Below are 72,089 nucleotides of genomic sequence, written 5' to 3' on the forward strand. Positions count from 1 at the left end.
CCTGTGAGCCTGGAGCTGGAAAGGAGGAAACCTCAGGACTCACTGGCCCCTTGAGAGATTACCACCTGTGTGGCAGGAAAGGAACAGCCCAGCTGATAGGCCTGATAGCAGCAGCCTATCCACAAGTGGTACAGGAGAGGATTGTAGTGAGTACACCTGCACTCCCTTGGCGGATAGGGGAAGGAGCACTCTGGTGGGAAACCTTGGGCATTCTACACCCCTTACCCCATCCAAGTTTAATATCCTCAATAAAATTACAGAACCAATGCTCAAGGCCTGAATTCTGGTTGTGGATGAAAGCTGTATGGAGAATGCTAACTGACTGGCTGTGCAGGACTATAGGGGGACCCAAATTCAGCAGCAGTCCCTAAGGGGGTAGTGCTACATTGGTCATAAATGAGTCTATGCTTCTCAGCAGTCATGTAACTGGATGAAAAATGGATGTAAACGGAACAGAACTAAATGGAAGACATGTTAACTGATGTAAACCAAATCCGCTTTTTTTTTTTTTTAGGAAAAACGTTACAGAATGGCTGATGCCCATGTAAAGTTATCAGTTATTGTTAGAGGCATACCTTGTTTTGAGGAAAAGTTAAAGTGGAACTTTAATCAGAAAATTAAGTCCTGCTAGATCACTTCAGGCTGGACCCTTTTGCAGGTACAGCAACGTAAAACATTAAAACTAAGTGCCTATACTGTTTAAAATCCAGTGATACACTGTCTCACCCTGCTCTGCACATGCTCAGTTGATCTCCATTTTTAGGCACTGTGCCATATTTGTAGAGGCTGATCTGCTGACAGTCTAAAGATCAAAGCTAAAAGTAACCTAGCCATTTAACAGCTTCAAGAACAGTTACATTCTCGGCATGACAGGAATGCTAGCAGTCACATTTGCTTGTGTTCTCAACCAAACTGTCAAACCATCAAATGGCTGGTCTCATAACTAACCACATGTGCAGCATCATGGCAGTTACTAATCAAACAGATGGCAGCTTCCTTGGCTGAAAGGAAAGTTCTGCTTTAACTGCTGCTCTGGGCTTCAACAAAATGGCAGCCACCAGCAAGAAGAAACTGGAACAATGCTGGAGACAACTTACAGCACTCACTAATTTTAGTAGCATAATTATTAATGTGGAATGCATGTTCCTTGCTAAAGTACATTTTTTAAAATCAATTGTAATGAGTAAAGCAAGATATTATAAAGTGCTGTGCTGCTCAAATAACAAAATAAATCATGTTCAATACTATACACAAAGTGCTGTAACCATAAAACCTCAAAAGGTGCAACATTTACATATTTACATGTACTGTTATGAGTAAACTTCTGCTGTAAATCAGCTGGTCTAGTTGCGCTTTAATATACATATATCTTAAAGTGAAACTAAACCCATTGGTTTAAAAAGTGTTACTAAACCCCGGACCCTGCATTCACTATATCTGGTCTCCCACAGTACACAGAACATGGAAATGCAATTATTTTATTAAATATAAACTGCTAAATACCTTTTCTCATAGCAGTTAGAGCAGTCTTGTGACTTCTATCAGTGTTCAGCAGAGCACTGGTTAAAGCTTGTAGGAGGAGTTTTCTTCTTGCTCTAGGAGGATGCAGAAACCCTGTCCCTCTTGCTGATCGTATACACTCTCCCAGGAGAAAAAAAAACACTCTAGCAATACACACCAAACTAAGCATGCCCCCGTGCCTCTGTTCTATCAGTTTTCATTCTGCTCTAGGAGGATGCAGGACCCCTGACCTCTGGAGAGTGCTGATTGGCCCTGTGCTGATCACATGCATTCTCCCAAGCAAAACAAAAACTCTCTAGCAATACAATCTAAACTGAGCATGTGCAGCTTGCCACCGAGCCTCTGTTCTATCAGGAGATATTTAGGAGACACTGGAAGAAGGAGAGGATCAGAGAAGACATGATCAAACAACCTTTTTACATAATGTGGAGGATTAACCCCTTAGGTTCCACAGTGAGTATAACAAGCATGCTTTACTGCATATAGAGGCTGATTTTACTGCTGGGGGTTTAGTAACACTTTAACTGTTCCCCGTGTGAGTTACATTCAAGGTTTGCCATGAATTATAACTGTCACAGGTGTTTGTGCTCTCAATGGAAGTGTCAAACCATGAAATGGCCGATGTCATAACTGATCACGTGTGCAGCATCATGGTGACTGCAGGTCAAACAGAAGGAAAGATGGCACCTTGCTTGGCTATAAAGGCTAGTGGGGGTTTAGTTCCTCTTTAAATTCCAGTGCCATGTACATGTGTACTTTGTTATTCCAATAAAATGTGTTATTAAAATTACATTATTAAAAAAGAATGCAACTGTGTGAATGTAACCTAAGAACATATGTGACTTCTTCACCACCAATATTGAAGTTGGAGCTCCCCTTCATGTTTATTTGTATTGATCAATACACCTTTGCTGGCATATATATTCTCTGCTGCTTCATCACAGATCAGGAGCAAGAGGATCCAAAGACCTACTTTAAATTGTTGACAACTATGCTCAGTAAAAAAAAAAAGATCAATAAAGTTTATTTGAAATAGGTGTCTAGGCTAGATTGAATGCGAGCTAAGTTTTCAGAGGGACATGATACGCTCTAAACTTTGTCTTCCCGTCAGAGGGAGGAGAAACCTTCAGTGTACAGGAACTGGTCTCCGGAAACATGGCCGCCATCGAGGACTGCGAATGCACAGACGTTAGGTAACGCAAAGTGCCCTACAACGCTGTGTGCTCGGCTGGCTGATAGGCAAAAATAAAGTTCGAGAACCGAAGAGTCTTGTTGCTGTTAGGTGTATGAAGCAGTTTCGGCGACATATCGGCGGGGAGTTGAGTCTGCCTCTTGTGTCTGTGTGTGCTCTAGGCGGGGCATTAGGTGGTGGCAGCGGCGCAGGCAGTGACGTCGCAGCTTGTTGTTGCTTGGCGCGGGGAAGATGGAGGCAGATTGTGGGGTGTCTGCTCAGCTGTTGAAGGAGTTCCTGTCCATCACAGGTAAGAGGGGGGCGGCCTGACCTCCAGCTATGTGCTGAGCAGATCTGGGGGGTACACATGTCACATGGAGTGCTCAGTGCCTGGGGCTGGCAGGGCTCATCATCAGACACTGTGCACACTGATAGACAGATTCGGGGCTCCTTGGGGGTGGCCTGTGTCCCCTTCAGGCACATTGCACACATTCAGGAAGGGGCGAGGCATTTAAAGCCCACAAATAGGACCCTTGCAGTAGCCCCCCCTCCCCTCTCCAATTGGTTGAGTATAACTAAAGGCAAGACGTGTTCTTTAAGCCTCAGACAGTGTGGAGGGATCCGAGCACCTGTCGGTTTTTATTGCCGTCTGTCTCCCCGATATGAAGATTCACATATTTGTCCTATTTAGTGTGATCATCAAAACAGAAATCCCACATTTTGTGTTGTCAAGACAACAGTAATAGAGGGGGAATCTTCCAATGGGGACTCTGGTGAAAACCTCACTTTGGAGGGATTTCTCACTTCCTGTTTTGGCTATGGGACAGAAAGTGAAGGCAAATCTCAACAGGACACCGAAAAAAAGAGGGGTTATAGCCCTCAAAGAGTATTAACTAAACAAAAAATCATACAAATTCCCCAAGTCCTAATGACAGTGGGCACTGAATAAAGTCTAAATGACGTGTAAAATAAGTCCATATAGCACTAGGGCAAGCTCAGGTAGCTGTAGCAGGCTCTGGGTAAACATAAAAAAAAAGGAAAAAAGCTTCTCTGAGTGCAGTATGGGGTACATTTATTGAAGAACACAATAAGAAACACTCACATGATGGAAGAGAAATGAAAGGCTTTGGCATGTGTAGTGAAAATGGAGGACAGGACGGCGTCCTTCATGTAATAGCCATAGTCAGCGCTGGGGGAGACTCTGGATGTTCACAAGAAGCCGGCTGGCATGTGTGAGTTTTAAAAGATGGCTTCCAGAGTTCACCCTGGAGTGCAACGTCTGCGCGATAATGCAGGGAAGTCCAGAATGCAATGCGATGCATTTCGGAGCATGCGCAAAGCCGATAAGAGGCAGAAGTGCGCTCCCTTCTCAAGCATAGGCTGGAAAGGAGGACGTGAATGTGTGTGTGTGTGTGTGTATATATATATATATATATATAAAAACATATGGGCAGTCCTGGGGTTATAGCCCTCCCCTACTCTATCCAAATGAAAAAAAAAGTTTGGCCTTCACTCAGCTCACCTCCTTTCTTTCATTTCTCTCTACCCCCCCCCCCACCCTCTCCCACAACTGAAAAATAACTCTCCTAAAGTAGCTCTAAAAGTAAACTTTTTTTCCATTTTGGATAGAGTAGGGATGGGTATAACCTCTGCCAGTTTGGTTTTTTGTTTTTGGCCAAAACAGGAAGTGAAAGGAATTAATAGGTGTTCTAATCCCTCTTCACTCTATCTAAAACTAAAAAATAAAAATGGTTTGCCTTTAGTTTTACTTCAAGTAGCTTTTCCAGGTTCTTGCAGCCAGACTCCCATTAAAAAGTTTAACATTTTGAAAGTTGGCCAGCTTGCTTACACAAAAATCCAGTAAGCATTCATTTGTGAGTTGTCTAAATGTTGTGTATTTGTGATCTAATTCCTGGAGGCGTACATGTTACATATTCAGGGTGTTTTCTGCTTATCAAACTAAGGGTTTATGCACACAGACTGTAATGAGCATCTTTTATGCCTAACCTAAGTTTCCTGGTACATTCCCACACCCCGGGATCCCATGTGCTGTTTACAGCCTGATATACAAATGAATGGTGGGTATACTCATGTAAATGCCAAGGCTTCTTTGTCACAGTATTTACCTGCTCAAGCTTCTCCTTCAGGAAATGCATCACACACACTAGTAAATGCTAATGCAATGAAGCTTTGGCATTTACAAGAATACAGTCATGGAAAGCCATTTACTTGTATGCAGTGCATAGTGTGGGGGTATTCACAGAGGCATAAAAAATGCCTATTGCTGTCCATATGCATGAACTATTTTGTTTAGTATTTAAGCTAGTGGTACACGGAAATGAAAATTCTGGACCGAAACCAAAAATTCAGGATGCACTTGACCGAAAACTGAAATTAAAATGGACAGTTTAAAAAGAAAAAAAATTCTATATACAGCTGTACCTCAGTTTACAAACGCCTTTGTCAATGTAATTTTTCGGTTTATGAATGAAAATGTATTGAAAATAATGCCTCGGTGTACAAGTGTATGAATTTTTTTTGCAATATGAAGTGTATGTTGGTGCCAATTTTTAAATGCAATTGACGGCTTTTTTTTTTTCTTCACTATAGCTCACAGAGCTGTCACTTTCCCCAGAGTTAAAGGAAGCTTTGTGTTTTTTAAGAAACTAAAAGGAAACATTGTTTCTTTTAACTTGAGGAAATAGACTAAAAATAAACTTTCTCTTTTATCTGGGGGGAAAGTGACAGCTGAATCTCTGAGCTATAGTGAAGAAAAAAAGAAGCGGTAATTACATTTAAAAAACGGCACCATAATACATTTAAAAAAAATGGCGTGGGGTCCCCCTTCCCATCCATACCAAGCCCTTCGGGTCTGGTATGGATTTTGAGGGGAACTCCCATGCCAAAATAAAAAAAAAAAAATGGTGTGGGGGTTCCCCCCAAAATCCATACCAGACCCTTATCCGAGCATGCAGCCCGGCAGGTTAGCCCCCCCCTCCTGAACCATACCAGGCCACATGCCCTCAAAGTGAGGACAAGGTGCTTTGGGGCAGGGGAGGCCTCTTCCCCACAAATCTGGCCGGTGGTTGTGGGGGTCTGTGGGCTGGGGGCTTATCGGAATGAGTATGGGGTACATGGTCCATGTACTCATTCACAAAAAACAAAAAGTGTAGTGTGAAAAAAGACAGAACACAGTCTTTGACAAGTCCTTTATTAAAAGAAAAAACTAAAAGAATGTCCCCCGCAGTAGATCCAACGTCAATCACGATTTCCACCGCCGACCCGAAAAAAAGAATTAAAAAAAAAAAAATGGCTTCGCTTCTGACGACGGCTTCCAGCCGTCTGCCTGCTCAGGTGGTTTGACAGTTATTAAATAGGTAAGGGGCGGGGCCATCCGGGGACATCACACATGTGACCCCACCCAATGTGACATCAATGATGCTGACAAGACGTGTGCTGATAGGAGGAGAGAACAGAATGACAGAGTTGAGCTCATCAATGTGCAGTTACTCCTTTCACTGTCCAGTCACAGGCTGGGGTGGGTTCATGATGACTTGGGCTCAGAGGAAGAGGGTTGAAGGATGCTGGCCTTTAGACTGAAGAAATCTAGTTTAAAATCTGGTTTTGTTATTTTATCTTTTATTTGACTATTTTTTTGGCTGTGTGGAGTTCTGCTTTTGAATGCAAAAATACATTTTTCTGGAGGTGAACTTTGAGGTAAGTGTCTGACGTCCTGTCCAGTAACACTAGAAAAAAAATACAATCAGTTGTAATTTGTTTATCCTATGATGGCTAGGTGACACACACTGGTAATGGTCACTCTATTGTTCTAGGCCCTGATAAGTGGGTTTTCTTTAGGTGAGTAGTGTGCTTACACTGCCTGCTTTAGAAATGCATGAAAACTGTACATAGAAACTGCAAGTGGAATAGTCCACACTGACCACTGAGATGAATGTTGGTTAGAAGGACACATCTGTTGTGTCTCTGTCTTCTCCAGCAGATACTTGGTCATGATGACATTAATAAGATGTTCTCTGCTTCAAGCTGCTTCTCCCCACCACCGCTCCAACTCTGGATGTTGGAGGCAAGTTGAGCTGTCCACTCTCACAGACTCTGTGCAGGAAATAACAACTGCCATACATTGGAAAGATCACCAATATTCACGTTTATTGTAAAAGACATCTACAGGCATTGCAATGACAGACTTGACCCTAGGACCTCCCCCTCTAGAAGGGACGATCCCAAGATGGGGCTGTCAATGCAATGCCTTTGGATGTCAGTGATCTCTCTATTATTCGAAGGTTCCTTTTTCCTGCATAGAAACTGTGTCATGTGCCATGTGTAGGTGGTACATTAGGGGAGGTTGTCTAAGTTGAACTGACTGGTGTATATATAATAAAACAATGCAAAAAGCAATAACCATATGCTAACTGCCATACGTTTAGTAAATCATTTATCTTTCTACACTCCCCTCGCCTTTCAGTCTCCTCGTGCTTTACTTACCTACTAAGTGACATATCAGCGTAGATGATCAAACTAAATCTTTCCAAAACTAAGCTCTTAGTATTCCCCCCAGCCCATGCTCCCTCCCCTGACTTCTCCATCAAGATCAATAATACAACCATCAGTCCCTCCCCTCATGCCAGGGTACTAGGTGTAATTCTAGACTCCCATCTGTCCTTTCAGCCCCAAATTCATTCACTGTCCAAATATTGTAGACTTCAGCTCTGCAACATCTCCAAGATTCACCCGTTCCTAACCACCGAAACCACTAAGAAATGTATTCATTCCCTGGTTATCTCTCGCTTTGACTTTTGTAACTTCCTCCTCATTGGCTTACTTAATCGCAGGCTATCCCCTCCTCAGTCTGTCATGAATGCTGCTGCCAGACTCATCCACCTTACTAACCGTTCCATATCTGCCATCCCTCTCTGCCAAATTCCTCCACTGGTTTCCCATTGCCCAATGAATAAAATTCAAAACATTAACAATAACATATAAAGCCATTTATAACTCAGCCCCAAATTACATCACCAATTTTATCTCCAAATATCACCCAAACTGTCCTCTCTGCTCCTCCCACGACCTGCTGTCTAGCTCATTTGTCTCCTCATCCCATGCTCATCAACAGGACTTCTCTAAAGCCTACCCCATCCTCTGGAACTCTCTACCCCAATCTATCCGACTACTGCCTACTCTGCCTCCTTTTAGGCAATCTCTGAAAACCTATCTCTTCAGAAAAGTCTATTCTGCCTTATGGAATCTTCTATTCCTCCTACCAGTCCATACCCTACAGTTATTACCTTTTGTACCACCAGCCCCTCCCTCCTAGATTGTAAGTTCCAAGGAGCAGGGCCCTCCTATCCCTCTTGTATTGAACTGTATTGTTGCTGTATTGTCTCCCGTTATATTGTAAAGCGCTGAGAAAACTGTTGGCGCTATATAAATCCTGTATAATAATAATCATCAAATTTCAGATTTTCAGTGTCACCTTATAATACTTTTTATAAATAATGTAAGTTCTTCAACTGCAGTCTTGTAAACTTGTATAACATGGAATTCACAATATTTTTTTTTACCATGCAGGAGCCAGTGAAAGTGTGGGCAAGCATATGTTAGAAGCATGCAATCACAATCTAGAAATGGCTGTCACTATGTTCTTGGATGGAGGTGGTGTTGTGGAGGAGCCAAGCACAAGTTCTGCAGGGGCATCCAGTGCCCGACCGCCTGCTGAGTAAGTTAAAAAAACCTGCCTTTTATGTTATGTGGTAGTGACACTTACTTTTACCCACTGTCATCTTTTACATTCAGCAGTGGTCTCCAAACTGCAGCCCATGAGCCGGATGTGGCCTTTTGCTTTCCTTTATCTGGCCCTTGGGGCACTGTGCCTCTATCTGATGCCAGCGAGGCATTATTCCTTCCACTGCCACGAACAGTGGGACATAATTGCATCTACTTGACAGCAATGATGGAGCAAAAGGGCGCTATCAATTCCAATGACACCAACAGGAGGGCATAATTTCTCCCACTAATGAACAAAAGAACACTATTCCTCCTACTGAGACCAACATAGGGGCACTATTCTTTCCATGGACATCAACGACTGGGCACTGTCTCCCACTGACCCAAAAAAATGGGGCACTATTCCTCCCACTAAAACCAGTGATAGGGCATGATTCATCCTACTGCTGACAATAGGCCTGTACATTTTTTTGCTCCTACTGACCACCAAGACTGAGGCATTGTTTACCCCCTATGGACGCTAGGGCATTTTCTTCTACATCAACAGAACAGCTCTTGTAAAATCTGAAATACAGTAAACTGGCCCAATGTTTAGAACGTTGGATGGCTTCTGACTTACAGGGAACAGTAACTTACATTGGATAAAAGCATGGAAGGTTTGCTTACGTGTCTCAGGCTGACAACCCTTACTAGCGTGCTCTGAATATGGTTAGAGTGCATGTAGAGGGGCCCCATCCACTTCAATAAGTTGTACTTATCAGGTGCTATGCCCACCAAAAGCAATGGGGTGTAATATCTTCTGTGGCATGTGTACACCCCCAGCTGCTGCCTCTGCAACTAAAGGGGAGTGGTGAAAATGTATCTCAACCGCTAGTGTGAACAAGCTCTTAGAGTTCAGGTGCAGAGAGGGGTGACATAAGGGTTAGTTTAAATTTAAGGGTCAAAGGGGGAGATTTACTAAAACTGGCGCACTCAGAATCTGGTGTGGCTGTGCATGGTAGCCAATCAACTTCTAACTTCAGCTTGTTCAATTAAGCTTTGGCAATAAAACCTGAAAGCTTATTGGTTTCTATGCAGAGCTGCACCAGATTTTTCACTCTCCAATTTTAGTAAATAACCCCCATAGTGTGCAGGCAGTGACACTTTTTTTAGCACTAAGAAATCTTCCCTATGGCAGTTTGGTAAATAAAGCCCATGTTTTTCAAAGGAAACTGTTAAGGTTTGGTGGGGAGATAAAATGCTTAGAGTAAATAGACGCACACAATACACAAAACTAAAGCGGTTTGGGATTACCAGACCTGGTAAAATATGTTTATGCTGCCCCACTGGCACAACTGATTCATTTCAACTCACGGCGACCACTTTCACAATGGATGGGGTTGGAGTCCTCTTCCATCTCGACGAAACAAATCAGCCATTTGATGTGGTTGAGGGCGCGGGATAGACCGACCATACTCTGTCCAACGTTATCGGTTTCCCTCAGCCTCTGGGATAGACTGGCAGCCCAACATAATTTTAAATCCCCACACACACCCCTGTCACCACTACTAGGTAACGCCAGTTTCATCCCGGGTCTTAATCTATGCACTTTTGACTGGTGGACAAATAAAGGACTTCTCCGTATTGCGGATCTATGTGACCATAAGGGGGCTCTGACAAAACAATACTTAATGAATCAATACCAGTTCCCATCCACAGAAATGTTCCGCTACAGTATCTCACGGAAGTGAGTACACCCCTCACATTTTTGTAAATATTTTATTATATCTTTATGTGACAACACTGAAGAAATGACTCTTTCCTACAATGTAAAGTAGTGAGTGTACAGCTTGTATAACAGTGTAAATTTGATGTCCTCTCAAAATAACTCAACACACAGCTATTAATGTCTAAACCACTGGCAACAAAAGTGAGTACACCCCTAAGTGAAAATGTCCAAATTGGGCCCAATTAGCCATTTCTTCAGTGTTGTCACATGAAAAGATAAAATATTTACAAAAATGTGAGGGGTGTACTCACTCTAGGAGATACTGTATATTCAAATAGCTTATTTCATAGCGACACAAAGGCGCAATGGAGATCTGACTGCTTTCACGCTAATGGAACATGTATGTAAGAATTATGATAAGCAGAGAGGATTCATATCTAAAATCTATGTCCTGTTATATTCCGACGACTCTAAATTGCCTTACATGGACAGATGTGAGCGAGATCTGGGTGAGCAGATGGATGAGGATGAGTGGAGTAAACTTGCTCAATATGCTTCTCAGTCGCTCATCAACACATCGTTGATAGAAGCAAATTATAAGGTCCTCCTGAGATGGTACATGGTACCTGTGCGGATGGCGTCCTGTGTTCCGCATGCCTCACCTGCTTTCACGGCTGTGGCCAAACAGGGACAGTGCTCCATGTTTGGTGGTTGTGTCCGAAAGTCCGGTTGTTTTTGATACGCACATGCAACTTTATCTATTCTTTCACCCAGATGAATCTCAGAAAAAGCCCTCAGCAGGCCCTACTGGGTAAGTGGAAGGGGCATTGATACTTGTGCTACGGTTGAAAACATTGCTTTTTACAACAGAATTTCCATTGCGCGGTCTTGCAAGTCTCCTGTGATTCCGTTCTACCCTTTTGAAGGCTAAACTGACATGGATCATGATGAGTGAACGCCTATCGCCGATCCTTCAAGAAAGGATGGCCCTTTTTGAAAAGATTTGAGACCTGTGGATCAGATATCTGTCGAGCTCTCCGTGACTTGGGACTATCTACCTGCCCGAGAGATGATGGGGGCGTACCTCCACCCCCCCCCCCCCTTCTTTTTTATTTTTTGTCTTCTCTCTCTTGTTCTACTCCCGTTTCTTTATTTTCTACTTTTTTTTTGGGCCTTTATGCATGGTCAGGTTATCGCTGTGCCTTCACCTATTCCTGTTACACTGGAATGTGTCAATCCTCATTGTTGGAAATGCTATATGTGTTTTTTTGTTTTGTTTTTTTTTACTTTCTTTTCCTCTCTTCCTCCTGTGTATTGCAGGGAGGTGTTTGTATTTTATTGAAAATTAATAAAAACCTATTGCAAGAGCCCATGCTTTTGAAGTCAGCACTTTTGATTGGCTGAGGTGTGGGCCATCACTGTATTGTGACATGTTCAGACTAGAAATAAATGTGCTGGGCTGGGAAACCAGCTGCCAAAGTTTGCACAGTTGACTGGGTTTAAAGAGATTATGGGAGAATTACAATGGAAACCCCATTTGTATGTATCTGAATAGATTTTGTAGTTTGTCTTTTGAGCACCCTAATTTTTTCAAATAGTTCACTGGTTTTTGTTTTTTACTGTTTTGTGGTGTTCTGTTATGTTCAGTGCCATGTATGTTCCTTCTTAAAGGATAAGTTTACCTTTCATAACATGGTACATGGTACACCCATATTCAGGGTGTAACGTGTTACAAAAGTACCGGCCCCTGCTCCCCGTTTTGGACAGCTAGCAGGGAATCTTCTCCCCCCATCCCCCTCCTAACTGTCACAATTTTTTTTTTAAAATGTGGCTGTGCGTGGCTCCGCCTGCCCGGACACGTAACTTATTCACAATATTTTGTGAATGGGAAAATTACAATTTCCAACTGCCTTTGCTGTTCTCAATGAACTGCCACTGTGCTGTGGTAGTTCATTGATTCTAACTGTCTGACTGTATCTGCCTGCTTGTACAAGGTACGAGCACACAGAAGCACTGACAGTTCTGCAGCAGATCGCTGGTGCAATGCTTTCCAAAACAAAGCATAGTAAATGCACATTTTTTTACTGGCAAAAAAAATTGCGCATTGTAAAAATTTTTATTTAAAGGTGAACTTATCCTTTAATCACTTCCACGCTGCCTTATATCAGAAATACTGCTACAGGGTGGCACGGGTGCGCAAAATCACGTGTATATATACGTGATTTCGCAGTTTCGGGTAGGGGGCCCTCCGCCATTCGTGGCCTGTCAATCATCAGGTCCCGGCCAGTGATTCCCCACTGGCACCCTGCGATCTCCGAGGATTTCCAACGGGGGAGAGACCTGTATGTAAACAATACAGATCTCTCCCTTGTCAACTACTGCACACTGCTTTGTATGGCTCTGCATAGCAGAGCCATACAAAGCAGTATGCTTACAGTGGAAAACACACACACAGCACACAGTTAACTCTTTGATCGCCCCACATTTAACCCCTTTCTGCCCAGTGCCATTAGTACAGTGCCAGTGCTTTTTATTAGCACTGATCACTGCATTGGTGTCACTGGGGATGTCCGTGACACCAAGTTAGTTCTCCCCAGTGTCAGAATGCCCACCAGAGTCCCGCAGTTCAGCTATAAGTTACTGATTGCTGCCATTACTAGTAAAAATAAAATTCCAGTATATTCAGTATATTCATTTGTAAACGCTATAACTTTCATGTAAACCAGTTAATTTACATGTATTGGGATTTTTTTTTTTTAGCAAAAACATGTTGCAGAATACATTTTAGCCTACATTTGTGATGAAATTTGATTTATTTAAATTTTTTTTACTGGACATGTTTAATAGCAAAAAGTCAAAAATATTGTTGTTTTTTTTTTTTTTTTTCTCATAATTGTTGGTCTTTTTTTGTTTATAGCGCAAAAAATAAAAACCACACAGGCGATCAAATACCACAGAAAGAAAAATCTATTTGTGGGGAAAAAAAGGACGTAAATTTGATTTGGGTGCAGCGTTGCATAACTACGCAATTGTCAGCTAAAGTAATGCAGCGCTGTATCGCAAAAAATGGCCTGGTCAGGAAGGGGGGTAAATCCTCTGGAGGCCAAGTGATTAAACCATCCTTTAAGGGCTTGTTCACACTTGACTAATTTCTGTTGCTTCCAAAATTCCCCTATAGCGTGAGACAGGCATTAATGAGCTTTAAAGTATGGGCATTCTGCAAGCGTAAAACCGCTCCCCAAACGCCCTATGCGAGGTTTTGAGGCATTTTATAGGCATTTACAAGCGTTAAACCGCACTAAAAACGCCTATAATAAACCTAATGGTATTAACGCTCCGCAAACGCCTGCCAGGTGTTTGAGGAGCGTCACCATAGTCTTGAATGGGAGGCGTTGAAGGATTTCATCTCCTCCTGACTCAACATGAGGCATCAATTTTGATGCAATGCTAAGGCTTCATGTTTTTCTAATGTGAACAGCACTGTGTGCTGCCCACAGTATCATTACCATGGGCATATGAGGAGCGTTAAAAACGCCCCGCAAATGCCTGCTTACAAAACCAATGTGAACTAAGCCTATCGGTTAACACTGTAGCCTTGACTAATGTCCAGCTTAAACGTAATATATCCTATTCTGGGATGGACTGAATGTTTTCATTTCACCAATAATGATACTAAGTTGAAGAATGGATCTGTCGGTTGTAGCATTGTCATGCGTTAGCCTGAATCTGTACACCATGTGTAAAAGTAATTACATTTAAAATACCATTATACATTAATTGCGTTTTTCTCATTCCATTAGAGATGATGTGCGCGCACCAATTCCACAGAAACAAGAAATCCTTGTGGAGCCTGAAATATTTGGCGGTAAGAGTCTTGCATGTTGTGAAGTGTAACCTGGTAAAATGTCTCTAGGGTGCAGGCACTAATCTGTTTACATGGTGTAAAAGGACTGGATCAGTAGGACAAGTATTGTCATGTTTACAAAAGATGGTTGTTTATGTCAGAGCCTTGCATGCTGCTTCTGAGCAGATGAATATATTCACTCTTAAAATCTGCAACCTGACATAAAGCTCTGTACTTAATACAGTATGCTGAATTCACAAACCTAGTATATGAAGAGAAGGATACTTATTTCCATAAACTGACCATTGTTTTCAGCTGAGCCCAGTGAGATTTGAAAATTACAGTCACATTGCTAAATTGGAGAGCCTTATCCTTGTGTTTAAAGCTCTGTAAATTGAGCCTTCTTGTATCAAAGGTTTGGCCAGAAGTACTTCCATAATAAAGCTGAATTCCATGAAAAAATATTTTTGTGTTGTGCTCTGTATAAAATGTTACTGCTAATTATGACAATCTTGGTCCTGGATCCTTGCTGTGTGCTTTTAAACTCATAGTTTCACAGACAGAATGTACAGGCAGAGCTAGTCTTTTAGTGCCATGGGGATAAAGAGCTGCCATAGTGAAGGATCCTGTCATTCACTTTCCTTTTCCTCTCCCTTCTTCCATTTAGAAATCACCTTGTATTCTGTAAAAAGAATAAAAGACACTTTGTGAATACTGGTAAAGAAACATCATACACTTACCATGATTGGCTGTCATGGCTGTCATAATGGTCAGGAAGCACATTGACTGGCTCCTGATTGAGTCGTGTATGTCATGTGGCAGTCATTGACAGTGGGGTCTTGGAAATAGTACCGCCCATAGGTGCATGCTCCTAGTTCTTGGCTGAAATGTAAAAAACCCCAATTCCAAAAAAATTTTGATTCTGTGCAAAATATGCATTAATATAGTGTATTGGTTTGCAAATCTCATAAACCCATATTTTATTCACAATAGAAAGCTTATCAAATGTTTAAAGAAAAAAATAAGGACATTTTAAAATTGATGGCAGCAACATGTCTCAAAAAAGTTTATTTTCAGCGGCAAAATATACAGTAAAAAAAAAAAAAAGATACTGCGCCAGTGAGGCTTAACATATGTTATATTACAGCAGGTCAGCTGTGCAACCTCACAACACCCCTTTCCTCTCTCTAATCACAAGCTCATCACCAATTTAATCTCTATCCCCGTACTGTGTATATAGCACCAACAGTTTGCTCAGCACTTTACAATATAACGGGAGACAATACAGCAACAATACAGTTCAATACAAGAGGGTTAGGAGGACCCTGCTCCTTGGAGCTTACAATCTAAGAGGGAGGGCTAGTGGTACAAAAGTTAATAACTGACACACAGGAGGTGTAGTTGGAGAAGAGAAGGGGTCCAAGGACAGAACTTTGAGGGACCCCTACAGAAAGAGGAAGTGGAGAGGAGGAGACCGAGTTATAGGTAACGCTGAAGGAGCGCTGCGATAGGTAGGAGGAGAACCAGGAGAGAGCAGAGTCTCGGCGGCCAAGAGAGTGGAATTTTATGAGGAGGAGGGGATGGTCAACAGTATCAAAAGCTGCAGAGAGGTCAAGTAGTAAGAGTATGGGGTATTGGCCATTGGTTTTATCATTTAATCATTAGTGAGTTTTAGTAGGGCAGTTTCAGTAGAGTGTAGTGAGCAAAAGCCAGACTGTAAAGGGTCAAGAAGGTTGTTGTCAGTGAGGTAGGAGCTCAGGCGATGGTAGACTAAGCGTTCTAAGAGTTTAGAGGTATAACTCTGCAAATTACATCACCAATCTTGTCTCCAAATATCACTCAAACTGTACTCTCTGCTCTTTGCACGATCTCCTGCTCTCTAGCTCTCTTGTCTCCTCCCCCCCATGCTTGTCTCCAGGACTTCTCCAGAGCTTCTCCCCCATCCTCTGGAACTCTCTACCACAATTTATCAGACTATCGCCTACTCTGCTCACTTTTAGGTGATCTCTGAAAACCTATCTCTTCTGGGAAGCCTATCCTGCCTTCAGCTAATAATGGAATCTTCTATTCCTTCTACCAATCCATCTCCCACAGTTATTACCTTTTTGTACCACCAGCTCCTTCCTCTTAGATTGTAAGCTCCAAGGAGCTGGGCCCTCCTTTCCCTCTTGTATTGAACTGTATTGTTGCTGTATTGTCTTCCGTTATATTGTAAAGCGCTGAGCAAACTGTTGACACTATGTAAATCCTGTATAATAATAATAAGGTCAGAAATAGGAATGACAAGTAATCTAAGAAACATAATAGGTTACTCCACAAAAGGTGGTAATCCGTAAAGCAGATAGCAAATCGGTATCAAGTGAGAAAGAGCTACGTATGTAAATTTGCCAACTACAGGATGTGTTCAATTAAGCTTTGACAAAAAACCTGAAAGCTGATTGGTTTCTATGCAGAGAAGTACCAGATTTTGCACTCTCCAGATTTGGTGAATCAACCCCAGAGTGTCTCAGAAGTAAAGATGGGCAAAGGTTCATCAATCTGTGAAAAGCTGCATCTAAAAATTGTCAAACAATCTGAGAACTGCAAATAGTATTGTAGTTATCCCTACATATGTTTTAATTCACATTGCCTGTTTAACTCACAAAGGTATTTTCAAGGTAATGCTTTTTGTTCTGCATTTTCACAGCAACAGTTTCAGCCATTATGCTATAAAAAGTTCTGATGTTACTTACTGGTACTCTGCTCTGACCCTGAGGCACCCTTTTAAGGGGATAAAATCAATGCTTTTCAATAAATGTATTTTCTTCTTGATTATCAACATCTGAACAGGACACCAAGCCTTTATAATTTCATTTTTGCTTTAAATCAGCTCCTAAAAGGCGAAGACCAGCACGTTCAATATTTGACGGCTTCCGGGATTTCCAGACTGAGACCAGTAAGTAACTGCTTATGATTATCACAGATATTTGTGTGCTATCTTTTTAGGCGCTGGGGTGTAACGTAGAGCTCTTTGAGTTAGAAGGATTCATTTTTTCATTAAAGAAAAAAAATGTTAAATTGCATTTTGCTGATAAAAGTTAGGTTTTGAGTGAAATGAATTTTTCTTTACAGCTGACTTCCTGTCATCTGGAATTATAAATGTTACAAGAAATATTAACTTTAATCAGTGCTTGTATTCATGTTCTGTTTATTTTACTGGAATCTACAATATATAATAGAATACATTATTAATAATTAAGTCATTAAAATATTATATTGATCTTTCCACAATTTCTTATTGGCTGTAGGCATATGGCTGCTTTATATGTCAGTAAGGGACCTGTGATGGACAGCAGACACTTGCTGGGATATCGATCCCTGACTCCATGCATTCAGTTCTGTAAACCATTAAGTCAGCCACACACACAACTTGCAGAAGACGTTTAGCAGCAGGGACTTGCTCCGTCTGCTACTATAGCTGGTTATTTATGCAAGTGGAGTCCTTTCTTAGAGTTACCTGAAATTCAGTGATATCCTTCTGAATGAGAGCAACAGCTACACATACAGGAATATTTGCATGGTTTTACAGGTGACTAGTATATATTATATATATAAGTGTTTTGAACATAAAGACTTACATTTTCCAGCTTCCTTTGCAAATAGAGGAAAAGGTTCTATTTGACAGACTTCTAGGACATTTACTCCTTACAATCAGCACTGTAGGTTGAAATGATTTGATCCATCATCAAAGCCAGTCAGATAAACTAGTTCTTACTCTTAATGTTTTTAAAGGGTTAGTTCACCTACTCAAAAAATCTGTAAAGTTACATAACACCAGAACCCCCCCCCCCCCTCCCAGTCCTTGATGTACTTACCTCCTGCATCCTGAACTGTCAGGGCTCCTGCAAACCGCACTAATGGTCCAGAGATTTAAATCCCTGCTGCTTTCACTCCTCTCCGTCCACCGCTGCCTGGAAGGACCAGATGGCTTCTAATTGGTGAGCTCCGTCACATGGACTGCAGGAGGTAAGTACAGCTGGGACTGAGGGTGAGGTCCAGTGTTAGGTCACCCCTACAGACTTTCTGTAAAGATTGTAATTGTGTAGTTGTTTGATTTTGGTAATAAATTCACTGCCTTGTCAATCCTTTTGAACATTTCTAGCTATATTCGAATAGCCATTAAAAAATGTTGAAATATATTCCCAAAATGGTTTAGTTTTGATACGTTTCTAATGGCTTTAAGTAGGTTGTTTGCTTTATTCTTACTATGCATTTACACATTATTGCACTATTTTTACAGTGGCATTGATTGCACTCACTGTAGGTGTAACAGCTTTTATATTCTCTGATCATATTAATGTGTCTGTTTTACATTGGGGCATTGCAGTTCGGCAGGAGCAGGAGCTGCGGAATGGAGGAGTGGTGGATAAAAAGTTAACTACATTGGCTGACCTTTTCCGACCGCCTATAGATCTTATGCATAAAGGCAGTTTTGAGACGGTATGTCCATGGTTTGTATTATGGGAGGATCTGGTTGTCCTTTGAAATTCTCCAAATGTGTCTCTCTCTATGGGGTGGTTCAGATGTGGCTTTTGGATTGCACCACAAAGCTGGAGTTTACTGCTATCTCTGGCTGCTGTTGCTGTGTTTGAAATATTACTAGAAGGTCATCTCTAATAAGCTTTCCATTTTCAGGCAGGTGATGATAGCAAGTTATGTGGAACCCTGTCTGTACTTTTTTGCAGTGAAGGAGGCTGTGAGGTGGTACTGGCTAGCAGAAAAAATTTTAAATATTTGAATACCTTCTGAAACTGGTAAATAGATGTATCTTAAATGAGCTTTTATAAAATGCCCTCAGCAACCACTCATACTCCATTTTATGATACCTATTTCTTTTGGCTAAATAAGCTAGTGACCAGGCAAAGTAACTGGCACATTTTTGGAGGAGTTGACTGAAAGCATTCATTCACACTGGCATTTTTTTGTGTTTTTACATAGAGGGCGAAGTGCACAGACAATAGAAGCTATGTTTTTTCAAATTGACCTGTTCTTACTAAATGGTTTGTTTGAAGCTAGGATCACACTTTTGCATTGCGTTCCCACACTATGCACTGTACCTGTAATGGGTTACATTGGGGAAAAATGGTCACGAGCAGTTTTGACTATGTTGGGCTTGTGTCGGCACCCTATTCATAATGAATTGGCTGTCTTTAATCAGCGCATGTTACAATTCAATATAACACACTTTGAAGGATAAGTTCACCTTTGGAACATGTTACATGTGCCACCCATTTTTAGGCTGAAACATGTAACATGTTCGCATAACCTCAGCCTTGCCCGCTGCCACCTCCCTCTGACAGTACGGGGAAAACAGCATGGCCGTGCGGAGCTCCTCCCACATGGCAGTGTCACTCATTCATAGTGTTCTGTGAATGAGTGCCTACAAGTCCAGATAGCCCTAGCAGCTGTGGGCTTGTAGTTTTCAATGAACTACCACAGTGCTGTGGAGCGCCGTGGTAGTTCATTTAAGTTTCCTGTCAGTATAGCTGCTTGTTCGTACATCCCGTACAGCAAGCAGATATTCTGACAGGTCTGCAGGAGACATGCATGGCATTAGCTATCTACTGATCGCTGGTGCAATGCTTTACAGGCTCCTTTGGACAATAATAATTATTTCTCCCTTTTTTTTTTTTTTTTTTCCCCTGCAAAAAAAATGTACATTTATTATTTTTGTCCAAAAGGTGAACTTATCCCTAAGGTGTGTGCATTTGCATACTGCACAGGTGTGATCCCTGCTATAAGATCTTATACCATGCTGTCCTTTACAGGCATTCTGAATTCTGAGCGTTAATGGGAGTAAAGATAAATACTTGTCAAATACACACATTGTACGCACTTTTTTTTTTTTTAATTTTCATACTCTGGAAACTCACTAATCTGAGCATTACATTTTAGATGTCGGTAAAAAAAAAATCTATATAAAATGAATGTATTACACAGAAAACACATTACATCGCAGAAAAGTTGATCTGCAGATTGATAGTACTCCAACACTGTCAATGGTCCCAGCAGCCTGATCCATTACTATGATAGTCCTGTGCAAACTTTGGCTCATTAATATGGCCTCTTTAAGGCTTCTAATATTTTGCAAACACCTGTGATATTTTAGATGGTGAATTGGTCACTGTGTTTTAGTTTGCCTTGTAGTTAAATTACTTCTTCCGTTTAGATATTTTTGGGGAAACACCAGTTTAACTGGCCTCAGGGCAACTGTATAAGCCTGCAAAATAATCATTCTATAAGAAGCATGTTTTTTTCCTCAGCACAGTTTTTAAAAAGGGGCAGAATAGATCTTTAAATAAATAAAAAAAAAAAAAAAAACACCTCCCATGTAAGCTGCTATTCTCTGATGTGGGCTTCATGTGAAGTCAGTAGAACTGAACCTGTTCATTGTCATTGCAAGTTTTGTCTTTGCTGTGGAACTAGTTCATATCCCATCAGTAAGTCAATTCTATCCTTCCATTTTAAATTTGCCACAAAAGTAATACATACTTTAAAGTAAATTATATTATCACGTAATTGACATTACAGCTTATGGGCAGATTCCACAAAGTATCCCCAAGTGCCTTTTTCACTAATGAATTCTTCTTCTGTGCACCTAGCGATCCCCTGGTCTTGCACACAAGCTGAACTTCTAAATTGACCTCAGCTTCAACTTGGAGTTCTGCAGCACCCTGAGGTCTAAGTTTAGCTTGTGTCCAAGTTAGGGGCTCCCCTGGTGCACACAGGAGGAGTTCAATAATTATAAAGGACCTGCTTCTGTGACAGTCAGGAGACCCCAGTAGGTCCCATTAAAAGCTATACTCTGCTAGAATGCATAAGTCATTGAATCTGATCTATCACAGATTGGTTATAATATTACTAGGCCTCTAAAAAGATTTTGGTGGTGTTCTCCAAGTATGAGAAATAACCTCATACTCCGCTTCAGATCAACACTATCCAACTTTTTTTTTTCACACCGTATCATGATCATTCACTTGCATTGATTGTGATTTACCAAGAGTTCTCCTTTAATCATATGTTGCTTAAAGTCTAGACTACTGGTTAGTTATTGCAGGGGACAGGGTCACAGTGGTGTTCCTAGAATTGTTTGTTGACATAGTGAGTGATGAGCCAGATAGGCAGAGCCCAAGTACGATTTCTGTAAAAATGAGATCTAAAACTGGTAGGGAGGCTTTGTACTTCCTTTTAAGGAGTGCTGAATTAGAATAAAAACATGATAATAGCATAGGCAGTTTTGCTATTACACATGTTATTTTCTAATTTCAGAACACCTTAAAAGGAGAAATAATAAATCTAGAAGAGGAAATCCAGAGGTGACCCATTAACTCAAGTGGCGGAACTCTTTTCTGGAAGTCACAGTCAACTGTAAACTCTGAAAATTGTGAGTTGAGCTTATGTCCAAATATCTGTTCGTGAAGGGGACCAAAACACTATGCTGCATCTAATCCTTTAACACACACCCCATCCCTGCTGTCCTATAATCTGAAGTTGATATTATAGCTGAGTAATACATGCGCTGAAGTTTTCCAAGCCCTTTTCTTAGTACCTTGGCTCATCCTCCACTGTCCCATACATTCTAATCATTTTCCTGTTTTCAGAGCTTAGCATTAGTGAATACCATTGTCTTTGCTTGATCATGTTGAGGTATGATTCATTATTACTCTGATGGCTTACTCTGGATCAGTTGTGTCCAACTTAAAAGGGCTGAAGGGTCACATGTTTCCACAAGTTGAGTGAAGAGGTGCATCTAAAGTAATACAAATATGTTTGTGTTTGCTTTTTTTCTCCAGGTCAAGCATGTCTTTTTTGCTGATATTTTCTTACAAAAATGATTTTATTTACTAATATATATATATATATATATATATATATATATATATATATATATATATATATATTTAATTATAACCTAATGTTACTGGGTTTACCACTTCTACCAATGGATTTTGACAGTCACTAGATGCGTGAAGTTGTAATACTGTTCCCCCTTTGGTCTGAGGCACCTGCTCCCTCATCCCACTTCTTTCCAGTCACTTTCTTGCTAGCACCTATTTAATATGAGCTGCTTGTTTAAAGTATTTCACACTTTCTGATTCAGTTATAGGTTAAGCAGTTGTAAGCCATGTCTTTTTTTTTTTTTTATTCTAAAATAAATTAGATGTTCTACTTGCCTGTACTGTGCAATAGTTTTGCCCAAGCAGCCCTGAACTTTGTCTTCTGGGGTCACTTTCTGGCACTCTCCACTCCTACCTTCTCTAAGTGCCTCCATAGCATGTTACTTGCTACGAGGGCAGTAGTGCAGGTGCACTCCCAAGCAGTGCGTCCATAGACACACACAGCACAGCTCAGTCCTGCCCCACCCCCCACACTCCCTCCTCACAAGATTTGATTGACAGTAGCAAGAACCAGTGGCTCCCACTGCTCTCAACCAAGCCTATGAGAGAGGCGAGAGGGGAGAAGAGATGTTGCAGATGGGATAATACTGAATCGAGAATGGATTCAGATAAGTGTTTAAGGAGGGGGAGCTGGATATGGACCTACTTTTTTTTTTTTTTTTTACCTTAATGCAGAGAGTGCATGTATAGGTTAGGTTAATATATCATATATTTAATGTATAGTTGCTATATTTTTTGTTTATAACCTACAGGCTAAGGAATGTGGACAGCTAAAGAACAAATGGCTCATGATTAACATACAGAATGTGCAGGACTTTGCCTGCCAGTGCCTGAATCGGGATATATGGAGTAATGACTCTGTAAAGTCTATAATACGTGAACATTTCATCTTCTGGCAGGTAGATTATCTTCCACGATTATGTTTTATATATATTGTTTCTGTTTCAATGTTTTTGAGTTTCAAATGAAAGTACAATACCATATTATTATAAATTTCAGTGCATTCTCAATCAGCATTTTATAGACCAATGCCAAAAGCATAGCTTTCAGACCAGCATAAAACAGGCTGCAGTCAACAGAGAATAAAAGTCAATTTTTGAGGTTTGCATATGATATCATCACATTTCCTAAGTGTTCAAGTTAGGTAACTTATACGTAAGACATACATTTGGGAACTTCTTGCTGATTATACAGAACTTCACATCTAGGAGAACATGACCAGCATGTGTAGCACAGTATATGGGATGGCCAGCAAGAAAAGGGTAAAGAATGAAGTGGCTATTGGACAGGAAGGAAAAGGAGAGATAAGGAATAAAATAGGTTCTGCTTCACACACATATAAATGGTTATGAAAATTGTTCAAGCTCCAGGACGATTACTGGGGAAGGTCACCTGTCCCAACCCTCGAAGGCTAGCCCTATCCATCCTTGGGTGGTGTAGCGGTATCCAGGGTTCCCAGATTCATAAAAATGACTTTTTTTTTGTCCACTAAGAGACTAGACAAATGCTTGTTAACCCTTTTTATATTTTTTTTTAACAGAGTATTTGGGATATGGCGAGTGGTTGATGAACACAATATTGCACCACATCCTTTTACAAATATGTGTAATTAAAGCAAGGTTATGTGATTTCATAGGTGCACAGCAATAACTAGAAAATATTTTTCTAAAATTTAAAAAATTTATTGATATCATTAAAATTCCATTTAAAGTAAAACAAATTACACCAAACTTCACAATCACAAGACACTTGACTGCTTATTGCGGTGTACAGATGATACTTCCCAACATATTTTGCCCGACTTGGGCTTCTTCAGAGGAAAAAAAGATGTCCGCAATACAGTCTAGAATTATATTAAAAAAAATACAAAATTAATCAAAAACTTATACACAAAATATTCAAATATATATCAATATACCGTATTTTGTGCTCCATAAGGTGCACCGGACCATAAGACGTACCTAGTTTTTAGAGGAGGAAAACATTAATAAATGTACTGCAGACATAGTACAGGAAATTACCAGAGACTGCGGATGCATTACTGGAGATGACTAGAGACTGCGGACATAGTACAGGAGATGACCAGAGACTGCGGACATAGTACAGGAGATGACCAGAGACTGCGGACATAGTACAGGAGATGACCAGAGACTGCGGACGTACTACAGGAGATGACCAGAGACTGCGGACGTACTACAGGACATGACCAGAGACTGCGGACGTACTACAGCAGATGACCAGAGACTGCGGACATAGTACAGGAGATGATGACCAGAGACTGCGGACATAGTACAGGAGATGATGACCAGAGACTGCGGACATAGTACAGGAGATGATGACCAGAGACTGCGGACATAGTACAGGAGATGATGACCAGAGACTGCGGACATAGTACAGGAGATGATGACCAGAGACTGCGGACATAGTACAGGAGATGATGACCAGAGACTGCGGACATAGTACAGGAGATGATGACCAGAGACTGCGGACATAGTACAGGAGATGATGACCAGAGACTGCGGACATGGTACAGGAGATGATGACCAGAGACTGCGGACATGGTACAGGAGATGATGACCAGAGACTGCGGACATAGTACAGGAGATGATGACCAGAGACTGCGGACATAGTACAGGAGATGATGACCAGAGACTGCGGACATAGTACAGGAGATGATGACCAGAGACTGCGGACATAGTACAGGAGATGACCAGAGACTGCGGACATAGTACAGGAGATGATGACCAGAGACTGCGGACATAGTACAGGAGATGATGACCAGAGACTGCGGACATAGTACAGGAGATGATGACCAGAGACTGCGGACATAGTTCAGGAGATGATGACCAGAGACTGCGGACATAGTACGGGAGATGATGACCAGAGACTGCGGACATAGTACAGGAGATGATGACCAGAGACTGCGGACATAGTACAGGAGATGATGACCAGAGATTGCGGACATAGTACTGGAGATGATGACCAGAGACTGCGGACATAGTACAGGAGATGATGACCAGAGACTGCGGACATAGTACAGGAGATGATGACCAGAGACTGCGGACATAGTACAGGAGATGATGACCAGAGACTGCGGACATAGTTCAGGAGATGATGACCAGAGACTGCGGACATAGTTCAGGAGATGATGACCAGAGACTGCGGACATAGTACGGGAGATGATGACCAGAGACTGCGGACATAGTACGGGAGATGATGACCAGAGACTGCGGACATAGTACGGGAGATGATGACCAGAGACTGCGGACATAGTACAGGAGATGATGACCAGAGACTGCGGACATAGTACAGGAGATGATGTCCAGAGTCTGCGGACATAGTACAGGAGATGATGTCCAGAGTCTGCAGACATAGTACAGGGGAGTTTGCATTGAAGTCATTTGGGGGGGGGGGGGGGTTTGCATTGAAGCTAATGGGCCGCAATCTTGCATTGAAGTCAGATATTACTATTGGCACTTTTTTTTTTTTTTTTTGTTCTGTTCTGTATCAGCAAACCACTGATAACCCTATTTTCTGCAGTTATTATATCAGTGCATCACTAGTGTTAAGCTACTCATTCGAATGTTTGTTTTAAGGATGTTCCTTTTATATTCTGATTGTTAGTGGGGTCAAATTTATGTTTTTGTTTTTGACCCCAGTGATGAGAAAATGCAAAGGAGCAGGGTGAAAAATTTTAATTGAACGAACAAATTTCGAACAGTGAAAGTGTCCATTCACTCTCACTCACATTCAAAATCGAATGTTAAAAGGAAGCGTTTTTGAAGTACTTTGTAAATACATTCGTAAGTTCATTGAATGTACTGATGAAACTTTTTGTACAAATGTTTGCAAGAACATTCATTCAAAAATCTACTAGTGTATGGCCGACTTTAGCTTTGTGAATTGTGCACTTTGTGTACTTTGCATATTAAAGTGGTTCTAAACGGTAAACATTTTTTTTACCTTAATGCATTCCTTGTCTTTTCAGTTTTACTAGCTGTTGTACCATAACCATTGGTGATCACACTTTATAACAAACACTCTGTGTCATAATACTTAACTCCTGCTTCGTACATTTTGTTTTATATTTTTTGGTGTTTAGTGATAATGTCCCATGCTTTGATTGCATAGGTATATCATGACAGTGAAGAAGGACAGAGGTACATTCAGTTCTACAAGTTATCTGAGTTCCCATATGTTTCCATTCTGGACCCTCGCACAGGTGAGTGTGATTAGAGAGCCGGTTTTGCTCTCTGGTTCCTCCATGAACTTACTGACTGCCATTTTACCGTAAATAGGTCAGAAGATGGTTGAGTGGCACAAATTAGATGTGAGTTCCTTCTTGGAGCAAGTTACTGGATTCTTAGGGGAACATGGCCAGCTTGATGGTCTCTCCAGCAGTCCACCTAAGAAGCGACCACGTTCTGTGAGTAGGAAGACATTGTACTTTTCATTTAATATTATTTTCTTGTACAATTTGTAGGTAAATTCTGTTTCTGCTGTATGTCTTGAAACAAAGGCTGTCAGAAGTTGTTTAATAAACTATAAGGCTGCATTCACACCTGAGCGTAGAGATTTACCAGCGTTTTTATTTGAGAGTTTTTGAGCAGTTTTAGAAGTCTATTGCAAGGGTTTTATTATTGTATTATTCGCATTTTTACAGCTTCAGGTGTTTTTGTTTAGCCAATAGAACGCACTTGGGGGAGAAAATTAGGGATGGATTAGGGGTGGAGAGCTGCTGTTTGAGCAGAAAACGTGCAACAAAACTCTCGTAGAACGTTCAAGCCACACATTTTCATGCATTTTTATTGAAGTCTATGGGGTCAAAAAGGCTTGTAATCTTCCAAAAAGAAGCTCGTACATTTTTTGAGTGACAGGCGTTTTGCTTCAGGCGACAGAACACTCATGTGAACAGGGGCCAATGAAATTATTAGGATTTGGCTTCCTGAGCGTTATAGAGATTCAAGCAGAAAATCGCTCAGGTATGAATGCAGCCTAACTAAAGGCAAAACTTTTTTCCTTTTATAGTTTTGGATAGATTGTAAAGGGATTAGAACACCTGTCAGGTTTTTATTGCTCTCCATGCTCCTGTTATCAAGATTCACCCTCTCTATTTGTCCTGGTGACTGTTATCACTGAAAGTGAAAGAAAATCCCAAAGTTTGAGTTAGCAGGAGCACAGGTGACAACCAGGGATTTACTTTACTTTGGAGGAATTTTATCTAACTTTACATGAAGTAAGGGACCCTCCACCCCAGGGGATCATAAACGGCACAAAAATACTGAGAAGTCTTATAACCTTGGCTTACTTGATCCAAAAAAAGAAAAAAAAAGTTCTAGCCAGTCTAAATACTGGTAAAACAGGGTAAAAAGTCCTTCAGATAAAATATACAAAGTCCATAAAATTCTAATCGGCACCGGTGGCAGCCATCGGCAGAGTTTGGCCAACTCTGTGTAAAGAAGATGCAAGAAGAAAGGGGGAGGCCTGTAGAAGGAGTTGAAGCTCCGAGCGTGTAGCCTGTCACCTGTTCCAATCCTCTCCTCCTGGTGACGTCACGTCCACCCGTGCGTTCCATGCTGGTTCCGATGCACTTCCTGAGGTACACAGGGCATCTAGGGCCCCTTCTCTTCCATCTCCTAGCTGGATTGCAGCTTCGGACACTGCAGGACTTTGGAGTGAGCGGTGACCCAATAATAAAGAGCCTGTAATATTCACATGTCTTGTGAGTGTTTTTAATCTTGTATTAATAAATACTTTTACTAATGCTGCACTTAGCTGGCACCTCCCCCTTTCTTCTAGCATCTTCTGGGCTAATTCTGACATTTCTTATATACATGGAAAAATCAGCATTTTATTGCTAGAAAATTACTCAGAACCCCTAAACATTATAGGTTTTTAAACAGAGGCCCTGAAGAATAAAATGGAGGTGCTTGCAGTTACATCCCACAATATTTGAGCAGCCATTTTTACATCGCAAGTTTTTAGCAAAAGACTAATTTTTATCAATTCCTACTGCACACAAACACAATATAATACCCAGTTTTTGGTAAAATGTAAAAGACGATTTTGTGCCATGCTTTAAAGACAAACTACATTACATTAAATTATCCATAGGTGACACTTTAAAAGCCTTTACAGGTTAACACTTTAGCGTTAAACAGGGGGTCTGGTGCTAAAATGATTGTTCTCATTCTGACATTTGTGGTGATACTTCACGTGTGGCGCAATCACCGTTTACATATGCGTGCGGGACCTACGTGCTTATTTGCATTTAGAAATGATATAATCCCCCTGTGCTAATAGGAATCTAAATATATCTATACAGTAAGCAGCTAACACCCTATCCAATACTTATATATGGACAATTGTAAATGAATAAAAGAATGGTGTAGCGCTATATGACTAAATGTGCAAATATCACAAAATATAAAAAATACTCAATATACATATATAAGTGATAGATCCTCAAAGAGGTCTATAAATCAGTGTCTGCAGTAGTGATGATAAAGTGATACAAAGTGCATATGATTCACAGGTCCCAAACAAGGGCCTTCATAAAGTGACAAAAAACAATCCCAATTGGGAAATAATGTCCCAAACAATGTGGGATAAATTCAATAAAGTGACGTGTAAAATGCAAAACTCATAAATAGTCATAAATATCTAAAAAAAAACTGCAAAACAAATAAAGTGTCCAATCAAAGTGCAAAATCTGCAAAAAAGTGCTTCAATCTTCACACAGGTGCTTCAGTGCCAGTGCAAATGATAAATAGATATCCTTAGATGGCAGGCATGCCCCCTCACCTCCTGAATGCGACCCAAAAGGGTCAACACGCCTTATGAATCACCCTGGATCCTATGTAGAAAATCTCTCCAGACCACACAGGCTCCTCTGGTTCCACAGACCCTCACTGGTAGCTTGCTTACAGCGTGGATCCCTCTTCCACAAACAGGTAAACCGTAGTGCAGCCAATAGATATGTACCCCATTAGGGCCATGAAAGGACAAAGAATACATCTTCCATAGTGCAACACTGTTTATTTGATATACCATATAAAAAAACGCCAGTAAAACACATTTGTTAGGTGAAATCAGGCTGTCACACCACACAGTATGGGTGTATTGTATATGAACTTGGTGTACCAAAATGGAGCTCCGCCGGAAGTGCGTCACCACGTCGCATCTACGCATTGTGTCACGTACACGTGTACGTGACACGAAAGTTTCTCCAACACCTCTATGGTCAGCTGGCGTGACTGCCCACAGTGGCCCTGGGCTTCCCAGAGGGATAGAAGAGCCCAGAGATACCGCTGCATGGCAAAGTAGGTGTGGGGCACCCTTTAGCTGCTTGTAAAAATGATCTGGCGGCTGACTAGCCACTCGATCACTTTTAAAAGAAACTTCATTGCCAGCTGAAAAGAATATCAGGATCATGGCTGCTGCTGAAACAGCCATGAATCTGATATTGCCACCTCTTCCCAATGATGTATATATGCGTATATCAGTCGGGAAGTGCCTAAATTCTTTATTTACTTCTATGGATAATCCAATAGAGGTCAGATAATGGAGTATTTGTATCTTGCATCATTTTATGGATTCAACATGGGAATTCCGACCAGTATCCCAGTAGAAGGGTCTGCATTCGTGCCAGGATTGCACCGTTTCCTTTCACTCAAGATAGAATAATGGCCTACCAATGATGTATTGAAATTGTGCTTGAATTTTCTGTTTGTCCTGATTTCAACTTCTGAAGAAAGGTATTTACTACGGCTTATGTAAAGCGGCAGTTTCTCAGAACATCACAGAATTTTACACAGAAAACCCCTGTATAAAAGCAGGTGTCTGACTTCATTGGACCTAAATAATGGTCATATGAGAGAATGGAGCCATTTTGCTGGGGCAGCATTTGTACATCTACTAACAAACATGTGACCACAGTAACTGGGTGAGGGGCAACAAATGTGTCTGGGCTAGGTAAAGCTAATAAATCATTCCAACATCACACTATTGTCTTGCTATTATAAAGATTTTATTTTATGTAGAATTTGTCTGATATGTTTTGACCCTTTTTAGGAGAGCCTCATAGATGCCAGTGAAGACAGCCAACTAGAAGCGGCGATACGTGCATCCCTACAGGAAACCCACTTTGACTCTACATCAACGAAGCAAACTTCTCAGTACGAGGAGGAGTCAGATCCTGAGCTGTATTCTGGCAGTGAAGAGTTCATCTCTGTATGTGGATCTGACCATGAGGACGAAGATGGGACTCCTGTGGAAACATTGCCAGAGCCAGAGACTTGCAGTAGTAAAGCCAAGAAGGCCACATCTAAAAATGCCAATCACAAAAGAGAGCAGCAGTCAGAGCCTGTGGAAGACACGGCAGTGGAACCAGACTTTCCAAGCCAGCATGTACACCTAGAAGAATCTCCCAAATCTCAGGCTGAACCTTGTTTAGAAGAACATAGCAGCAATCCAGATCATACAGAAGATTGTGCTGATAATAACGGTGAGTACTATACGCCTCTTGTTCTCAAATTTGATTTTATACCAGGACACGTACATATGTTGGTATGCAGTTTTCGTGGACTGCCGTGTAATGCGCTCAAGAAATTGTGCTTTCTGCACTCGCTGATTGGATTATGAATGTGCATCAAATGTTTACACGTTGGCCACTTCAATGTTGCCAAGCCTGGTCTGTATTATGTTATAGAATTAGATTTCAGCTACTTGCTTATCTTTTGTCATGTTTTTGTTAAGAAGAAATCTGTGACTGCTATTAGGCCACAATTTGCACTTCCTAGATGAAAGGGAACCACCATAAATACTGTGCTTGTACGTAAAAGTGGCGTTCTGTGTACTGCTCATATTTCAACTTTGCTTAATTTCTTTCTCATTAGGACCCAAAGCAAAGTTAATGTTACGGTACCCTGATGGGAAAAGAGAACAGATTACATTACCAGAGAAAGCCAAATTAATGGTAAGTGCCTTAAAACAAATGCCATATGTTAATAAGGTATTGCAGTAGAGAAAAAATTTAAAACCTTTTTATTTATAGGTAGCAGACAGTAAAAATAGATATATAAAAAGGATAATACATAGATGACACTATAGCTCATGCAGTAAAGGGGAAAACACTCTATCTATCTATCTATCTATCTATCTATCAATCATGCCACCTCTTATTTGTAGGTGTGTACTGTATAAATCTGTCTACAGATGCTCACTGGGGTTGATCTACTAAAACTGGAGGGTGCAAAATCTGGTGCAGCTGTGCATGGTAGCAAATCGGCTTCTAACTTCAGCTTGTTCAGTTAAGCTTTGACAGTAAAACCTGTAAGCTAATTAGGTTCTATTCAGAGCTTCACCAGATTTTGGACTCTCCAGCTTTAGTAAATCAACCCATTTTATGTCTCACAGTTCAGTGGTTTTTAGTTCTGTTTCATTGCTAATGACTCCTGCACTGGATTAATATACTGCCAGAAGGGTTGAAGCTTATCACAGTATTAAATGAAAGCAATAAAATGACCTAGTGTGTTGCCAGCATGTGACTGAAAGGGTAGGGTTTGGATTGAGGTAAAGTGTTAGGGTGTAGGTTTAGCTCTAGGGGGTTATTTGTTAGGGGTTGATTTTAGAGGTTACGTGTTATTGGGCAGTTTAACAGTTCACAGCTAATTTTCTTTTTTTAAGGTTTGTGTAATAAGGAATAAAAATGTAAGGTTTGTTTTACAGTAGAGATTGCTGAGGGGATCTTATGAAATAGCAGCTTATTTTACTTATTTTTTGTCCCAAAAGCCCTGTGCTCAGAACTACTGCACCAAAATCCAGCATGTAATGATATCCTATGTATGTGAATTCAGTGGCTTGCCTCACAGCTGTTCAGCAGGATTGGCTGAATTGCGATTGGAAGGTTTCCACAGCTTCAGAATACAGTGATCACTGCTGGCAGCTATAGCCGCCAGCAGTGATCATTGTATTCTGATGCTGTGGAAACCTCCCATTGCGCATCAGGAGTGAACCTGTGGTTGAAGGAAAGAAAATTGCATATTCTATGGCTTGCTTTAGGGAAGGAAGAATCTGATTCAGATTGATGGTCTAATATGCACATTTTGCAGGGTACTTAGTGTCATTGTGATAAATAACACAGCCCAACAAAAAAAAAATTTTTTTTTCTAAGTGTCTTGCTTTTTAGACCTGTTCTTGGGGTTATTTGAGGAGCTGATTCAGGAAATTTCATTCACTAGACTGCATCAGTTCTAGTTTCTTAGATATGGTTGAATTTACATAATCTTTTAGGCCCGGTTCACACTTTGCGTGGGCATGGCAGCCCATTCATTGGAATGGGCTGCTGTGGCCACGTTTCATGCAAGGAAAATTTGTATGCACCTTCTCCAAAACGCATCCGCACGGAAACCTCATGGTCTTTTTGACCATGCAATTTCTGTGTGGTTACTCCATGATCACGCTGTGGGATAGGATAAGTGGGGGTGCCATTCAGAATGAATGCCCCCCCCCCCCGTCTCGTAAGAGAAACGCAATGAGGCTGCGGGTGGTTGCGGCTGTGGGAATCGCATTGTTTCCCATACCCGCAACCAGCCCGCAGTGTTGGGGGCTAATGTGAACCTAGTCTGAAAAGATCTTTCTGAACAATTTGTTCTTCTGTTACCTAGTTTTTGCATACAAGTTAGCAGATCTAGTAAGAGTATTCACGTACTTTTAACTGTAAGTTTACATCAGAAACATAGGATTCTAAAGTGTACGTTGTTAACTGTATTATAGATATGATTTTATAGGATGTGTGTAATATTGCCACTCATATTGTTTCATTTTTGCAGCTCAGGCACCGTAGAGGTTATGGCTACTTTTTATGTGTCTTTCATGGTACAAGATTAAATAAAACACTATATTAAAATGAAGAGTGGACTATGGCCTTTATGCTGTATCTCAAAAACTAGGGAAAAAATTTGTGCCCTTTTTGTGATCAGCGGGTCTTATTTACCCAGGAACAGGTCTAACATTGGAGGCACCAAAATGTGTGTTGGCCTGGGTAATATTGTTAGCTTTAACATGGTGTAATGGCCATTGTTCCCAGGCATAGACTGTATTGAACAGAGTTTTCAGAGCAGGATGCAAATACAATACAACATTTTTTAGTGTAATATGGTTTTGTGATGCCATTGGTTTGTAACATTGTCTTCATCTTTCTCGGCAGGCTTTGGTAAAACACGTTCAGCTAAAAGGTTACCCTAACGAGCGATTTGAGCTTTTAACAAACTTTCCCAGACGAAAGCTATCACATTTGGACTATGACATCACATTACAGGAAGCAGGCTTGTGTCCTCAAGAGACTGTATTTGTACAGGAAAGGAACTAAAAGACTCTTAAATTCCCCACTCTCACCATCCATTACTTTATCGCTACTACTATATTTTGGTCTCCTGTTTGTGTCCCATCATCGGTTCATAATACTTGGGAATGGACAGTATCAGAGATACACAGGACTTATTGAGGAGAGCACAGAGCTGTACACTGTGAAGACACAGGATGTTCGTACATTGAAACTCTCCACACTAGACACTTCATAAGTCTTATCTCTTTGTTACTATTGGATAAATCCGTGGACACCAGGTACTACTTGCCACCCTTTCAGGAAATGTACAGCTCAAGTTATATCTGGATAGTCATATATATTTTTTTGTATGAATTTGGAATTTCAAGGATATTTTCCAGATTATTTATTACTTGTTGCTGCAGAACCTGCAGATGTGCTTTTGTTTTATCTTTGACTGCTGTCATTTGCTTTTTTATTTTCTTTTTTTCAATTAGAACCATTTTGAATCTCAGTTTTCTTGTGTTCTACCAGATACGTAAAGGGATAGTTGATGGCAGAGAACACTGAAAGAGTCAGGCCTGACCATGCAGAAAATCGGTTTACTAATCGTATTGCTTCTAGGTAGAGGTCAAGAATAAACAGGCACTCGAGTGCTGTAAGACTCCTTATCATTTCTCAGAGATTTGCAGGCATGCTTGAGAATGGTTGTAAAGCAAGCCATAGACGGGTCGAACATCAGCTGATTTTTCGAACGATAAACGAAAAATCGGTCGTTCATCGTGCCGACGTTACCACCAACGATCCCAAAAATCGGCCGACTAAATAATAAAGTTCACCCCATATAACAGCCAAACTTCTGTTCCTTGCAGGTCACAGCTCATGCGCAATTTTTTTATTGTTAAAACGATCGTCCAATTTAGCCATCATTGACGGGAAAATCGGCTGTTTTTCTAAATCGGCTAATTTTCCAACATGACTGATAATCTCAAAGTGCAAAAAACCCAAAAACTGGCCGACCAATTAACCCACTAACAGTGCAAAAATCGGCCGATTTTCGAACCGTCTATGGCCAGCATAAGTTGCTTTCAGTAAAATGGTTCCTGAGACTTAGTCTTAGTGTTTATAATAAGAACAGGCAATAATGCGTTCTCTTTTGTCATATGTGCTGCTCATGTATGTCTTGCAATAGGTATGACACTCTTTTTGCAGAGCCCATATCCTGGGGCAGTCTAGAAAACCTTTATTTTGTCTTGTCTGTTTATCTTGTCATAGATAAGCATATCTGCATAAAGTATGCACATTGTGGGCACAACCCACTTAAGAGTTCTCTCATTTTCATCCTTAAAATGATTCTGTTTTTCTCTGCACATTCTCTTGCAGGTTATGGATGTCCAAATTACCAATTCTGTACATCGAAAATATATATATATCTGTATATCTTCATATTCACCCTGATGCTATCCTCCTGTAGGTCATTGTCAAGGCAGGAATAGTGTTAAAACGTTGTATGAAAAAATCCTCAGCGCAATGGACCTCCAATGAGACAGATATTGCAGCTAGCATGTAATGTATTCCCACATGTAAACCATAAATCAAAAAAATGCAGCGCAATACTATAAACTCAAATACGGTGCTGCTAATATCCAACGTGCATAAACGAATAGTGAAAACAAAAATTGTGCTTCATGACAATAATATGTGCTACATCAAATATATATAAGCACATACATATGAATACCCATAAAACTGCATATATCAGTGCAGAATGAATAGTGTATACAAATATCAAATTAACTGTTCAAAGTAGTGGACTGTCCCTTTAACACTCCAATATCTTCACATGTGCTTGTGCGGTATATCTCCTGTGCATCGTATACCAAATATACCAAGTATGCCAAATATACTATCAATAAGTGTCCCAAAATTATGATTTACAAAAAAAAAAGGTGAACCATCCCTTTAAATCCACTGTTCTCTAGGTGAGTCTGTGCGATCACGCTACTGTATACACATGTACGATGCTTCTGTGTCACCCCTTAGTGCTCATCCACCTCTGACACACAATTGCACTCACCTACAAGTTTGACCCAAAATACCAGGTCAAACTACGCTGGTCCCTTTAACCCGGGAGGGTATATTGGTACCAAGATCTTCACCACCGTCAGCACTTAAAATCTCCAGAATGCTCCACAAACATGAAAAAAATGCTCCATATAGTGAAGTATTGCCAAATAAAACCGACTTTATTAAAATATTCCAATACACTCACATTTAAAAGTGTCCACCTGGGACACCGCAGAGTAAAAACTCACTATACTTTGTAACTGTAGAATAAAGTGCAGGATTCCCGTATCCAAAATGGCGGCACGTGCACTTCCGGTTTGCGGCTTGACGTCATCGGCGTACCCTACGCGTTATGTCACGTCATGTGACTTCATCATGCACATTGGATATTAGTAGCACCGTATTTGAGTTTATACTATTCCGCTGCATTTTATTGATTTATAGTGCTGAAACGTTGTCCAAGATGGCTAGAAAGAGGCGTCAGAGACACTGAAAGCACAGCCAAATCTGTCTTCAATATAAGAAAGCTTGAATTAGGATAGAATGCTTCTTTAAATAAAGCATATCTAAACCCATAAACAAAAGGTAATAGTCATTAGTCTGAAATAAGAAACTAATCTAGCCACCACATCAAAGAATGTTTTCAGCAAGTACAGAAAATACCCATTGATCTTGCTGGAAAGGCCATGTCCTTCTTACTTTAAGTGGAACTTTAGTCAGAAATTAAAGTCCTGCTAGATCACTATAGGCTGGCCCCTTTTGCACATATAGCTATGTAAAACATAAAAATAAGTGCCTATACTGTGTGAAATGCAGTAATACACTGTCTCACCCTGCTCTGCACATGTTCAGTTGCTCTCTATTTTCCGGCACACTGACAAAAATGTAGAGGCCAATCTGCTGAAAGCCTAAAGATTTACTTCTCTCTGGGCTGGGCTCAGCAAAATGGCACCCTCCAGCAAGAAGAAACAGGAACAATGCTGGAGACAATTCACAGCAAACACTAATTTGGGTAGCATAAATATTAATGTGGAATATATGTTCCTTGCTAAAAACATTATTTTTCCTCAGATTGTTATGGGTAATGCTCCACTTTAATGTGACCTGAGAAGACAGCACAAACATCCTTATTGTTCTTGTACAATCGATTAATCCCATTAACTACCATGTAATGGAGATGAACAAAGGCAGACATGTTTGTCTGGTTGGACAGAGTACAGTCTGTGTGACAACCATGACTACCTCCATAGCTACAATGGAGAAGTGAGTGGGTCAGGAAGGGTGTTATTTGCAGCATCACTAGGTCAAAATAAAGGGAAAAAGAAGCCTGAATAGTGAAAGTGAATGCAGCCACCACCTCTAAGGACTGGTAAACTGCACTCTATTACATTTTTTTGGGGGGGGGGTCTTATGCTTTAAACTTTTTTGCACGATGGAAGTTTTTTCTGAGAACAATTTTAGTAAGTCACCGACTTTTTTTTTTTTTTTTTTTTAAGCTGGGCAGTTAAAGTTCACTTTTGTATGATGATGGTTACATTTACAACAGATGTAGCCCCTGTCATACTTTCTGTAAGTTACTTTGTACATTCCTCTGTATAGGATCACCTCTGGCAGGCTTGCTGATAGATCTGTCATCACACATGGATTCTTTTTCGTTTCCCCCACGATATTTTGGTTTACCCTTTTAGTTGGGATTACACTACACACTGGTCCATTTAAAGGGAATCTATAGTCTTTTTAAAGTGTTTATAGGTAGTTATGCATGATTGGGTTGATCATCTTATCAAGATGTTTTCATGCTTAAAGCATATATTTATATATGTAATTGAATGGCCATATTGGGTCATTAATATATTCAAAAATGGCTTCCTGCATAGTAGTGCAAGTCTCTCACACTGCTTATATTGTTTGACAACAAAATGTTGAGGCAGACTTTAGAGGCTGTATCCTGAAAAACAATGGCTGTTTGGTATGAGATGCCTTTTAACTGCCTGAAATGTTTTTTTTGCCCTCCTAAATTCAGAAATCACGAGATAAAAATAACCCATACTCACAATTGTGAGCCTCCCAGAAATAATCAGCCCAAGGTCTTATTCATATTAGCAGTATGGATGGTACTGTTAGTGTAAATGGTTTTGTCTCAACAGTCTTTCAGCAAGTGATCAATACTTACCTGATATTCACCCACTAGAATGCCAAACAATCTCTATTTAACAACAATGATAAAACATACCAAACATGTTTAAATGGGGAAAAAAATGCTTTTGGGTATGCTTTCTTCTAACTCAAAATATGTAATCACTGAAAATTGACTTATAGCTTCCCTTTAAACGCTGCTGATGTAAGTAAGGTAATAGGTATATCCTAGCACTAGGGCAGTTTCTCTCTGTTCTGCTCCAAGTGTGCATTCAGAGACAATACAGATTAAGGATCCCAAATTTGTGTTTTTTTCCTAAGATTATCTTTTTTATCTTTTATCCTAAGATGATCTTTTCTTTTTACTGATTTTCTGACCGAAAGAGCTATTTTGCTTGGCACATAAAACTCAGACCATTAATACAGAGATGTTCATGTCCAAGGAGCCTTTCACACATGGCCTCAGAAAAAGCATTTTTTGGTTCTTCTAGCTGTCCATAACGGAGGAGCCCATAAATGTAGAGAGACGGTAGGTACAAGAAGCGAACAGTTCCTGTGATATTCAAGTTGCTATACTTCTGGATTTACCCTTTATCTCAGCTCTAATAGAGCTGACATATATCTTATGCAGATATTAGGGGCTGCTGGAGGAAGTGGCATAAATAGATTGAAATGGGGATCTGGAAGTAGACCTGTCTGGGTACTGGTATAGGACCATCACAGGGCCATGCACGTATGCAGGAAATATCACGTGATAGTGCTGAAAGATTGTTTTGTAGATGCACTGTGTGCACGGTGCTTTCTCTTTTTCCCAAAGGAGTGACGCAGACATTCTGAAACTTTAAAGTTAAACTGCTGCCTACAGAAGGCTTGGACCATGGTAAATTAAAAAAAAAAAACTGTAGTCCATCTCTGGTCCTTCTACCAATATGCCTTAGTTTTTTGCCCGTATTCCAAATGTTTCAAAGTCTTTTGTCTGCTCCACTGATTCAAGACTTATGAGCAGTATGGGTTTTCTAATTTTAGCTTTATCCTATTCACTGTGAGCTGCTAATACATAAACATATTTCAAACCCTCTGAGAAATGCACCCTTTCTGTTAAAATCAAGTTACAGTGAAGGAAATAAGTATTTGATCCCCTGCTGATTTTGAATGTTTGCCCACTCACAGAGAAATGATCAGTCTAAAAATCGAATGGTAGGTGTATTTGTAACATTGAGAGACAGATTAGTAACAAATAATTCAAAAGAAATACATGTCTAACAAATTATGCACTGATTTGCATGTTCATGAGGGAAATAAGTATTTGATCCCCTATCATTCAGCAGGATTTCTGGCTACCAGGTGTCTTTCATACTGGTAACAAGCTGAGATTAGAAGCAGTCTCTTAAAGGGAGTGCTGCTAATCTCATTTTGTTACCTGTATAAAAGATACTTGTCCACAGGAACAATTAAGCAATCAGATTCCAAACTCTCCACCATGGCAAAGACCAAAGAGCTGTCCAAGGATGTCAGGGACAAGATTATAAACCTACACAAGGCTGGACTGGGCCACCAAACTATCGCCAAGCAGCTTGGTGAGAAGGTGACAACAGTTGGTGCAGTCATTCACAAATGGAAGAAACACAAAACAACTGTCAGTCTCCCTAGCTCTAGTGCACCATGCAAGATCTCACTTCGCGGAGTGTCAATGATCATGAGAACAGTGAGGATTTATCCCAGAACTACACATGAGGATCTTGTCAATGATCTCCAGGCAGCTGGGACCACAGTCACCAAGAAAACAATTGGTAACACACTACACCAACAAGGATTGAAATCCTGCAGTGCCCGCAAGGTCCCTCTGCTCAAGAAAGCATATGTCCAGGCCCATCTGAAGTTTGCTACTGAACATCTGAATGATGCAAAGGAGGACTGGTTGAAAATGTGGTCAGATGAGACCAAAATCGAGCTCTTTGGCATTAACTCAACTCGCTGTGTTTGGAGGAGGAGGAATGCTGCCTATGACCCCAAGAACACCATCCCAACTGTCAAATATGGTGGTGGAAACATTCTGCTTTGGGGGTGTTTTTCTGCTAAGGGGACAGGACAACTGCACCGCATCAAAGGGATGATGGACGGGGCAATGTACCGTCAAATCTTGGGTGAGAACCTTCTTCCCTCAGCCAGGGCATTGAAAATGGGTCATGGATGAGTGTTCCAGCATGACAATGACCCAAAACACACGGCCAAGGCAACAAAGGAGTGGCTCAAGAAGAAGCACATTAAGGTCTTGGAGTGGCTTAGCCAGTCTCCAGACCTTAATCCGATTGGCAACTCAAACTTTCAGCTCCCTCCACAGATTTTCAAACGTCAGCCACCAAACCTTAATGACTTGGAGAGGATTTGCCAAGAGGAGTGGGCCAAAATTCCTCCTGAGATGTGTACAAACCTGGTGGCCAACTACAGGAAACATCTGACCTCTGTGATTGCCGACAAGGGATTTGCCACCAAGTACTAAGCCATGTTTTGTGAAGAGGATCAAATACTTATTTCCTTCATGAACATGCAAATCAATGCATAATTTGTTAGACATGCATTTCTTTAGAATTTTTTGTTGCTATTCTGTCTCTCAGTGTTACAATACACCTACCATTCAATTTTTAGACTGATCATTTCTTTGTGAGTGGGCAAACATTCAAAATCAGCAGGGGATCAAATAATTATTTCCTTTACTGTAAATACCTGTTGGTGGGGTACAGTCTTCTCTTGATTCTTATGCCGACAATCTTGTCTGGATCCACCTCCTTTCCATCTCCTGTATTTGATTAGTGTTGTTGGCTCTGGGATGCCTGCTTTCCCTCTCCCTCCTCCTCTCACACAACACATAGCTCAGATTGATCCTCTTACAGACACCTTCTATCTGCACACGAGGAAGCTGTCTGCTATTCTGCAGTTCTGACATGTAAAGTTCCCAGATAAAATGGCTGTGAGCTGTGTGTTATGTGAGAGGGGGAGAAGGGAGGGGGAGAGCAGACAGCTCAGAGTTGACATCAGTCAAACGCAGGAGAAGAAAAGGAGGTGGATCCAGACAAGATTGTCCGCATAAGGATCCTGAAGACTGAAGCCCCTCCCACTGGTATTTACCTTGATTTTAAGAGAGAGGGTGCACGTCTCAGAGGGCTGGAAAGATTTTTATGTATTAGCAGCTCACAGGGAATAGGATAAAGCTGAAATTAGAAAATTAATCTGTGATTTTTTTTCTTTCTAGCAACTTTGCCGTTTTAATCAAGAATCTTCACCTGATATCTGCAGGTGGTCTCCCCACCTTATTCGCAGCTATCCAGTGTATTTATCTTCCACCTTGGCTTTTGGTCTTTGGCCTCTGCTGGACTGGGTAAACATAGAAGTGACCTTCACCTGCAGCTGCAACTTGTCTGATTCTAAACATTAGGAAGTCTTGCATCCCTGATGCCTAGGTGCATGAGGTGGTGTCCCAAAGTTTCAAGCTCCAGTTTTGTTCCCTGCAATCTTCTTGCTCTCTAATCTCGCAATTTCAATTTGTACCATCAGCGTCTAGCTAATATCCACTGTGCGCTCTCTGGTCTTTTGGATCAACCAGTCCTTGCCTCATTTCCTGTTGCAGAAACTTTTTGGGGGGTTTACTCCAGTCAGTGAGGTAGAGCAAATCCTGTCTTGGACAGAACATTGTGTTCCAGTTTTGATGGGTCCTGTACATTCTTGATGTGGACAATTTGTAGGCACGTTTTCTCAACCAACAGTGTTCAAACCCAGAACAGTGATCTCTGCACCCAGAGTTGTTCTGAGACCTGTGTTGCAAGTGGGAGACACTGGATGTGTGGACCTCCTGTCCTCCAGATTTAACAAACTGTACAGTCTCACATCAAATGAAATCGTAGGGGCACACACACTCCAAGTTAACCAAGTAGCATTACACTAATGCTGCTATGTTAAAGCAGAATTCCGGTCCCTGCCACCTTTCAAAAAAAAATTTAAGTCAGCAGCTACAAATACTGTTGTTGCTGACTTTTAATAGTAGGGTATTTACCTGTCCATGCATCCAGCTGTGTCCACCCCAAGCTGATTCTTCAGTTGGCTGTTGGGTGCTGGCACCGGCATCTTAACTAAGGCAAACCGGCAGTGAAGCCTTGCGGCTTCACCGCCGGTGTCCTATTGCGCATGCACAAAGCACGCTGTGCTTTGTGAATGGGCTGTAGTCTTCTGGGATGATGATTACATTCTAGGAGTTCTTATAGCCCTAGATTGGCCCAGGAGAGCCTGGTATGCTGCCTTTGCAAGACTTGTGTAATGGGCTCTGCTAGATGGACTGGATCTGCTATCCCAAGAAATAGTTTTACCACCCTACCTCTTGGTCAGTGGATTTAAAGGCATAGCTGTTGAAGCCCAGGTTGTAGGACACAAGAGTATCTCTTATTGTGTGGACATCAACGAATGTGGAAGATTTCTTTTGCTTGGTGTTTGTTCACGAGATGGATCCTCTCCCTCCTGTAGTGGGATCTGGACCCCACCATTTGATTCTTCATACTATCAGAGGCTAGATTTTTGCATTTGCTAGTCTGTTCCAGAGACCTTTCGCTTCTCACTGTCTAATCAAATTCCCTTTGGTGCCATGGTATTTGAATCTGGTCTTCTTGGTGCTTCTGAAGCCTCAATTTGAACCTTTCAGTCATTCCCCTCTCTACTTCTCACTTGTGTGCAGCTCCAGTTCACTAGCAGGAAATGTTCATCTGTCCAGATGTAATTTTAGTTGTAACAGTTTAGCAAGACTGATTCTTTTTGTCCTTCAGGATGGTCCCAGGTAGGGTGCCCTGAATGCTTGTTTTTCCATTTTTAGGTGGCTTATGCACACTATTTTACAGGCTTACGTTTCCAAGGATTGGGATCTCCCCTTTCCAGTTAAGGCTCACTCCACCAAAGCTGTGAGTGCTTCATGTACATTTTGGCAAGTTTTACCTGGTGGATGTTTCTGCCTCACCTGATGTCAACTTTGGGCATTAGGTCTTTCAGGTGGCTTTTTGAGCTGTAGGCAAGCTAATGTTCTTGCTGGGTCTGTTAGCTGTTTTTTGGTTTTGTTGCCCACCCCTCAGTTGCACTACTTTTGGACACCTTGATGGAGGTTTCAGAACTGTGTCCTTTTTAAAGATCAAGAAAAAAAATATGATTGTTGTACTAATTTGATACTGCTTTGCTAGTAAACTGATGCATGCTGGCCCACAGGTTTTTGTTTGCTATCATCCAATCCTCCTGTATATCTGTGTCTCACAATGGAGAAAAGGAATTTATGGTCCATTCAACAATCGTATTTTTACAGGTATATTTTGAATGCGTACACATTCAGGTTTGTTTCATTGTTATATGTAGTGTCTAGTGTTTATTTAATCTCGTAAATGTCTATTTGCAGTTTGAATCAAGCAGGACAAACTCCAATAAAAAGCTCTGTTTAATATGCTTAAGGCTGTACCTACCAAATTTTAAAATATTACACATGGTAATGAACAGTAATAATTGTAAAATGTTTCAATGTGAAAACCAGGGATGCACCGATGCCGGTATCAGTACTGATACTGAGTATTTTCACAAGTACTCATGAAAATGCTCCCGATACCTGAAACCGATACTTTGTGGTGCAATTTGCATCAATGGACGCAAATTGCACCAGAAAGAATAGTATGCAATTTTTACAGGAATGCGGTACAATTCCTGTCGAAATCGCATACGGTTTCCCCACTGCTCCTGTGTGAACCCAGGCCTGTCGTAGCCTGTTCACACAGGAGTGGTGTGGGAAACCTCCTTAGCCCATACTGTCATCCCTGCGAGGAGAGAAAGCTGCAGGGATCTCAAATCCCCAGACCTGTGAAGCAGCTTTCTCTCCTCTTCTTGCAGGGTTGACAGTATGGGCTAGACGGCTTCTGATTGGTCAGCATTATCCATGTGAACTCAGGTTCGGAAAGGAGCACAGAAAAGAAGAACATTTTACTCGTGCTTGACACGGTTTTCATCACACTTGAAGTTTGCATTCTGTTGGAATAATTTATACATCTTATGGGCACACATGATTACCATTGGTCTTCTGTTCATTTACACTCACCTGCCACTTTATTAGGTACACCTTGCTAGTACTGGGTTGGGACCCCCTTTTGCCTTCAGAACTGCCTTAATTCTTCGTGCCATAGATTCAACAAGGTGTTAGAAACATTCCTCTTGATTTTGGTCCATATTGACATGAGTTATTGTTGCCTTTCTATCATCTTGAACCAGTGTGCCCATTCTCCTCTGACATAAACAAGGCATTTTCATCTACACAACTGCTACTCACTGGATATTTTCTCTTTTTCGGACAGTTCTCTGCAAACCCTAGAGATGGTTGTGTGTGAAAATCTCAGATCAGCAGTTTTTGAAATAATGGCATCAACAACCATGCCATGTTCAAAGTCACTTAAATCCCCTTTCTTCCCCATTCTGATGCTCAGTTTGAACTTCAGCAAGTTGTCTTCACCAAGTCTAGATTCCTAAATGTATTGAGTTTCAGCCATGTGATTGGCTGCTTAGCAATTTGTGTTACCAAGCAAATGAAGCGATAGAGTGGACAGTGAGTGTATTTGTCTCATTTTAAAGGTAACTCATGCTTTGAACATGCAAGGCTTGAGTACCAGATTCATTTTAAGGTCCAGCCTCTCGCCCACCATTGTTCTTCACCTGGAAAAAAAGGAGGTACCAGGTACTTACAGATATCTGGACCATGTGACTTACTCCCTCCTCCCATAGAACAGTGCTAATTATTAAGGGAGATCTGCCTGACTTTGTTCCCAGCAGAGAATAATGGTGGCCAAGGGGAAAGTAATTGTTAGATGCGGCAAGGACCGAAGTAAACCTTTTTCTTTCCCCTGCATGGCCAAAGCATTTCTTTTAAGTAATGGTTCACTGGTTTAGTTTATCCTTCTGTTGTGTCTACTTTAAAGAGTTAGTTCATCCTCCAGCAATATTTCATGTATAATCAGAGTTTGCATGGGTTTTCCAGTGGTTTCTTGTATCTCTTGGAGCTCTTAATGACGACCATCTTTCAGACATTATTCCTAGCTGTGTTCCTAACCAATGCAGTTTTGGTTGTAACACTCATATATCATTCTCTATTTTATAAAATCAATTAAAAATTCTACAGAAAAAAATATGGACACCTTGTTTTCTAGCCACGAACTGTCAGGTGATCCTGGAACTCTCCAGCATCGACTGTTTGGGGTTGATTTACTAAAACTGGAGAGTGGGAAAATCTGGTGCAGCTGTGCACAGTATCAACTTCTAACTTTAGCTTGCTCAATTAAGCTTTGACAAAAAAAAATTCCAGTATCTATACCACCGCCATTTGTAAACGCTATAACTTTCACGTAAACCAATTAATTTACACGTATTGGGATTTTTTTTTTTTTTTAGCAAAGACGTAGCAGAATACATTTTGGCCTAAATTTATGATGACATTTAGATTTTTTTTAAATTTTTTATATTTTTTTATGATTTATAGCAAAAAGTCAAAAATATTGTTTTTTTTTTTTTTACTCAAAATTGTCGGCCTTTTTTTTTTAATAGCACGAAAAATTAAAAACGCACAGTTGATCAAATACCACTGAAAGAGAGCTCAATTTGTGGCAAAACAAAGGATGTAAATTTCATTTGGGTGCAGTGTTGCATGACCGCGCAATTTGTCAGTTAAAGTAATGCAGCGCCCTAATGCAAAAAATGGCCTGGTCAGGAAGGGGGGTAAATCCTCAGGAGGGCAAGTGGTTAACAACTGAACAGCCAAAACCCCTGATATCAGGTATATGCAGGCACAAATAAGTTAAATGATCATACAGGCTTCAACAGCGACAGCTCACCACTATAGTACGCAGTCAGGGCCTGACTACCAAAAACTAAAATATCATGTTTGGATAGACTGGCTTTTTAACTACTTGCCTACTGGGCTCTTTTACCCCCTTTTGTACCCAGGCCAATTTTCAGCTTTCAACGCTCTCACACTTTGAGTGACAATTGCGTGGTCATGCAACACTGTACCTATAAAGAAATTTTTAGCATTTTTTCACACAAATAGAGCTTTCTTTTGGTGGTCAACTCATTGGGGTTGATTTACTCAAGGCAAATAGTCTGTGCACTGCATGTGCAGTTGCTCCAGATCTGAGAGGAAGCTCAGCTGATTTATATTCTCATATCATGTGCAAGCAAATGTTTTGTTTTTTTATTTTCCTTGCATGTTGATTGGGTATTTTTTGCAAAGCTTTACCTCATTTACTAAGCTCTGGAGCAACTGCACTTGCAGTGCACAGTATATTTGCCTTTTCATAAATCGACCCCCCCCAGTTCATTGGACAGAGTTAGTGATTCTGATTCCAGTGAATGGGCTGGAGGCAGAATGATGACATAGGAAGCTGCAATGTTGAATAGGGAAATAGACGTGTCACCGGCCTGGCTATGCAGTGTGACAGATGTATGTGAATTACAAGAATAGAAGAGTAGTATTACAAGTTCCGCTAGTGCTAAAAGAAGTTATATAATTTTTAAATGTTTATTCAGCTGTTTGCCTGGAGCCACACTTTAATTAGTTTTTGTTCAAGATCTTGTTAAAAAAAATGTTTTATTGGTTTCATTGAAAAACATACATCCGAAGAGACAATTAGAAGAAAGAGGCCATGCAAAATGTAAATATAACAAAGCAAAGGGTATATATGGGGGGAAAAAAACTTAGAGATGATTAACAGTTCATTTGCAACTGGGCTAGGTAGGCACTTCCAATGAGATAATTGTGTGTAGAAAAAAATACACCCTAAAACATACAGATAAATCAAGGTAGCACCAGTGAGGTAGGCTATGGCTTTAAACTCAGAGGGATGGTTTAGGCAGGAGACAATAGAATACTATGAACCACTCTGAAAGAGAGACAGGGCCAGGGTAGTAAAGGTGCCCAGCGGAGCCAACTACCAAGTCTCAGACTCAGCTGTAGCGATGATACAGAAAGCGAAATATAGAGCCCAGGTTCCGGTGAGGGGAAAAGAAAGAGACGAGAATAGGAAAGGTCAGGGAGAGAAGAGGGTCCCTGGGGGTGGCGCAACCAAAACATATTGATAGATTAGGTATGCCTATGTGAGTGTGTCACTATTGTAAAAGCACCAACTCATCAGAGTCAGGGGGAAGGCAGTGTTTGATCCATGGCTGCCAAGTTGTCTTGAATTTCCCAATCTGGTCCTTTTCTAGAGCTTCCAGTTTAGCGTTTATTATGGTGCGATGCATTCTATGCTTGGTCTCAGCCAAAATAAAAGATGGTGATCTCTACACCTTGGCTATGGTCTTTTTATCAGCCAATCAAAGCTGGATAAAAAGTTTAGGTTGTCTGTGCGTCAAGGACGCTAGTTTCAAATTGAGAAGAGCAGTGGAGAGGTCTGGTTGGATGGTTACCTCAAAAAGAACAAAGGCTAGTGCAAAAAGTTCCTTCCAGAATGATTGGGCCACTGGACATTCTCACCAAATGTGCAAATGCGTGTTTAGTTCCGAACAGCTGCAGAAACAGAGGGCCGAGCTAGTTGGTGTAAATTTAATGATTCTAGCGGGCACTAGATACCATCTGGCCAAAACTTTGTAACTGGCTTCCACTGCAAAAACATTGGGCGAAGAGGATTTGCTAACTTGCCAAATCTCTGACCATTCAGCTGTATCCAATGAGCGGCCTAAGTCTTTCTCCCACTTTGCAACATAGGACGGGGTGCCTTGGTTAGGTTTAAAGAGAATTTGATTGTAGAGAGTCGAAATAAGGCTTCTGGCATGAGGGTCTTTAGAACAAATTCGTTCCAACTGAAAGAGATGAGTCAGTATACTATCTCTAAGAATGTAGGGGAAGTACAAATTTTTGATTGGTAGATAATGAAAGAGCTACGAGCGAGGGAGACTGAACGATTTGCAGAGAGTCAGGAAAGAGAGAAATTAGGTTGCATTGACCATTTTGAAAAAATCGATAAGATCCTTTTTGTTCCACGTATGGAAAGATGCAGGGCTATCCCAGGCTGGGAAGAAGGTTGGGATTTTGAGGAAAGAAAGAAGCGGGTTGTGCAAAGATTGCAAGCACACAGCTTTAAGTTTATCTCAGCTTGAAAGATGTTTAGTGATCGGGTTACATAAGAAAGCTCAGTCCGCTGGTTGGAGCCAAATTGAAATTAGCCTCTGTCAGTGGGTCACAATCAACCGATTCTATGGAAACCCACATTGAGGTTTCGCCGACCGCATGGTATTTAGGCAGGTGTTCTAGGTGGGCTACGTAGTAGTAGGAATAAAAGTTGGGAAGACCTAATCCGCCGCAGGGTTTGAGGAGATACAAGGTGGACTTGGGTATCCTTGGTTTAGTCGTGCCCCAAACATACGCCATGTCTCTCCTTTGCAAAATCCTCAAATAGTAGGCTGTGACAGGGACTGGTAAAACTCTAAAAAGGTATAAAAGTTTGGGCAATAAACCCATCTTTAAGACATTAATTTTTGCCTATCCATTTCGACATTAAGCCCATCACCTGTTTTAGCATCGGTGGGTAGTTGGCAGCAAAGAGATCAGTATGTGCAGCAGTTAGCTGTATGCCCAGATAAGGGAGGCGATAGCGAGTCTGTGTGAATGGTAACACTTCTTGGGCTAGGTGCAACTCTTCCTCAGTCAAAGAGATATAAAGTACAATAGATTTCTGAATGTTAATAGAGAGACCAGAAAGAAGAGCAAATTGGGTAAGTGTGGTCAGCAAATTTGGTGCCGATACGTGCGGAGATGATAAAAACAGCAGGATGTCATGTGCGAATAAGCATGTTTTGTGATGACCTAGTTCGTTTATGATTTTAGGGTCAGAGCAGATGTGTTGTGCCAACAGTTCGATAAGCAGGGCGAATAATAAAGGGAAAAGCGGGCAGCCTTGACGCGTGCCCCTTCCAATGTGAAATAGATCTGATTTGTAATTGGCATATTTGACATCCAGTTTTGGCGAGTCGTAAAGGGCTGAGACTCCACGCAAGAAGTGAGGACCAAAGCCGCACTTTTGCAAAGTATAGTGTAGGCAATAATACAGTAACAAATGCCTTTTTTATGTCTAGAGAAAAGTAGCAGAAGGGGATATGGCGTGTTTTTGCTGCATAACCTATTAACACACCTGTTTTTGTTCAAGATCATACCAGCCCCTATACCTTTATACAGTTAGGTCCATATATATTTGGACACAGGCACAATTTTAGATTTTTGTCAGGTATTTACCAAAACATATTCAAGCTATAGTTATAAAATGGATATGGTCTGAGAGTTCACACTCTCAGGTTTAATTTGAGGGTATGTACATCCAAACTGGAGGAAGGGTTTAGGAATTACAGCTCTTAAGAGTAGCCCCCCCCCCCTTTTTAAAGGGACCAAAAGTAATTGGGCAGTTGAATATAATCATAAACAAAATGTTCATTTTTAATATTTTGTTGAGAATACTTTACTGGCAATAAAAATCAAATATAATCAAGCGCTGGGTGACAATATGAAGGAAAAACGGGGGCTAGCCGCTAGCATGAAAGGTAAACCTCTAAAACCTCCAGAAGATAAATAGTAAACAATAAAATGCAGCACTAATTGCCATAATCAATTAAATCAAAATAAAATAAACAAGTAAAATGACAGTATGCATCTTAAAATTCAATAAATGAAAGTTCATAAATGAAAAAGTGCAAGATAAAATGTGACTTCTGTGAAGCGTCAATAAACTGGTACAGCAGAGTAACCGTGACTCATGTGGTGGTGAAACCGAGTGTAGATTACACTAGCCAGATAGATGCGGTGCTTGCGCATGGAGTATTTAAGACCTACTCCTGGTACTCTGGATATGGAACACTGGAAAGGTAGCGGTCATCTTTATTGTAGCCACCAGGTGTCATGCTTCCAGGATTAACAGAAGGCCTCCAGAAATGCCAATATCAGCCACCAGGGGGATCATCCCAGTCATCAGGTATTGGGTAGGCAGGATATGGTGAAAACCTTCAAAGGCCGGGGCTCCCATACAAAAAGAGCCCCAGACAAGAGCTTTGATAGTGTAGTAGGCTTTAATGAAGAATATTGCAAATAAAATCAAACACACTTACAAATTGAATCAAAGATGGCCGCCGGCTGTCCTATACAGGCCATGCGGTGTGGTAAAACAGCTGGGGGGCACCTCTTTTTGTATGGGAGCCCCGGCCTTTGAAGGTTTTCACCATATCCTGCCTACCCAATACCTGATGACTGGGATGATCCCCCTGGTGGCTGATACTGGCATTTATGGAGGCCTTCTGTTGATCCTAAATGCATGACACCTGGTGGCTACATTAAAGATGAAAGCTACCTTTCCAGTGTTCCATATCCACAGTACCAGGAGTAGGTCTTAAATACTCCATGCGCAAGCACCTCATCTATCTGGTTAGTGTAATCTACACTCGGTTTCACCACCACATGAGTCACGGTTACTCTGCTGTACCAGTTTGACGCTTCACAGAAGTCACATTTTATCTTGCACTTTTTCATTTATGAACTTTCATTTATTGAATTTTAAGACGCATACTGTCATTTTACTTGTTTATTTTATTTTGATTCAATTCATTATGGCAATTAGTGCTGCATTTTATTGTTTACTTTACTGGAAATGACTGCCTGAAGTCTGGAACACATGGACATTACCAAAGACTGGGTTTCCTCCTTTCTGATGCTTTGCCAGGCTCTAACTGCAGCTGTCTTCGGTTGTTCTTTGTTTGTGGGTCTTTCTGCCTTTAGTTTTGCCTTCAGCAAGTAAAATGTGTGCTCAATGGGGTTGAGATCAGGTGATTGACTCGGCCATTACAGAGTATTCCATTTCTTTTCCTTCAATAACTCCTGGGTTACTTTTGCAGTGTGTTTTGGATCATTGTCCATCTGTACTGTGAAGCGCCATCCAATCAACTTTGCTGCATTTGGCTGAATCTGGGCTGACAGTATATCTCTAAACACTGCAGAATTCATCCGGCAGCTTCTGTCTTCTGTCACATCATCAATAAACACCAATGACCCAGTGCCACTGGAAGCCATGCATGCCCATGCCATCACACTGCCTCCACCATGTTTTACAGTTGACGTTGTGTGCTTTGGATCATGAGCTGTTCCAAGCCTTCTCTACACTTTTTTCTTAATATTATTCTTAGTTTTGTCTGTCCAAAGAATTATTTTCCAGAACTGGTCTGGCTTTTTTAGATGTTTTTTGGTAAAGTCTAATCTGGCTTTTCTATTCTTCAGGCTTATGAATGGTTTGCACCTTGTGGTGAACCCTCTTTATTTGCTCTTGTGAAGTCTTCTCTTGATTGTAGACTTTGACAATGATACGCCCACTTTCTGGAGAGTGTCCTTCACTTGTCTGGATGTTGTGAATGAGTTTTTTTTTTACCATAGAGAGGATCATCCACCACTGTTGTCTTCCGTGGACGTCCATGCCTTTTTATGTTGCTGAGCTCACCAGTGTGTTCTTCTTTCCTCAGAATGTACCAAACTGTTGATTTGGCCACTTCTAATATTGCTGCTATCTTTATGATGGATTTGTTTCATTTTTGAAGCCTTACAATGGCCTGTTTCACTTGCATGGACAGCTCCTTTGAACACATGATGTAGGCTCACAGCAATAGATTCCAAATGCAAATACCACATTTAGAATCAACTCCAGACCTTTTACCTGCTTAATTGATGAAGAAATATCAAAGGAGTAGCCCACACCTGGCCATGAAACAGCTTTTGATTCAATTGTCCAATTACTTTTGGTCCCTTGAAAAAGGGGGGGTGGCTACTCTTAAGGGCTGTAATTCCTAAACCCTTCCTCCAATTTGGATGTACATACCCTCAAATTAAACCGGAGAGTGTGCACTTTCAGCCCATATCCATTATATAACTATAGCTTGAATGTGTTTTGGTAAATACCTGAAAAAAACTAAAATTGTGCCTGTGTCCAAATATATATGGACCTAACTGTAGGAGGAAAGTTTTAAAACTATAAAAATATATAGTACATGACTTTTAACAATACAGTCATGACCAAAAATATTGGCACCCCTGCATTTTTGTCAGATAATGCACTACCTTGCCCAGAACAGTGTTGCAATTACAAATGTTAGGGCATTCTTATGTTTATTTCTTTTGTTTTTATTGGTATGACACAAAAAAGTGGAGAAACAAAAAGCCAAATCTGACACATTCCATGAAAAATCCCAAAAATGGACTGGACAAAATTATTGGCACCCTCAATTTACTATTTGGTAGCACACCCTTGGAAAAAAATAACTGTAATCAATGGCTTCCTGTAACCATCAATGAGTTTCTTACACCTCACTACTGGAGTATTGGACCACTCTTCTTTTGACAACTGCTTCAGGTCTCTCAGATTGAAAGGGTTCCTTTAATCAACTGCTGTTTTGGGATCTCTCCACAGGTTCTCTATAGGATTTGGATCTGGACTCATTGCTGGCCAGTTAAGTTCTCTCCAGCATTTTGTCTTAAACCATTTCTGGGTGCTTTTTGACGTGTGCTTTAGGTCATTGTCCTGCTGTAAGGCCAATGACCCTTGATGGAGATCCAACTTTCTCACACTGGGCCCTACATTGCACCCCAGAATCCTTTGATAGTCTTCAGATTCCATAATGTCATGCACACAGAGTCAAGACATCCAGTGCTTGAAGCAGCAAAGCAACCCCAAAACATCAATGAACCTCCACCATGTTTGACTGTAGTGACTGAATTCTTTTCTTTAAAGGCTTCATTGCTTTTTCTGAAAACTGTAGAATGATGGGCCTTACCAAATAGCTATAATTTTGGGAGAATGTGCTGTAGACAGAGGAAGCAAAAGGATTTTGGCTTTCCTTTATGTAGGTATTGGCAAACTCCAATCTGGCTTTTTTATGTTTCTGTGTCAGCAGTGGGGTCCTTCTGCGTCTCCTACCATAGCATCCCTTTTCATTCAGATTGCGACATATATTGTTACCTGTACCTGAAGGGCAACTTGAATTTGTCTGAAAATTGCTTGAGGTTCTTTATCCACCAGTTGAACAATCCTTCATTGCAATTTTGCAATCTGTTAAATGATACAGGAGAGTTTAATTACAAATTACAGGAGCATCACAAACTTGGAATTAAATTATTTCTTACATATTTGAGAAGGTGACAAACATTTTGTCCAGTCCATTTTCGGACTGTGTCAGATTTGGCTTTTTGTTTCTCCACTTTTTTGTGTCATGCTAATACAAACAATCTCTGCAGAGGTGGGTGTGTAGGGTGACCTTTTCTCACTAACATATAACAATTCCCAATTAGAAATGTAGCAAATACATTTACTGTATTTTATTTTATTACACTTTTGTTTTCTAGAAACGTGGGTATGGTGGGTGACATAATCATCCTCCTGCAGTGAATCAGCCAACAGTTGCCTCCCACAGGCCTGTGACTTGTGCAGTTACAGTCAAACATACCACTCTTGTCCAACTATATGATCTGAAATATAGCAAAGTCCAGTGCCTAGTATTGAAAAAAAAACAGGAAGGAAAGAAGAATTTCTGTATTTTTAGATTAAAGGTTCACAACATTCCCATATTAGGGAACGAGAACTAGAGAACAAAAACTGCATCTTGCTTCCAAGATCATTTTATGTGCCAGACTATGCACAAAGAACTATTATGAAACCCTTGTTAAGAAGAGCTTTTACCATTTTCATGTAAATAACTCCTGCATAGTTGAATCATGACAGGTGTACTGTGATGTGTGTTCACACAGGCTGATACTGATCACTAAAACAAGAGACGTGGGATTTTTAGGCCAGTGATTGATAACAGTGATTAGCCTCCCTGGCGGTAATCCCAAGTGTGGCTCGGGGTTAATTTCAGTACCAAAAGCGGTAACCCCGAGCAACACTCAGGATTACACTGCAGCGGTCCCTTGAGCCTTACTTTGTCCCAGGACCCTACAAGGTCCTACCGCTGTGTCGCCCGGCCATCTCCGTTGGCCGATGCCGGCATCCATCTTCTGGGTTCCGTTCCCTGCAAGCGTCAGGATGTACGGTGGGCAGAACCGGCGGAAGATTCAAAAAAGTAAAAATTTGACATACACACAATACACTGTAATCTGTTAGGGATTACATTACTGTATCAAACCATTTCACATACATTTTGTCCCGAGTGCTTTGTCCTGTGCCCTGCCTACATTGTTACTATTCTTTCTGCCTGGAAACTGAGATACATCCATGGCATCCAAAAAGTGACCCTTTAGGTCAAAAAGCAGTTTTAGACCAGCTAGAGAACAGCGATAGTAAATTAGAATCACTTGCAGAATTGAGCGATAATGATTTGTGGGGAAATTCGTCATCAGACACTAAAAACTATTCTGCGACTTTGCTCAGTGATGTGCGAACTTGGCGCTCTATTTCAAATTTCAGTGTTTTTGGTTGAGTACATTATTGAATTAAATTTATTATTATTATATTATTTTTTATAATTATTTATTATATTATTTATGATTTCGTGTTTCAAACTTTATCATATCGGGATGTTTACTAGACTCTTGTTTGGACAGATTTAAGTGAGTTATTCCTAAAAATTACAGTCCTACAATATAAAAGAACACATTTCCATGCAAAAAAATCTACCGCTTGGGCATTCAAAAATATTGATTAGTTAGACCGTCAGGGAGGTTAAGAAGATAGATCATTTTCACCCCATTCGCACCTCTGCGCTTTAAAATGCTTTTAAAACACTTCTAATTGTACATTAAAGCATTGGTTTTGCGATGAAGGTACTCAGTTAATACTTATCTGTCCTGTTGTCTCTGCCACCAGTCTTTACTGTCACATGGTGTCAGATTCATGTGCTAACTTTAATCATGCTTTCAGATGTGTCTGATGCTCGGTCCTCTGGCTCAGCTTTAGGTAAGTTTTGGCAGACTCCAGTCTGGCTTTTTTATGTTTCCGTGTCAGCAGCGGAGTCCTCCTGGATCTCCTACCATAGCGTCCCTTTTCATTCAGATTGTGACGTATAGTGTGAGCTGACACAGATGCTCCCTGTGCCTGAAGGTCAACTTGATTTTTGTCTGAAAGTTGACCGAGATTCTTTATCCACCAGTTAAACAATCCTTCATTGCAATCTTTTGATCAATTTTTCTTTCATCCACGTCCAGGAAGATTAGCTACAGTGCCATGGGCTGTAAACTTCATGACAATGTTGGCACAGTGGACACAGGAACATCAAGATCTGTTAATTGATACAGGTGAGTTAAATTATAATTTACAGGAGCATCAAACTTGGAATGAAACTATTTGTTACAATTTTGAGAAGGTGCCAATAAATTTGTCCTGTCCATTTTTGGGGTTTTGCGTGGAATGTGTCAGATTTGGCTTTTTGTTTCTTCACTTTTTTGTGTCACACCAATATAAACAAAAGAAATAAACACAAGAATGCTGAAACATTTATAACTGCAACAATTTTCTGGGCGAAGTGGTGCATTATCTGACAGAAATGCAGGGGTGCAAATATTTTTGGCGATGAGTGTAAATTTCTGTAATTGGGGAATTTTCTAAAAGCACAGTTCTAGGTGTAAAACGGCTACAATTTTTAGTGTTTATACTATGGGGAACTACATAACTATAGCAAGCAAGGTGTTTTGTGAAATACACAAAAATATTGGTAAAAGCTGGATAAACTATCTCTAAATAGGTTTGGTTTTGTTCCCTCTCATACGGTTAGCATCAGTGCATATTTTCTGCACTGCCAACCAATGCCTCATGGTAATAATGACCCTAACAGTGACCACAGTTTTGTGAAATATGCTTTGCAAATGAGCAGATTTGATGATATTTGCAGCGAACCAGAAACTGGCACAAACATTTTATGTTCTTTTCATTTAATATGTGGTTAATAACATTCAGTTAGCCTTTTAATCCTAGAAATGGATATTGTAAAATAGATTTACCCTCATTTTATGTGTCCAGTGTTCATTACCACACATATGTACGGATCTGCTGCCAAATGGAAAACAAACAAGACTGTAGCTGTGGTTGCAAGATTGTCCCCCCTGTAAGTCCAAAGAAAAAACACCTTTTCAAGGATTTGTAAGCATTCCATGGTACTTTAGATTCAGTACAGGTCAGGGTACAGCTTCTACCTGCCTGCTAGTAAACCATGGAATACTGTACACCACTCCCAATCCTGTTACACCAGTTGGCTGACATTGTTATCCAAGCATAAATATAGAAACAATCAGAATAGAAAATCACAATGCTTTTGACAATATTACATCCAATTGTCCCTATAATACGCTGCTAAACATTGCACCTACTAATTTTAGTAATTACTAGACATTGGTGCGTTACTATAATTGTCTGTTCAACATTGCAGTTGTGGCATTGTGCAGTCATACACCCTTGTGGCATAGTGCACTCTCTGCAGAGGTGGGTGTGTAGGGTGACCTTCTCTGACTAACATAAATTGCATAACAATTCCCAATTAGAGATGTACAGTAGCTCATAGATTTACTGTATTTTATTCTATTACACACTTTTTTCATTTTTAGAAAAGTGGGTATGGTGCTCATCCTCCTGCAGTGAGTCAGCTACCAGTTGCCACCCACAGGCCTATGACTTGTGCAGTTACAGTCAAACATACCACTCTTGTCCAACTATATGATCTGACATATAGCAAAGTTCAGTGCTTAGTATAGAAAAAAAAACAGGAAGGAAAGAAGAATTGCTGTATTTTTAGATTAAGGTGCCATGCACACTGCAGCTGATAAACTCATGTTTAGGAGCTTTTCTGCATTTTTTTCAGCAGTCCCTGAACTCTCCCTAATGTTTTCTTATGTGTCCATGTACACATGGTTGTTTACAGTCTATTACAGGCAGTTGAGTTTACAGTCGTTTTTTTGGAACGCAACAAACTTGCGTTCAGGAGTAGATTTTATCAGCATTTCAAATGCAAAATGCTTGTAAACGTGGCTAACCGCGTTTATAAGCGTTTGCGTTTGGAAATTTTTTTTAACTCTTCCATTTCCAGATGCTGTCCAGAACCTTTTTTCATCATGAAAAATTGCATGCAAAGCATTTTCCTGTTACTCAAATGGACCTGGTATACCATACTTTGAGGTTTCGCATGAAAGAAAATATGTTGGACACTGCTGCAATAATTTCTGCACAGAAATGAGCTGGAACACATCCAAACACCACAAAAAAAAGACAGGTAATCTCAACACATACTGCTCTCTCTGCTTTTGCTCTCTCTATTTCTCTCAAAATGTCTGAAGTAGTTACCGTATTTTTCACTCCATAAGATGCACTTTTTTTCCCCAAAAAAAAGTGAAGTCGCACGATTTCAAAATCGGATGACATGCCAATTTCAGTTGCGATTTGCAAGACATCTGACACAGGTGTCTATGCAAATTGCAGCAAAAGTAGTGCATGCACTACTTTAGAAATCGGTTGGGCTCCAACAAAGTCGGAACCGCACTGATATGACCGCTCTAATAGTGGACAACAGGGTGTGACTTGGCATACGATTTGCAAGTCGCCTGGCATGCAAATCACACGCCAAATCACACCCCAAATCACACCCAATGTGACCGGAGTGTAAAGTTACTTTATTGGTTCTGAAAACAATTAACGAAGCCAGGCCAATAAACGTAATGTTCTGTTGTCACCAATCTTTACTTTCAGTTGGTGTAAGATACATCTGCTAACTTTATTCATGCTTTCAGATGTGTCTGATGCTCGCTCTGCTGCTGGAGACTGTGGATCATTTTGCCGGCCCTAACTAATGTGCATAGGGGTCAGCAGGATAAATCACAGAGTTCAGGAGGGACCAGGCATCTGACACTCCCAGACGTGAGATTCTTAAGGATAGCAGGACCTCTGCAACTAGGTGAACCCTGGCTGCATGGGCAGTGGGAAAGGTAAGTGAAGCCCAAATCTGCCTCAATAACACCCTTTCAGTGGGTCCTCCTACAATGCAAGGGTTAAATGCCCATATCTGCCTAGGGTTAGAGGTAAAAGCTGTAACATCTTTTTCCTTACCCCAGTAGGCTCCCTCAGTCTCTACGATTGATCCCTTGCAGCCTCCTCTCTAAAGTGCACCCAGGCTCGATTGTGCACTTAACTCTTACACTTACAATGCTGGACTACCAGGCCTCATGCACACTGCTTCTCCCAACTCACATTTTTGGAGCTTTGGGCATTTTTTTGCTAAAGCCCCTGAACTCAACTCAATAAAAGCTTCTGTGTCCTTATACACATAGGCATTTACCAGAGTTTAGAGGCAGTAAAACAATCCTCTCCCAAACACGGAAGAATAGTGTTCAGGAGAGCAGCGTTTTGGTAGAAAAACACTAAACACAACAAAAATGTGTGTAAACGCGTGTTAACACTAGTCACATTTAGCACTTAGTATTGTTTCATTTCAATGGGCAGAATACATTATTATTCTAGCCAATTAAATGAATAAACACCTTCATTTGCTTGACGCAGTACACGTGTTTACCAGCATCAAGCATTTCCCCGGTAAACCTTCCCCTTCATTATTTTTTCCTGTTCGAATCGTTCCCTTGTCATACATCCCGCCCACTATACCTCCCTTTTTCTCATATAACCCTCCCATCCATAATGTATCATATGCTTCACAAAGGAACGCACTGGTCTATGCCAGACCTTGCGCATGCTCAAAAGTGCGTTGCACTTTTATGACGTCAGACGCCACTGCTCCGGACTTCACAGTGGGCTATTGCAGCGGTACCACCTGGTGCTCTCCTCTCTCTACAGTGCTCCCCACTGTCCTACCTTGACATACTTACATTGCGGTTAACAACATTGCGATGAGGCGGTCTGGACATCCTTCTAATATGAGCCTGTTTGTTACTATGAATATGTGAGTTGCCTACTTACTTTTTAACTATTAAACTTGTAATACAGTCTACACTCAGAGGCGCTGTGTTTCTTCCTCTGTTTCTCCACATTAGAGTCTGCTTCACTTTACTGCTACCTGCCCGGGCATTCAGACTGTTTATCCGTCACTCCACCATTGGATTCCCTATCCAATTAATTTATTAAGACTATATGGACTGCATATTCCATGCGCTTTTTATTTCCCTGTACACACCAAGATTAACCCTACAAAATAAAACTGAGCATGGGATTCTAATCCTTTCTTAGGTCCCTTTCACACCTACTGTAACGCAGTGGGATGCATTTTCGATTGCACTCCAACTACATAGACAGTCAAAAATCCTGGCTATCCTGTGGACATAGTTCATACCACTGCAGTGCAGTGAAGCGCGTGCAAACGCACTACAACGCATCACAGTGCACATAGAAGCTCAACAAAAGAAAGAAAGAAGCAGTGACCTCACAGGTCAAATGCAGACAGAAAGGTGCACGCCAACTGCATGTAAACGTGTGTCAACAGCATGTAAAACACGCATGGAATGCCTGCATAGGTACAAGGGAAAAGCGCGTGTTTACATGCAGTTTCTGGTGTGAATGGGCCCTTACGCCATGCAAAACAAAAATGTTTAAAAAATAAATGCAACCAAGAAAATACGGGAGACTTTTGGGAAGGGGGTCAGTAGAGGAAAAGAGCAGAGCAGTAGAGGTAAATGGAAAGCTGAGATCAACTTAGTTCTGCAGTATACTTGGATGTACATTGCTGATCTTTATTTAGCATGAGTGCTCCTGCTCACCCATTGATGAGTGCTCCTGCTCACCCATTGATGAGTGCTCCTGCTCACCCATTGATGAGTGCTCCTGCTCACCCACTGATGAGTGCTGCTGCTCACCCACTGATGGGTGCTCCTGCTCTGCACTGGGAGCCTAGCATGACACTCCACTTGCATTAGAGTAACATATTGTTGTGTTGGTATTCTTTAAGCAGTACTTGAATCTTTCTTCATTGGGGAAAATTGAGGATTTAGACAAAGTGTAGTTCGCTTTTCAATGGTGCTATAAGACAACAAATCATTTGTTACAAAAAAAGGTGCAAATTGAAGAAGCCATATTTTGGCAACATGCTTTGTCTGTTCTTACATTCTATGTGTTATTTTTTTAATTAAAAACTCCACTTTGGTAGAATACTGTGTAGTGTTGTGTGATAGCAGTGACATTTCTCACAGAAATTACTTGGAATGTTTCTATCATTTTTAGGTATAGCATTCCATGTGCATAATCTATAAGGAGAGACCAAAAAGAATTGTTGCCTCATTTTAGCTGCTGCATTTTTATATTTGTTAAGTGCTCATGTATTTGACTATTATAAAATAAAAGGGAATCCTTATGTTCTTTGGCCTGATTTTTTTTTGCAAAACAAAACCATTATAACTGTGGAAGTCTGTTTTAAGTGCTCCAAGCTGAACTTTGTGTAGACAGATAAGTACACAACTTACATTCATATACTGTACATAAACTTCTTTAACTGCCAGAAGATGTACAGTATAGTTGTGTTCAGTCAGCCTTGTGATCCAGGCACCATAGTCTGGCTTATTGGCAGCTTGGCTACCAACCTACCCTCAGCCTTCAATTAGACAATTAAAGGAGACGTAGCACAGTGATGAGATGCTCACACTGTGCTCACAATTTGCATATTCAGTTATCAGAAAATTGTAACTTATGGGATTTACTACACAGCAGTACATTGTCTTATTTTAACTGTTATCGTCCAGTAGGACCAATTGGTACATAATAAGGGATAACATACTGTAACTCATTTTAGTATAGAAGTACTGAGAGCTTGGATTGTGCTAAAACCCCAGAATCAAAAAGAAAAAAAAAAAACAAAATCAAATATTATACAGAAATTGGAGTTGGTAGCAAGTAATTTTTGTATCAGCTTTTCCCTTGAGTTAGCAAACCTATATCAATATATAAATGGGCGCTCCTTCTTCAAATACTAGTTGCATGTTGTCTCTACATTCTATACTTTGAATCACTAACACAGAAGAAGAATGAAGACTGAAAAATGTGAGTGAAGTCAGAACACCTAATCTACAAAGTTGTTCTACATCCATGCCTTTACATAGTATTGAAGAATTTCGCAGAGCATGTCAACTATGTCATTTTTAGGAGGAGAGGTCGACAAAGCAGTCTCCATGTATACCCAGTACAAGTATCCTTAAAAAAACAACTGCTGTGGAAATCACTGTTAATATATTATCATTTTGCTGGACATCTGGGTTGGAGAATAATTATGCAAAAAACAAATCTAAAATTAAAATAATTCATGTGCTGAACACTATTGTTAAACAGACGTGGATACATTTGTTGGTACCCTTCCACGGAAATAGAAGAACCCATAATTTTCTTTGAAGTAACCTAAAACTGATAAAAGTCATTTGCGTCCATAGTTGTGTATTTGATATTTATTTAAAAAAACAGACTTTGCATTTGATTCATCAAAATATTTTAAATAATGCATCCGACTGCCTCTGCGATGTGTTTCCAGCATTGTGGCCAGGTTGGGTCTATGTTTCACATCTGGTGGCAATGCCCGCTTATATTTAGATTTTGGATTCAAATGTTCAATTTGGTAAATTCAGTGACGGGTATTAATATTCGCAGATCCCCAGAGACGGTCCTCTTTCACAAATTTCCAGAAAATATTCCCAAGAAATCCCATAAATTGATTTCCTATATGTTTCTAGCTTCAAGAATTACTATAGCTAGACACTGACGACAATCGGTCATTCCCCTTGATTATGTTAAAAAGAAACACAACTGGATCATCGTTAACAACAAACTCACCTGTATCTTACACAATAATTCGAAGAAATTCTATACTACATGGGGACTGTGGATTCACTACCTCTCCGTGCCTTAATGACCCTCATCTTGATTTTCCTTTCTATTCTATTCTTTGCTCTTTCTACTCCTTTTATATTGCTCTATATCAGCAATGGGCAAACTATGGCCCGGCGGACCTTTTAATCCGGCCCGCGGAGCGTGATACTGTAGGATGGCTGTCAGGATGTGTGTAGGCAGGGCAGCGTGACGAACGTGAGGGGAGCTAGGCTCCTCTCACAGTCCGCCCTGAAGACCGGTGTAGCATGAAAATCTGTCTCCTATGAGGATCTGTCCCCCTCGACGTATCTGCGCATGTGCCGGAGATCGCCGATCGGCTGCTAATGCCTGAAACTGGCACATGCGCAGATACGTCGAGGGGGACAGATCCTCATAGGAGACAGATTTTCATGCTACACCGGAACGGCGCGGGAACACGGCGAGAGGAACGCGCGGAGCAAAGGTAAGTGAATTGACACAGGGGGGGACTTAATATGGGGGATGAATTAATATGGGGAATTAATTACTATAGGGGGAGTGAATTACTATGGGGGATGAATTACTATATGGGGGATGAATTACTATGGGGGATGAATTACTATATGGGGGATGAATTACTATGGGGGATGTATTACTATAGGGGGGATGAATTACTATAGGGGGGATGAATTAATATGGGGAATGAATTACTATAGGGGGGGTGAATTACTATAGGGGGGATGAATTACTATGGGGGATGAATTACTATGGGGGATGAATTACTATAGGGGGGATGAATTACTATATGGGGGATGAATTACTATGGGGGATTAATTACTATAGGGGGGATGAATTACTATGGGGGATGAATTACTATAGGGGGGATGAATTACAATAGGGGGGATGAATTACTATGGGGGATTAATTACTATATGGGGGATGAATTACTATATGGGGGATGAATTACTATATGGAGGATGAATTACTATATGGGGGATGAATTACTATGGGGGATTAATTACTATATGGGGGATTAATTACTATAGGGGGGATTCATTACTATAGGGGGGATGAATTACTATGGGGGATGAATTACTATATGGAGGATTAATTACTATGGGGGAATATTACTATACTTACTATGGATGACACATACACATCATTCATCTACTCTTGGTCCGGCCCCCGGGTCCAATATATGAACCCATTGCGGCCCTCAAGTCAAAAAGTTTGCCCACCCCTGCTCTATATTATGTATATTGTGCTGGCAAGACGAGCTGTACTTTACTATGTATTGGCCGCCATTTATTTCTTGACTTCACTACCATTTGTTATGGCACAATTTGTTGTTTTGGTGTTTCTATCTGTGTATATGATGGCACACTCTTTATTGATGTTAATTGTTTAATTCTGCCTTATTCTCTTTGTAAAATTATTCAATAAAAACGATTGAAAAGTAAAGTAACGTAAAAACATTTTAAATAATAAAACATATGAAAAAGGTATCAGCAAAAACGATGGGACCCTTAACCCCTAATAATTTTGTTGCACAACCTTTAGGGGCAATCATTGCAAATTTGTGATTTCTGTAGTAAAAAACAAGGTGAGTGAGCACTAAAAGCCAAATAGTCAAATTAAAGTAAAGCCAGCAGCTGAACACCAAAAGGCACCATATAAAACCTTCAAAGTAATCAAGTAAAGCAGGGTGCAGCGCTAAAATAATCCGCTAAATCTCATAAAAGTACTATGGTCAAATAATTATCATATATGATATAAAATGCAATACGATAAGTAAAGAATGATGGCAAATCTGCATTGCAAATAATCACATAAATTGGTGACAAAGTGCAGATAAATATGTCACTAAGTAGTGACTGGTAACGTGAAATGGTGTTACACACTAAAAACAAATACAGTCCATAGTGTAAGTGCAAATGAGATCCCAGATGATCTTCGGAAATCCAGTGGCTGGATCCGTGGATAAGGTGATAGAGTATGTAAAGATTGCGCACTCACCAGATACGCAATTACAATGCGCATTTAGAGTTGATAACCTCAGGACATCAAAGATCCTTATATAGATCTGGTCAGATACTCCTCACTGCCTGCTTGTGCTGCCACACTTGGAAATAGCTGCTCTGTAGCTAAAAACAGAGGAGGCCAAATAGTGTAGTATCCTTAGGATAAGGAGTGTTTATTCCATGCAAATACAAGGTAAGCAGGAGCAAAAAGAGGTACTGACCATATAAGTATATTAGATGGCCGTCAGGGCCCTCGTGGCGCTGGTCGGCATGACGTCACACCGCTGTAGCCCCTCCCTGACGCGTTTCGTGCGATGGCACGTAGTCATAGGGGGTTAGCTTACAGCCATGGACGTCTATGGTGTGTTTATATAGGGAAAACGGCGCATGCGCCGTTACCACGCGCCATTTTCCAAATGCCAAATGTCTTCGTAATGGGCGCCATCTTAGTGTAGCCTGTCAGACGGCGCATGTGCAGGCGCCATCTAAACAGAGTCATAAGGCAAACAGTGTAACGAGGATCACCAGGGAGGAGTATGTTGCTGCGGAAACCGTTATTTAGCGCGGACATACAAAAAATATGATTTTTAATAATGTAATCGGCACAGACATGAACTTTATTTCTCTGGGCCAATAAACAAACTTAAATTCTAAAATAGATAATGAAATGAGTGATTATACTTGGTGATCCTGGTCATAACCAGCAGCATGGCATACAATAACACTGATCATTAGTGTCCTATCCATGGAAATGTAGACATATAAAACATAATTTACTTTAATAACAACAATGATGAATGTAATAAAAACACAATAAACCTCATAAAAAATCAGTTCAAGCACTCAAATAAAATGTCAGTGTAGAACTGAAAAAATATATAATAAAATTAAAAATTAAAATGAGAATAAAAATGAAGATAAAAATAAGAAAATTGACTTCGCTGACATATTGTTTTTTACAAGGACATTGTAAGAGGTAAACAACATGCCTACTGTTACATGAAATGAAGTTGTTAATTTTGTAGGTCTTTCCAGTACTAGTGGATGTGAAACTCTCAACTTTCTTTTTCCTATGTCCATTGTAAGTGCATATAATGCATTTGTTACACGGGAAAAAAACAACCATATTGTCAAAAAAGGAACCCTTATTGGGCGGGTTAATGATATTGGGGGCTATCATGTTTCTCAGAGGTTGGGCTCTCCTAAACGTGATCTCAGGTTTGTCTGGCAAGATCTTGGTTAAAACTGGATCAGCTTTTAAAATTTTCTAATTCTGGTTAATAACACTGTTCAACTGGTAAAAAGTTTTGGGCATAAAATTAGCTAATCTTACATAATTTTGGGGTGCTGAAAATGAAAATGACCCTAAAAAATGTTGATTGGCTCTAGTTTCCATGATATATTCACCCATCTAATGACGTAAGCCATTCAAAATTATGATGCAACTTCAGCTGCATATTGCGCAATTGATACTGGTGACCAATAGAAAATTGCATGTATACTGAGATGATGCAATATTAGCCTTTAATTACATCACTTCACTGCATAAAAGCTGCAGTATCTGTAGCTGATTGTAGTTCGACAGCGTCTTTACATTTCGTTTTATGCTTATATAGGCTACTCAGTAATGCCTCGAACTTGTGTGAATAAAGCAGATAATTTCTGCTATATCTGCGGTGAAATAACTTTTATCTCACAAAAAAGGAGGATAACAGGAATGATTAAGAAAGCCTACAACTTGTATTTTGGCTGCAAGATAGGAGACCAGGACAAGAGCTGGGCACCACATATATGCTGCAATTCTTGTGGGACGGCACTGGAGCAATGGTTGAATGGAAAAAAGGCATCTATGCCTTTCGCTGTGCCAATGATTTGGAGAGAGCCAACAGATCATGTTAGTAATTGTTACTTTTGTATGGTGCCTCCAATTGTAAAAGGGCTAAATAAGAAGAAAAAGTTATCTGTGCAATATCCAAATATTCCATCGGCAATACGTCCAGTTCCTCATGGAGAGGGGCTACCAATTCCTAAAGCACCAGAATCCTTCGTGGTTGAGTCAAGTGAGGAAGAACCTGAAGCGTGTAGTCACGTGCAGTTGTAAGAGATAGCCCTTTCCTCGAATACAAGAGAAAAGCCAAGAGAAGCAAAACCGACACAAACTGAAGACAAAACTAGTGAGAATCCTAAGTATTAAAATGATTCAACTTAGCTTATGGCTATAATTTTTCTTGGTAATCCTATGCAATATATTATGCCATTTAGGCTTTGTTATGTAGTCAATATCACTTGCTTTATATTTGTGGAAAGACATCTATCTATATAATTATTGTGCATTATGTAGTCATTACGCCTATAGTAGAAAACTTTCCGTTTACAGAAAAACTAGAGCCAATTGACAAATTTCATTGTTATATTTGAACTCAGAATGTGAAATTCATTAAGAAATGGATCCTTTTGTTTCCAAAACTGGCAAAAAATAAAAATTTGTTGAACAGTGTAATCTTAGTGATGGTTTTAAATTGTGCGGAAAATGTAGTAACAAAGGGGTAAATTTTAGATGGCTTACATAATGTATTATCAGTCAGCAGTAATTCTCTGTCCATATTGGCTACTTCATGCATGGTGTCACGGACCGACTGACGGAAGCCTCTAGCGCCCCACAGGTCGTAATTCCCAAAGGCGCAGAATCTAAGCCCCAACCTGCTTGTTCACCAGAGCCACTGATGGTGGGGATGGACTTGGAGCAGGTCGAGACCAGCTCAGGTCCCTGGGTACAACCAGCTGTGGTAGATGTACTTGCCAGTGGCATGTAGCGGGTGAAAGCCTGATGTGAAGAGGTGAACTAAGCGTAGTCAGACAGGCCGGGTCGGTAACGGTGGAGGCAGAACAGTACAGAGCGGCAGGCAGAAGGATAAACGGGTCACAGGCCAGGTTCAGTAACAGGAGGTCAATATGTTCAGGAGCAAACAGAAGAATGGTCAGACAAGCCAGGGATCAGAGCAGGAGACGGTCAACGGATCAGGGTCAGGCGGGATCGGCAACAAGCAAATTCTCAGGATACACAGGATAACAGGAGTAAGACCATACGGCACTTGAGCATTGCAAGAGCCGGTTTTAAATAGAGTGCCCTGTGCTATCATTTGTGACAAGCACGCGCCCATGTGCGCGAGTGCGCATCCACAACTTCCGCCGCGGGCGCCCAGTTCCTAGCTCCCGCATGTTAGTGTGTCTTGGCAATCTGCGCATGCGCAGACCTACGCGCCGCGGCGAACCCTGACATTGCCCCCCCCCCTACGGGCAGCCTCCAGATGCCCAACTGATTTCTCCTTTGTGGGTGGTTACGAAACAATTCTTGAATTAGTCTGGGAGCGTGGACGTTTTGGGCTGGTTCCCACGAATTTTCTTCTGGCCCATAACCTTTCCATTTTATAAGGTACTGTGTCCGACCCCCTCTCTTCCTGCAGTTTAGGATTGCTTCTACTTCAAATTACTCCTCTCCCTGAACGTCTAGGCCCACCAGTGGCCCTGATCTACGGTCCAGGAACGGATCTGGATCTGGAGTGGCAGGTTTTAGCAGGGATACATGGAACACGGGTGAATTTTGAAAGACTCAGGCAAACCTAATTCAAAAGCCACTTCGTTAATTTGCCGCTTCATCTGAAATGGGCCCACAAACTTGGGTGCCAATTTCCTCGACGGACATGCCATCTTTAGGTTGGTAGTTGCTAACCAAACTTGATCCCCTGGCTGCACGACCAATTCCCCTCTTCTTTTATCAAAGGCCCTTTTGCTATCCTCCTGGGCCTTTGACATTGCCTCCTGTAACAATTTGTTGTTGGACGCAAAGAAATTTAAAGACTCTTGAGCTGCAGGAACCGGGTTTTCTGGGATCAGGTCGGGCAAGAAGGTGGGATGGAAACCACAATAGGCGAAAAATGGGGACTGCTTGGTGGCAGAGTGACTTGCATTGTTGTAGGCGAAGAGTGCCAACCAGTCGTCCTGTAAGAACGAGGTGTAGCATCTGAGATATTGTTCCAACGTTTGGTTGGTCCGCTCAGTCTGCCCTTTTCATTTGCGGGTGATAAGCTGAGGAAAAGGACAGTTTCACTTCCAGACTTTCGCATAGAGCTTTCCAGAATTTAGAAGTAAATTGAACACCCTGATCTGAGACTATATTTTTGGGTACACCATTCAGTCTCACTATTTCCCTGATGAAAACTTGTGCTGTCTCGGAAGCAGATGGAGTTCTCTTCAGCCGAAGGAAGTGGGCCATTTTTGAAAGGCGATCCACCACCACGAAAATTGCAGTATGATTCTGTGATGGCGGTAGTTCCACTATGAAGTCCATGGAGATCATGCTCCATGGTCTATCGGGCACCAGTAAAGGTCTCAACAGGCCCCAAGCTTTGTTCCTGGAGGGCTTATTCCTGTTGCAGACAGCACAGGTTCTTACGTAAGCCTCGCAATCTTTGGCCATACTTGGCCACCAAAATGTGCGTTGCACCAACTCTAAAGTCTTGTGTACTCCAAAATGGCCCGTCAATGGATGGTCATGGCAGTAGCCCAGGACCAAGGTCTGAGCTCTTACAGTACCATGATCTGTTCCCCTTTCCATAAGAGACCCTTTCTACTCTGTATCGGGACTCCAGGCAAGTTGGGGGGCTCCATAGACGCAACCTGTAATTTAGACAGGAGCTCCGATTGCAGTAATAGGAAACTACCTGCCGGCAGGATGGTATCTGGTTTGGGCGTTTCTTTGGGGTTCTCATACATACGCGAGAGTGCGTCAGGTTTTGTATTCTTGGACCCTGGTCGATACTTAATATGGAAGCTGAACCTCGAAAAGAATAATGCCCACCTGGCTTGACGTGGTCTGAGACGTTTAGCTGTCCTCAGATATTCTAAATTTTTATGGTCTGTGTAGACCAGAATGGGATGCAAGGCTCCCTCCAATAGGTATCTCCATTCCTCTAGTGCTGGTTTAATGGCCAACAACTCCCGATCTCTGATGTCATAATTCCTCTCTGACGGGGTAAACTTCCTGGAGAAGAAGGCTACCAGATGCAACAGTTCCTTTACCTCCTTCCTTTGTGACAGGATTGCCCCCACTGCATTTTCTGACGCATCTACCTCCAATATATAGGGTAGTGACGCATCAGGGTGACTTAGGATGGCAGCTGCCATAAACAGCTTCTTTAGGGACTCAAAGGCGGCCTGTGCCTTTTGCATCCACTGAAAGCGTACTCCCATCTTCGTGAGTTGGGTGATAGGAGATACCAGGCCTGAGAAATTCTTAATAAACTTTCTGTAGAAATTGGCAATGCCAATGAATCGCTGAACCCCTTCCTTGTCTGTGGGCACCGGCCATTCCAGGATGGCCGAGATCTTCTGAGGGTCCATAGCAATTCCAGTGGTGGAAATGATTAACCCCAGGAATGGGATGCTGTGCTGCTTGAATCTACACTTTTCCCCTTTGGTGTAGAGCCCGTGCTGGCGAAGTCGCTCCAACACGCTCCTGGCGTGACGTCGATGTGCCTCCAAAGACGATGAAAAAATCAAGATAACGTCTAGGTAAACTATTACAAAGATGTCCAAGAAATCTTTAAATATGTCGTTGACAAAGTGTTGAAAAGTGGCCGGTGCGTTACATAACCCGAAGGGCATGACTAAATATTCGAAGTGACCAAACCGAGTACGGAAAGCGGTCTTCCACTCATCCCCTTCACGTATACGGACCAGGTTATACGCACCCCTGAGATCCAACTTGGTAAAAATAGAGGCTGATTTCAACCTCTGAAATAACTCGGGAATTAAGGGGAGCGGATAACAGTTTTTAACTGTAATTTTGTTCAGATCCTTATAGTCAATACAGGGCCTCAGGGATTTGTCCTTTTTCTCCACGAAAAAGATTCCGGCCCCCGCTGGTGACGTGGTCAGACGAATAAATCCCTTTCGAAGGCTTTCGTCAATATATTCTTTTAATGCTCCCAACTCCCGTTCAGACAAGGGAAAAATTCATTCGAAGGGAATTTCAGATCCCGGGAGAAGGTCAATTTGACAGTCACACGCCCTGTGCGGGGGAAGAATGTCTGCTCCCCGTGGACTAAAAACGTCAAGGTAGTGGTGGTAAACTGTAGGAACCGTTTGTGCTAGCTCAGTGCCTGCGTTTACACAAAGCAGAGTCTGGGTGTCTGGTGGTGACCTGGGGTAGCAATGCTCCTGACAATAGGAAGATTTAAACTGAATTGACCCAGTCCTCCAGTTAATTTGGGAGTTGTGTGCCCGTAGCCAAGGAAGCCCCAAAATAACTGGGAGTAGTGGGGACGCAATGGCGTCCAAGTGGAGGAGTTCTTGATGATGACCAGCCATTATAGTGCATATAGGAGGGGTCTCGCGGTCTACCAACCCAGATTTAATAAGAGTCCCATCAGCCAAGAGAATGTTCAGGCCGTGTTCCTTGGTCAGTAAGGGAATCTGCTGCTGAGCTGCGAAATTGAGATCAATAAAACAACTGCAGGCCCGAGTCAATAATGGCCGCCACCGGCACGGTTCTTCCGGGGAGCTGAATTGAGATCGGTACGGCTAAGTGAGAGGGTTTATCTAAGCAAGCAGGAGTCATAGCAGAAGCAGTGGAAGAACACTTACTTAACTTCTCAGTGCAGGAGCGTACCACATGGCCTGCTGCTCCACAGTAGGGGCAAAGATTGTTTACCGCATCACCCCAAGTTGCATTGGTTCGGTCCCCTCCGATGGTTCTTGATTCCAAATACTGGCAGGGCAGTTCGGATAGGTCAGAACCCGTGGCAGCATCCATGTGGGTTTTAACCCTTGACTGGATCGTTCAGACCTCCGTTCCCGAAGCCTGCGGTCAATCTGAATTGCTAGAGTTATCAATCCCTCCTGGGAGCCAGGTACACCTACTCTGGCTAGCTCATCCTTCAGTGGTTCAGATAGGCCTAGCTCCAGTCCTCTGCTGCCCAGCGACCCTGCTGCAAGGTATGTAGAACTACTTCAGCCAAAGCAGCTCATTGCGGATCATCGTATAGTTCTGCCATTGCTTTAAAAACTGCTGAAACAGAGTTCAGGTGAGTGTGGCGAGTCTCCAACAAACGGTGAGCCCAGTCTTGTGGTTCACCCTGTAATACGGATATGATAAACCCTACCTTCACGGTTTTGGAAGAAAAGGTCCGCGGTTGTAGTTCAAAGTATAATTGGCAGGAGTTCTGGAATGCCCTGAACTTCCCTTGATCCCCTTTGAACCACTCTGGTGTTGGTACACGAGGTTCCGGTGGAAGCATGGTAAACGTGGCTCCGATGGAGGTAGGCCCCCTGGCTGGAGGCGGAACTGCCGGTGAGACTAGAGACTGAATACGCCCTTCCAGATGAGTATATCCCTCTTGGAGTATCTTCACAGCTTGGGTGAGGCCTGCCAGGTGCTGGCAAATGTCGTCCAAGGGAGAGGGATCTCTTCCAGGCTCAGTCATGGCCGTATGGTTCTGACACGGACCGACTGACGGAAGCCTCTAGCGCCCCACAGGCCGGAATTCCCCAAGGCACGGAATCTAAACCCCGACCTGCTTGTTCACCAGAGCCCCCTGATGGTGGGGATGGACTTGGAGCAGGTCAAGACCAGGTCGCGTCCCTGGGTACAACCAGCTGTGGTAGAGGTACTTGCCAATGGCATGTAGCGGGTGAGAGCCTGATGTGAAGAGGTGAACTAAGCGTAGTTAGACAGGCCGGGTCGGTAACGGTGGAGGCAGAATGGTACAGAGCGGCAGGCAGAAGGATAAATGGGTCACAGGCCAGGTTCAGTAACAGGAGGTCAATATGTTCAGGAGCAAACAGAAGAATGGTCAGATAAGCCAGGGATCAGAGCAGGAGACGGTCAACGGATTAGGGTCAGGCAGGGTCGGCAACAAGCAATCTCTCAGGATACACAGGATAACAGGAGTAAGACCATACGGCACTTGAGCATTGCAAGAGCCGGTTTTAAATAGAGCGCCCTGCGCTATCATTTGTGACAAGTGCGCGCCCGTGTGCGCGAGTGCGCAAATTCCGCCGCGGTCGCCCAGTTCCTAGCTCCCGCATGTTAGTGTGTCTTGGCAATCTGCGCATGCACAGACCTACGCACCGTGGCGAACCCTGACACATGGTATGGGTGAGATGAGATTCCTCATATCCTTTCTCCATAAATCTGTTTTTCAAAAAGAAGCCTGTGTATGGTAGGTATCCAAGGAGGTACAATTCCTTGTAATTCTAAGGAATTGGCCTTTAGGTATATTGGAAAGCCATAATGGGTGATGACAGCTGCTAGTGGGGATATAACTGTTACGGTCCGTTTCCTTAAAAAAGGAAGAGGTCGCAACAGTCCCATTCAAATTCATCAATGTTAAGTCCAAAAAAATTTGTGCTGGTTTTACTATATTCATAAGTTAGTCTGATATTTAGAGTATTATTATTGAGATGTGGATAATGTGGATAAGCAGCTGCTGCGAGGTGCCCAGGAGATGATCCTGCTGCCTCTCCTGAATCCTATCTTTTTTGGCAGTTTATAATGCGGCTAATGAGCCACAACAGCGAGCTAAGTGTTTGGCTCATGGTTGTGGCATGGTCACATGTACCTGACACACACACTCTATACATACACTCTGCTATGTACATTACATGTACCTGGCACCCACACTCTATACATACACTCTGCTATGTACATTACATGTACCTGACACCCACAAACTATACGCGCACTCTACCATGCACATTACATGTACCTGACACCCACAAACTATACGCG

The 72,089-nt window shown here is 41.3% G+C and overlaps 1 protein-coding gene and 1 long non-coding RNA gene across 3 annotated transcripts; both read left to right on the forward strand.

Annotated features, from left to right (window-relative positions):
- Nucleotides 1-2,878: 2,878 nt before the first annotated feature.
- Nucleotides 2,879-34,568, forward strand: UBXN7 (UBX domain protein 7). Of its 2 annotated transcripts, XM_089683527.1 has the most exons (11): nt 2,879-3,002; nt 8,279-8,426; nt 13,943-14,007; nt 16,856-16,921; nt 18,353-18,465; nt 22,676-22,822; nt 26,055-26,145; nt 26,222-26,349; nt 29,997-30,429; nt 30,821-30,900; nt 33,133-34,568. In XM_089683527.1, the coding sequence occupies exons 1-11, from the start codon at nt 2,945-2,947 to the stop codon at nt 33,292-33,294; spliced, it is 1,491 nt and encodes a 496-aa protein (XP_089539653.1). In that variant the 5' UTR covers nt 2,879-2,944; the 3' UTR covers nt 33,295-34,568. The 2 variants fall into 2 exon arrangements, with proteins under 2 accessions (XP_089539653.1, XP_089539654.1); XM_089683528.1 differs by lacking the exon at nt 16,856-16,921.
- A 15,502-nt stretch (nt 34,569-50,070) lies between these two features.
- Nucleotides 50,071-59,799, forward strand: LOC149457594 (uncharacterized). Its single transcript, XR_016313602.1, has 2 exons — nt 50,071-54,757; nt 59,670-59,799. It is a non-coding gene; the product is annotated as an uncharacterized LOC149457594 (long non-coding RNA).
- Nucleotides 59,800-72,089: the final 12,290 nt, after the last annotated feature.

Source organism: Staurois parvus, unplaced genomic scaffold, assembly GCF_062004578.1.
Source record: "Staurois parvus isolate SC_StPar_1 unplaced genomic scaffold, SC_StPar_1.0 ptg000312l, whole genome shotgun sequence".
NCBI classification, from domain to species: domain Eukaryota; kingdom Metazoa; phylum Chordata; class Amphibia; order Anura; family Ranidae; genus Staurois; species Staurois parvus.

What these genes read in the sequence shown, in the direction of transcription:
- UBXN7 (XM_089683527.1), top strand. Translation starts at nt 2,945, where the DNA reads ATGGAGGCAGATTGTGGGGTGTCTGCTCAGCTGTTGAAGGAGTTCCTG. An exon ending in GGATTTCCAGACTGAGACCA is followed by an intron (nt 16,922 to 18,352) that starts GTAAGTAACTGC and finishes GGGGCATTGCAG; the next exon opens with TTCGGCAGGAGCAGGAGCTG. An exon ending in CTAAGAAGCGACCACGTTCT is followed by an intron (nt 26,350 to 29,996) that starts GTGAGTAGGAAG and finishes GACCCTTTTTAG; the next exon opens with GAGAGCCTCATAGATGCCAG.